This window comes from Lagopus muta, chromosome 4 (genome assembly GCF_023343835.1).
Source record: "Lagopus muta isolate bLagMut1 chromosome 4, bLagMut1 primary, whole genome shotgun sequence".
NCBI lineage: Eukaryota > Metazoa > Chordata > Aves > Galliformes > Phasianidae > Lagopus > Lagopus muta.
The window spans coordinates 22,889,667-22,961,755 of NC_064436.1; the positions used below are offsets into that span (position 1 = coordinate 22,889,667).

At 35.8% G+C, this 72,089-nt stretch overlaps 2 protein-coding genes across 3 annotated transcripts; one reads left to right on the forward strand and one right to left on the reverse strand.

Moving 5' to 3' along the window:
• Positions 1 to 14,076: 14,076 nt before the first annotated feature.
• Positions 14,077 to 24,406, forward strand: AGA (aspartylglucosaminidase). Its single transcript, XM_048942075.1, has 9 exons — positions 14,077 to 14,244; positions 15,944 to 16,097; positions 16,722 to 16,834; positions 18,463 to 18,575; positions 19,490 to 19,601; positions 20,306 to 20,381; positions 21,153 to 21,260; positions 23,238 to 23,371; positions 24,169 to 24,406. Exons 1-9 carry the CDS (start codon positions 14,121 to 14,123, stop codon positions 24,267 to 24,269), a joined length of 1,035 nt encoding a protein of 344 aa, XP_048798032.1. The 5' UTR covers positions 14,077 to 14,120; the 3' UTR covers positions 24,270 to 24,406.
• Positions 24,407 to 35,316: 10,910 nt separating this feature from the next.
• Positions 35,317 to 51,541, reverse strand: NEIL3 (nei like DNA glycosylase 3). Of its 2 annotated transcripts, none has more exons than XM_048942073.1 (10): positions 51,349 to 51,541; positions 50,168 to 50,283; positions 48,933 to 49,067; positions 47,614 to 47,827; positions 46,650 to 46,724; positions 44,272 to 44,438; positions 41,015 to 41,184; positions 39,679 to 40,084; positions 37,359 to 37,533; positions 35,317 to 36,506 (listed from the first exon to the last, which is right to left on the reverse strand). In XM_048942073.1, the coding sequence occupies exons 1-10, from the start codon at positions 51,463 to 51,465 to the stop codon at positions 36,330 to 36,332; spliced, it is 1,752 nt and encodes a 583-aa protein (XP_048798030.1). In that variant the 5' UTR covers positions 51,466 to 51,541; the 3' UTR covers positions 35,317 to 36,329. The 2 variants fall into 2 exon arrangements, with proteins under 2 accessions (XP_048798030.1, XP_048798031.1); XM_048942074.1 differs by lacking the exon at positions 51,349 to 51,541 and adding an exon at positions 50,366 to 50,460.
• Between the last annotated feature and the right edge of the window lie 20,548 nt (positions 51,542 to 72,089).

Consider the following 72,089-nt stretch of genomic DNA (forward strand, 5'->3'; position numbering starts at 1 on the left):
ATTGATCCTAGGGGCACAGAGCTGCAACTCTCTTGGGACGACAGATCCATCATGATGTATTTTTCTCTAACAGAACCAGGGAAGGTAAATTCAGAACTGTGTATTCTGTAATTTCCTTTTATCTTTGATATCTTAGATTCAACATCACCTTTTCTTCCCCATTTTTCAATAAATCATAATACTTAGGAAATGCATCAACAGCTCCACTCAGCTCAATAGATATGGATTCAAATATATAAAACAGAGAACAGTTATTGTTTGTTATTACCAGCTACATACTCCATCAGGAGTTTCTGTTATCAGTGCTCAAAAGCCCTGAGAATCCTGTAGCCTCTGCCCAGTTTCATTACCCAGTAAATATAATGTAAATACCATTGCTCTTATATGCCAGGAGCGCTAGTCTCTCTTAAGGGCAGGTGTTATATTCATACTTATTGTACAGGGTACTAATTCTACCATTATCAGAAAGCAGCTGTTTTCTTATCAGCTGCTTGGAAAGTCAGCTTCATTGAAATCAGCAAAGCACAGGATAATTGTGCCTGCTGGTATTTTTGAAAGTCTCACCTCCACTTAGAAGCTCTTCTTCTGTCTCCTGAATGTCCAGGATTCAGTAATCACCACCTTCCAAAAACATAAGATTTTCTTTAAATATCATAATCATTTGAAAATATTTTTTATTCTTTCATCTGTTGACTTTAAAAGCCTTTTAGTATATTCAAGTCGTATTTTCAAACGTCCTTCTGTTAATAGGAAGATAAAAGTGTAAATATTTTCTTAGCTGAAAGCTGAGATTCTTTCTTGAACACGTGATTCACAAAGAGAGTTTTAAGAGCAAGAACATCAGATTTTACAAGACTCACAATGAAGGATGGTGTCATGCTTTATATTCAGTAAGCATATACAGTTTTCTGTAGAACTAGGGCCACAGTCACTATAGCTGGGTGTCTCCACTTCAGCCATGTGTAGAAGAAAGCTAATAGCAGACAGTAACTTGATTATTTACACTCTCCCTTCTAATTCTACAAGAAAAAAAAATCTCTTATGTGAAATGGGCAGAAGATTTGAAAATTTTTGTTCTTCCTATTAAAAAAAAACAATAATTGTTCCTACTGTTAAAAATTTTTTTGCTTCTGCTCTGGTAAGTATGAAGATAATACAACAATACCTGCTCTCCAAACATCCTGTTGTAAATTCAATCTAGAGAAAACTAATCTACATACATATCTAAAAGCTGCAAGAAGTGCCTGGCTAGAAAAATAGACCTTGATAAAGCCAAGTAGGGAACGGCTTTCCTGTTTTTCAGTGCAAAAGACAGATATTTATATCCAACTGCTCAGTGATAAAAGGTTCCTGTGTAATTAAGTTACTTCTAATTACATATTTTGAAGTTAAAGTTCAACTCTTTGAAAGAGTAGATAACATCAGGACAAGGGGAAATGGTTTTAAATTGAGGGAGGGAAGACTTATGCTGGATGTCAGGGGGAAGTTCTTTACTACGAGAGTGGTGAGGTGCTGGAAGAGGCTGCCCAGAGAGGTTGTGAATGCCCTGTCCCTGGAGGTGTTCAAGGCTAGATTGGTTGGGGCCCTGGGCAGCCAGGTCTAGTATTAAATGGGGAGGTTAGTGGCCCTGCCTGTGGCAGGGGATTGGAGCTTGATGGTCCGTGAGGTCCCTTCCAACCCGGGCCATTCTTGATTCTGAGATTCTATGTAAAGTAGAAGTAAATTCAGAACAAAAACATTTGAATGATGCTGGTGGGAATCTCAAAAGAAAACTCCTAGCAGGCTTGTGTGTACCTGCATGTGTGTCTGCATTTACACACATATAAATCAAAGGAGACCCCACTCAGGGCTACTGGAAAGTCTCAGCAGTGCCCCAAAACTGTGCATTTACACTTATATGTACATCAGTATGGAAATCTATTACATACAAATCATTACGCATGAGGTATTATGCTGCTGATCTCAATACCTGCAGAACCTGCAGCAGCTCAAGCTGAAAATTGGAAGATTTCACAAAAAAAAAAAAAAAAAAAAAAAAAAAAAAAAAAAAAAAAGTTGTAATGGAATTGCAGAACTTTTGCAGGTATCTGTCCATTTTTGTGTTTGTAAATACTTAAAGAGTTGATATTCATGCTTTACTAGTTTTACCCCGATGATAAACAGCCTATACTGTTTTTAAAGCTCTGATGCCACTGCACATTCTTACTAAGACAAAATAATGAAGAAGTGTGGTAGCAGGGTTCATAAAGTTCTAGTGGGGGTAGATCCTAATCTCCCCAGGCTGAAAGTGCCCTCTGATTGCAGAAGACTTCTGAAGTTTGGGGGGATGGTCTGCTTTTAATATAGACTGTAAAAGGAAATATGAAATATAGTATGAGTCATGCTGAATTACAACATGTATTTTAACAATAGCCAACGGCCACTTCTTAGCTAATCCCCTAAGAAAACAAATCAAAAACAGCGGAAACTCAGAGATATATAGGAGGCCTAATCCAAAAATAATGAAGTGTCCCAAATTATTGTCCACTTGACAATTACAGCAGGGACACAGTCTATCAAAGTAATGCAGGGATAACTGTGACAATTTAACAGAAATTTCCCAGGCCAAAACAATGCTGGGTCAGGCAGAATAATCTGTGAGGGTAATAAAGCACCATGGAAGAAAATGCTCCTAAACATAAGCATTGTCTATTATCCTGGAGGGAAAAAAAAAAAAAAAAAAAAAAGGACTACTTAAAAGATAAAAAAATTAACCATTCAAGTCATGTAATGAAATTTAAGAAAACAAAAGGCTGCCTACAGAGACCTAAACAGGCATTTGGCTTTACGCAAGGCCATGCTTAAAACCAGCAAATCTCAAATTCATCTGACATAAGGTGTTTCATTAATTCACAGGGCAAATGAGAAAAAGAACATAGTGGGTCTATAAAAGATAATATCTGTATTTTAACGCTTCATATTTTATGTCCATAAAAATAAGATTGAATACTGAGATGATCAAATCCTGCAGGCAGCCTATCCATTGAATGCACAGTGAATCTTAAAAGCAGAATTGCAACTGGTCCCATTGGCTATCTCCACCACTGCAGTCCTTCTGGCTCTGCCAGACCTGGTTCTGCTGCAGGTTTCCAGGAGAGCTGCCAGCTCCCTCTAGCTGGTGACTCTACTGGCTCCTGCCCATCTCTCCAAGATTTCTCTGGGCTCCAACAGAATAAAAAAAAGGAATTCATAGATGATACTATCCATATTGTTCCGTTCATCCATGCTTATAACTCTAACACATTCAGAGTAGGTATGCTTCAGAAACTCCTTCCAATCAGCAAATATTGCTAATTCCTGACTGTAATCTGGTTTCTGCCATAGCCAGGAAATTAATTTTTCCCACTGAGTTGTCTTACCTGCATGTTCTCCCGTTGATCCTATACTCCATTTTAGGCAGTTCAGGCATGTGGTAAGGGAGGGTCTACTGGCCCTTTGGAACTACTTTAAGACAGCTCATGTAGCTCTTACAAAATTTGCAATCCACCCTGGTCTCATGTCTTTTCTACTGAAGGTTTTAACTCTTACCAGGAAAAAAAAAAAAAAAAAAAAAAAAAAGAAGACTGAGTTAACTAACATTTCTCAATTGCAATCCAGAGTGAAACAATTACCTGGTGCAATTATCTCAGATCAGAACAGTTCTGCTGCAAATTTGCTGCAAATTGCATACTACATTGCCACCTAGTGAATAAATGTGGAAATTCAACTAAAATAAAAAAGCATGCAGCTGTAAGTTTATGATATAGTATCCTGTAAATTCACAGATGTGTGGCTCCATCGTGATAACTATATGGTGTGAGCTGGCGTTTACTGGACATCGTATTTGTTGGGTCTGCATGCATGTGCATTTGTACATTGTCCTGCCTAATCACAATGTGCATATGCATAATTATGACTGCATTTGCAGACTGTCCATTTTAATGAATGTAAGTTTTACCTTAAAAATATGCATTTGATGCCATCGGTGCTAAGGAAAAACAGAAACCTTATGTAGTGCTGTCTTGCCATGCTTGCCATCACACCACCTATGCCTAGGTGACATTACATTGAATTTGTTCAGAGCACCAAGACAGCTCAAAATCTGCTTAGATAAAAATGTAACACCAATCAGACTATGCTAGTTTACTTGGACTCTGCTACCAACAAGCTGGTCTACCAGAAGATTTGACGTGGCTTCCAACAAAGACTGTATGGATAAAAGTTCTGTGGTGAAGTTCTTGACAAATTGCAAGTGATATCTTGACAACCTTCATATGAGCTTTTGTGTCATGCTCAAGGCAGTTTAGGGACTGACATGGGACATGGCAATGCCAGACAAGAGTAGACACAATGAAAATGTGCTGATCAGAGATTATGAAGGCACAAGGCTGTGCTGTACAGCAAAAACTTTTGAATGTACTCCTATCACTGTGATAGCCAAAGAGTTGTTTCAGATGACATCTTCTTCACTGCCACTCTGCCAAGAATTCAACGTCAAGATACAAAAAGTTTAAGGACCTGTTTATCATTACTCTTTCCTGGAGGAAACATCCAGTTCCTGAGGAAAAGATGACAAAATGAATTACATGACATGAATTGTCTGCTTGGCATATTCTAGATCAATGCATAGAAAGACTAATGTAATGCTCTCATTCTCTGTGTACTAGTGCATTCATATAGGAGGATGTAACCATGCAAAATCACAACTACTAACATGAAGAAATAATGTAAATTACTCACATAATTTATTTCAACCTGGATTTTTTTTTCTAGTATTGTCAAATTTTTAGTTTTGGTAATTAGGATTTTACAGTTCTGGATTAGTAGAAAGAGAAATATGCTGAACTATCATCTGGAAATGAAAGGCATTTCTTGCAAATGATGTCCTTAATTTTAACTGGATACATATGAACATCACAGTGACATTAAGTGATAACCTATAATTCTTAAGTTTTCATTTCAAAGTCTGTTTGTGTGCATATATACACAAACATTTATTAATCTTTACTGCTCTATAGGACAGTAGCGGTCTGTACGACCAGATGCAGATGATCTAGCTGTGTACATAATTACAATGTCATTTGTTAATCAAGAGTCACTCTCAGTGATATCCTTACTCTGTTGGGTTCATTTCCATTAGTTTAAAATCATTAGAATTCACTTAAATACATACAGCTCGTGGACTCTAATGCTGCTTCTGTTTCACAAGACAAACACTGAAAAATACTGATTGAAAGTCCATGCACATATCTGACTATGTCAAACGTGGGGGAAGTTCTATGTCCCATCTGGTTTTCAAGGGAATTTTATTACATCTCCTAGATGTATTTTTCAGCTTCTGAGTATTATGTTTATTACACAAATTGATTTTTAATCTGTTTTTCTCCTTGACTGAAACCTGTTTTCATGAGCGAGACACTGGAATGATATTCTCTTTCTTCTGCTACTTCTGATACGCTGTAGATAGAATCATAATTTCATACTTTCTGTAGACTAGCAGGAGTCTGTATTTGCTACTTCAAAGCCAGATATGTGCAAAGCTAATGAATGTAAGATCTTAAAAACAAGCAGAAGCTTTATTTATAACTAATGCTTCTATAGCTTTAGGAGTAAACACTATTCAAAGATGACGCTTTTGGTGGAATATCTTTCAAAGATCAAAAAATAAATTGCAGGAAAAGGACATGCTAAATTTTTAAAACTACAAATGTACTCCTTTCACATTATCTGATCTATTTAATACCTGATTAATATTCTAGCACGACAGATTTTATTTCAAAGGGCTAAACAGACTCAGTCTCATTTATTTTCACATACCCATGTAGCAACTGGAAGTGTCACAGACTATACGACAGTTTAGTAGTACACAAACTGCTATGGGGAAATCACAGAAAAACAAACCAACAACCAAACAAACAAATCAAAAAAAAAGAAAAAAACCATAAGGACAGAAAGGTTATTTAAATTTGAAAGCAAATGTTACAGGAAAGAAAATTGAAACTGCTGAGGTAATAAACATCACAAACCAAATTGACACAGACATTCACACAAAGAATGTGAATCATTTGCCAGAGAAAGCATGTTGAAAAGAATGTGCCATTGCTATCTTGCATTGATGAAGCTGTTTTTAACAAATCACTGGATACTATGACTTATTTCTGGTACTAGAAGGTAGCACAATCCCTGATTCTATATACTTTTTTTCTGTGTGTAAAATGGAAAAATTTGTATGCCTGATATGAATTACACACTAAAGTATATTACAATGCATGCTTGATTGGAGCAAACTCTCATAACAACTATAAATATAGCATAGAACACAACTTTAGCAATCACTTAGAGAAAAGTGATGGCACTTTTTCAGTCAAAGCTAAAAAGACAGCAACCACCTTTGTTCCAATAATGATTTTACTGATAGTAAAGTATCTCCCAGGAGGTACGTTATTTAGGCATGATCATACTTGCAATTCAAAGGTTACTGAAATTTAAAAACCGTTAGGAAAGATTTCTATACAAATAAAATGATGCATTTTCTAAGTCTGCAAGTAGTTTAATTTTAAACAGCGTTTACTGGGATAAGTCTTTTGGACAAAATTCCATTAAATACTGTGACATCTATGGATTAAGTCAATACTTCAGTATTTATGGGAATTTCTTACAACTCAAAAAAAAAAACCAACAACAACAGAATAAATGATATGGAAAAATCAGTGAAATTTTGTTTGAGTTGTTATGACATAAGGCAAGGACAATTTCTCACAATCACCTGCTTCCCTCCTTTGTTGACATAGTCCCAATAACTTGTTTGATGAAAGATCATTAAATTGGCATGTTTCCACAACCTTTTCTAGCTGCCAAGTAATGCATGCAATTCCTCAAAGGAGTACAATAAAGAGAGATGATGCACCTAATATAAAAGAAAAAAAAATAAGTGAAGTTCAATTAAGATGTTTCCTGTAGAGAAGAAAATATAGGGTGGGAGTATTTCCATCATCCACTTTGCTATTCTATATATGTCTGCCAATATCTCTGTCTCATTTAATGTGCTGCTCCTCTTCAGTCACTTACAAACCCACACTAAACCACAGGTCTTCACTCAGAGACTCTGTGCAGCTAGGCAGGCCCTGGTGGATGCCAGGAGAGTTCCCTGAAAATGCTTACATATTGATCTTACAGATGTGAAAGAAGCTGCAGGCTGTTTTGCACATCCCTGAACTAGAAGATGTAGAACTGGAGCCAGCATGCCCAGATGGCAGATTTAAGTCTAGGCTGAGCAGTTATTTGGGGGTTCACTGTTTTGAACTCAAATGCTTACCTTCCTTATCGCTCTCCATTTTTAGAAACCAGCTATCTGTCACATTTAAAGGAATTTGGATTCCTGTTTACTACTTTCACATAGTTGGGCGTTTAGAAACTAAGCGTGAGTCAATACCTTGCATAGTGTAGGATATGCACATTTTAAACCTGACTACTGCAAACTATAATTTCTTTGAAATGTCACACGGTTCTCTTTCTAAGGATAATCTTGTAAATATAAATGATGTGTTTTCTCATTATGTCTTGTTATTCTGACTACAAGGGAGCCAGATGTGATAAATTAGTCCCATTATGTGAAGTAACATATTTATGCAAATTCTGAGCACTTTCTGGAGAGTACTGATTTACCAGTACAAGGGTTAATCCAACCCACAATGCACCATCTATTATTCTTGAAATGGATTTCACTAAAACAAATTAATGGAGTAATGCCTGTAGAATAAAAGACACCCACGTATTTTTATTGCTTGTTATTATGAATTTCAATCTTAAAGTCACAGAGTTGCCTTTCATATATGAATACAAATAATACATGGTAGAATATATAATACAAGAAATGTGTTGCGATAAATGGGGGAAAACAGTTAAGGTCGCTCCTCTTGACAAGAAATGTTATACAGCAAATACATGTTTTAAGTGAAAATTCTGGCAGACTATTTTTACAAACAAACACAAAAAGTATTATTTCTATTTTGAAACTTGATCATTTTATTTTATTGAGTCGTAATAAGGCATTTTATACCATAGCAGCTCAAAATTAAGACCTGTTTGGATGGAGGTCTATACAGCAACTCCATAGTTTAAGTATGGCATTATTCTTTATATGACTTTATATTAAGTTTTAGGATATTCCAAATATGCTAAGTGAAAGAAAGTCCTAATAACTTTCTGCTTTTCTATAACTTAATCTGCCAATTTGAGCAGGTTATTTAAATATGTGTATGTACACTTATGTACAGGAAATTTCTGTGGGAAAAACAGCAGAAGGCCGTATTGTGTTCAGTGCTACCAGTGGTAAAATGTAACAAATGTATTGCATTTTCTATTCACTATTTTTATGAAGGTTTTGAAGCTTTTTAATCAAAATTCCAGAATTAATCCCCATTATTTCATTCAAAAAATATATTTAAGAAAGTCAGATAATATACATTCTAATTCAAGTATTTTATTATTCCAGTCTCTTATTATTATTATGCCTCTGTTTATCACTCAAATTAATGGTGCTTAAGTTGCGTAAGACTGGTTTAATAAAATAGAATAACTGGTGCATAAACTAAAAACTAAGCAGAAAGGAGGGTGCAACCACCATTTCTAAACGTATGAATAATAATCTAGGTAACAGACATGCATTAAAATGTATATCCTAGAAATAAAAAAGCAATGACAAGTGATCTGAAACAATATGGAAATATAAATCTACGAAATTCAGCTCTTTTAAGTAAAGCCTACATGATGAGGCTACCTTTCTGAATAGATCTACAGATGTTATTGTTATGGCGATTGGCAAGGTTGTAAAATTTCAAATTTTTGAGCTGAACTAGATTTGCTTCTAAATAAAGAAGAACTCAAAGGCTACTGGGAGAATGAACAGACAGTAAGGACACTAGACTTTTCCAACAGGAATTTTTAGCTTAGTGATGCTTTTGATTAACATTTTAGAAGATCATTTTTATCTGAAAAGGTACATATGAAAGGGTTCATGAAAGTCAAGACAATGAAAAGATAACTATAGACAATCCTAAGCTGATTTAGTAATAGCTACCCTGTATGCCATTACATGTATTGCTTCCAACTAATTGAGTCCCAGGTCAGAAGGAAAGATATGCGTCCCTTTTTTTTAAATGACCTTATACACCCTGCATGGCATAGAGCTCCAGGCAATAACCTATGTATCTCTTAGTTGAATTAATTCTGCTGATGACTACTGACTACTCTGAGAGAGTAGTCATTTACCGCATACTTTTCCAAAAAAGCCAGTGGGACCATCTACACCAGTGAAGGTCTGACAGTCAGTTCAACTATTATTTATTCAAAATCTGAATTCATATTTATAATACAAAAGCAATGTAGCCTAAACTTTCAGTGCATCTCTAAAATTTAAATCCAGAATGCAATATAAAACCACAACCCTGGAGAGAGGAAGAGACATAGTATATTGAGATTTATCTAGGCAATGTAGTGAATTTAACACATGAATTTATTCCAAAAGTGGATATCAAAGACAGCAAATGTAAGAAACAATTCCTTTTCCTGAAGAAAAAGCTTCTGAATTTGAGAAACAGTTACATTGGATGAAAACACACAAAATTAGAAGAAAAACTGCTGCTCTTGTTTCATTCTATGCAATCTCCTTTATATTCTTTGGTTCTGCAATGATGTGACGATGAAAGGTTGAGATTATTATACTCAAACAATCAGGTTAACTCTTCACAAAATAAGTAAACCCAAACTCATAGCTGCTGCTGTTGGCTTGCCCTGTTGTCTCCAGGCATCATATCCTATGATTTAATCAATATAAAGGTCAATTTCTGGCACAAAAGTGAACTCAAAACGTAGTGCTAGCTCATAACTTTGTATTTCTGTGCTTTGTATCTCAGTCAATTCATCTTAAAATATACTTGGTAAAATGCTATCTAGAGAGTTTTTGTCAGACATTCAAGCTTGTCTGTCTGAAGGCAAAATAAGATGCAATTTCCACTTAATAACCCCTGTCATTAGGATCTGAGTCCAGAGAAATTTCCAAAGGACAATAACTGAATGGATGGTATGAAATGGTTGAATGGCTGAAATAGTTTCTCAAAATGACTTTGACCTGATTTGTACACTTCTGCAGTAGCTTGGAATAGCTGCAGAGCTGAAGACAGATTTAATTCAGACATCACCAAGTAAAAACTAGCGCTTTACAACTACATATCCCCATTCTTAAAATGTCTTTAACATTTTTCAACCATGTTTACATGGAATATTGCATGGCTGTGACAACTCAGCAGCTGTATGCAGATGAACTTCAGTATGTGACACAGAAGCCAGAATAAAACAAGAGCAATACAGCAGTATACACAGACTAACAAGGGAATATATGGAAAGGTACAGAAGGTACTAGTGTGTCCTAAGCAACAGTTATTTACTGCAGAGAAAACACTTTGGACAGAGAACTCTGTAGACATCATACAGTTTTCTTTTTGAAATCAGGGTTCAAAAATTGTAAATTACCTACCAGAGAAATTACCTGTTACTTTATAGTGTTCTAACCCTGAAAACACCACAGTGTTTTACATATTGATATGCTCTCTAGTCTTAGACAATGGTAACTCAAAGGCAATCCTATTTAAAAGTCTTGGTAGACATAGTCAAATCACCTGAAATAGACATGGATGTTCTAAGCTGCTACATGTATTTATAATAGAAGCTTCTGGTTAACTTCCTCTTAACATTGAGAGCTTTAAACATGATCATTAACAAAGTTGAAACAACTTTCAGAGTTCAAGGAAGCAAACAGTAACTTGCTGTATTTGTCCAACAACTTTATTATTGCCATGGATCACATTTATGAAGACATCATAAAGTTACAAACAGTTGTAATAAAAAAGCAGTTTCAACAATGTAAAGAAGCCTATTACGTGTTCCATATGACAAATTTATTATTGCAGTGGACAAGTGCAAAAACTGTGGGAAATAAATATATTTCACCTAGCTTGTTTTGAGACGGAACACTGCAACAGGCCAAAACAATACTGTGTGAACATGATATTCTGTAATATATAATAATTATTTTGAGGTTAAAAAGTAAGAATGTAATCTATGGCAATTGAGCAACACGATTAAAAACATAGGCAACAAAAAACAGCTTTAGCAATGGATATACAAATATTAATTATTGTTTAGATACCATTAATAGTTGTGTGGTTATTTTAATCAGCATCTGTAGTTTTTCTTATTACATATATTAACGCGCATTGATGTATCATCAAGGAGTGCAAAACTAGGACACATCAGTGCTGCATGCTGTACAAACTTAAAATAAAATGGCAACATTTATCCAAAAGAGCTTACAGCTTAAAAGTGCAAGTAAAACACACATAACACAAGGAAAAAGAAGAAGATAAGAAAACACAAAGAAAGCACGGGAAGCAAAAGGTCTTGATAATCCTCTGACTTCAACATTGCACATTTTGACAGATCTCAAGCTGATGTTGAGTTTTAAGAATGATTCAGAGGAGGATAACTAAGTAGCTTTGAAAATATGTACAAAGGGCTCTTCTCACACTATTCCTAAGAGAGAGCATAAAAGTATTTCCTAGAAGATTTAATAGGCAGATGAAGGGGATATCCATGATAAATAAATCTCTCCAACTCTTCCAGTATCATTTGGTCAATGAGAGTAAATATGTAGCAAGAGACAAAGCCATGAAAGGCATCAGAGGGAAAAAGAAAAGATTTCAAAAACGGAGAGCACACATTTACCCAAAGCATAAAACTGCAGCTTAGGGTAATTCAAAAATGCATTTTAATTGCAAGCAAGACAGATTCAAAATTCTAAGCTTCATAGCAAATGTTTATCAAACAGTTAATAATTTTTATTACGAAAATTACTCTCAAGTTTGGTTTCTACAGGGTTGTATATGTTAATATTCAAATGTGTAAATAAAATCAAGATAAAACTGTAAACAAATAAAAAATATATTAAAATACTTAATTAGATTTCAAAGCACACGTAGGAAAAATTGAGACAGCAAAAAGGAGCTAGGCATGCACTTTTGAACAGGTGGTGCTAAACTAGGTCACACAGATGTAATTGAGGTCAGATTATGGTCACTGTAGGCATAGACACACTCCATGAAAGAGGTGAATTCCTTCTGGTATTTTTTCATTAATTACTCAGTGCCATTTGATCTCAGTGCTTTCTGTTGTAGATCCTCTCAGTAATCCCTTGTGCATAGAAGCCTTTCTCTAGAATATTATTTCAATATTACACATTTGAGGAAAGATTCTGATAAGTGAACCACTGATTTGCTTTCCAGCTGCAGAAACACTTAAAAGTCCCACCATTTATTTATTTACAGGCTGTCAGGTATTAGTATCAGGACACGAAGGACATTTTTACTTTTGGGTAGGAAGAACTGACTGGAAAGACCACCTAATTTTCATGACAATACAAACAAATTTTAAATTCAAAGACCATTTTTAAGTACTTTGTATCAGAGACAGAGGGTAAATCAAGCATCCAGGTAGATGTGGCAGAACTGACTCATGGAGTTTGACACATACTGGGAAAATCATTCTCACAATTTAGCATATAAAACCAGAATAATACTATCAACCCAGCTAATAATCAAGATGCCAGCCAGAAGGGATTATGGTCGGCCTAGTGGCAGAGTTTTATTAGTTCATAATGGTTAATTTTATCTGGTTAAAAGAAAACAATATTTGAAAAACATCATGAATGTATCAACTTTAAGAGCAAGTTTGATTATATTTTCCTCTTCACTTATTACTTGAATTACTTTGCCAAAAATCTTGTTCTCTGTTTTCCTTCAGCTCACATTAAATCAGATTTTTTATTTTGGCCCTTATTTCTTCCCTAAAAGCTTTATGGAGAAATACATGACAGAAATAGTAATATCAGAATAGTAATATCAGAAACAAATCAGCCAACAGTGCTTACTTGAGTAGAGTTTTCTCTGGGTTACCTGCAGTTTTACTGTAGGGAACTGGCAGAAACCAAGGTCATTATTACTAAACTCAGACTCAATAGTGTAACTATATTTTATTACTTTCTGACTTTTGTTGTAAAGGATAGTACATTTGTTTTGTGACCACCATTTAATTCCAAAGAGTGTGAATCATTTGGTGCAATAAAAATCATATTGCTTTAGGCTTACTCAGCCAGCTTGGGCACACTTACAATTTATGCATACCTACAATTTTTGATCTTGTCATGCACGTGAGATTTACAGTAAGGAGTAAATACAAGATCTGCTACAGTGATGGTAAAGTGTAACTGAGGTTGGCTCAGTGTCATAGAATCATCATAGAATGGCTTTGGGTGGGTGGTCCATAATGACCACCCAGTTCCACCTCCGACCATGGGCTGTGTGCTCCCACCAGCAGACTGCCCAAGGCACACCTGGCTTGGCCATGGGCATCTCCAAGAATGAGGCATCCACAACCTCTTTGGGCAGCCTATCCAGCACCTCACCACTCTCTGAGTAAAAAATGTCTTGCTAACATCTAATTAAAACCTCCTCCCTTTTAATTTAAAGCCCTTCCTCTTTGTCCCATCGCTTTCAGACCATGTAAAAAGTCAGTCCCCCTTCTGCCTGCAAGCTCCCTTCAGCACTGGAAAGCTGCAATGAGTTTTTGTTTTGTTTATCGCAAAGAACTGAGGACACTAAGCTGAATTTTTCTTTTTTTTTTTTTCCTATTTTTTCTTTTTTGTTTGTTTTGTTTGTTTCATCAAGTACCGTATTTTATCTCTACTCCCTCTGGTAGAAACAGAAGCCACGGTTTTCACCGCTGCTGCCGAGCAACTGCCTGAACACAGCCAGCCCTGAATGCACACGCAGTCAGCTAAAGTCCCTTAGTCCACGCACGTGCTTTATGGCTTTGCAATGCAAGGGGACATCTCGGCGACTGCCGCCCGCAGCAGTCCGCCCAACGCCCGGTCTGCCTGCAGCGACTGCCTGCAGCGACTGCCTGCTACCACGGCCGGGCCCCACGCATGCGCGGCTTCCCCCCCACCTCCCACGCCATGTCATGAAAGCGCCGCCGGGCGGAGCGCAGTGATGGCGACGGCGGTAGTATGCCTTGTACTGATTGCTCTGCAGCTGGTGGGCCCGTGTGGGGTGGCCGGCGCCGCTCTGCCCCTAGTCATCAACACTTGGGCGTTTAGGAAGGCCACAGAGACAGGTGTTCTGGCGGGGGAGGGGGGCTGGGGCAGTGCCGGCCGCTGGGTGCTCGTCTTGCGGAACGGCCACTGGCGTGTTTGGGGGATGCTCGGGGAGCTGGTGGGGGGGTGGGTCGGGTCGGGTCAGGTCGGCAGACGTCTCATTAAAGGGCTGCGGTGTGATACTGGGATCACTCCTGTTAATCACTACTAATAATGGTTTGCCTAGTGCAAGTCTGCCGGCATAAATGTGCATGGTGATTTAAAGGGGCTTATAGGTTGTTTTAGCATAGTTGGGTTGTAAGTAACTCTTTAGGGAAGTCGTGAAATGAGTTATCTATGAAGCTTTGTGTCAGTCACGAGTGAAATACTGACTGGAGAACTGCAAGGCCTTTGTTTTGCAGCTTTTAAAAACCTGTGAAGACTGCTCCCAGCAATGGATGGAGTAGGAATTGGAGCAGTACTCCCCACATTCACTAAAGACACTTATATGCAGAGCTGGGTGCTAGGCTTCGTTACTTTTTCCTTGCTGTTTGTTTGTTTGTTTTGCCCTTGGCCAGTTTTCATGCAATTGCATTCAGTATTGATGAAGGTAGGAAGTTCTGTGCAAATGGGCATAAGAACTTATGGTAAGCGTGACAGAGCACTGGAACAGGCCACCCAAAGGGGTTGCAGAGTCTCCTTCTCTGGCGATATTCAAGATCTGCCTGGATGTCTACCTGTGCAGCCTGGTCTAGGGAGCCTGCTTTGGCAGGGGGTTAGACTAATGATCTCTAGAGGTCCCTTCCAGCCCCTACAATTCTGTGAATGTGTGAGATGGAACATCTGGAGGTGGCTGTGACTGAGTAATGTGTTTCTTCTGCCTGTACTGTGTATGGCAGATGTGGAGCACCAGAGCCAGCAGCAGGAGGAGGAAATAAGATTGCAACCACCAGTAGCAGCAAGCTCAGGCATCCTGGAAATGTTGCCTGAGGTCCAACCTTGTGAAATGCTGCACGTGTACAGAGCCTACAGGCCCAGTTTATTGAAGTTGTGTACAGCTGGCACATCTGTGATGTCTTAAAAAACAGTGCAATCAGCTAGATGGTGAAGAATAGAAGACTGAGAGTTGAACAAGGGAAGGTGTAGACTGCTATTTGTTTGTTCTTACATGGTTACTGATGAGCTTTTAGATCGCTTTTAAATCTTCAGATTTCTATTCTGTAGTTTTGTTTTGGTGAAAGTTTTGCTTAGCCTGCTTCACCCTCCAACTCCCCATAAAAAAAACTTTAAAATAGACACCAGTACAGAGTTTGTTGGTTCTGAATAGAGGCTATTTAATATACAGGAGTTTTTATCATTATTAAATAATATATAAATAACACATAAATATAATTATTAAATAAAAGTAATAAACAATAAATAGTAATTAAACAATACATTAATAACAATACATTCTCAGTCAGGAAAAAAAAAAGCTTTGTTTCTCAGTCAGAAACGCTGATTAGATATTAAAAAACAAAAACAAAACAGTGTTTAGAAAATTAATAATTTATCCTGAATATGTGTTTATATTTTGCCTATATTTAATTTACAAGTAATAGTGATATGAGGTCATTTTTGTTTGTTTGTTTTAAATCCACATATATAGAGCATTTTCATAGTGTCCATCTAGAAAACAGTCTTAAAGCAGTACTGGAGACTATTTTCATTGGTGACCTTGAATTATTTTGTTGATTACAGCATGGAGAACATTACAGTTGGGTGGTTCAGAGCTGGACGCTGTTGAGAAAGGCTGTGGTCAGTGTGAGATTGACCAGTGCGACGGGAGTGTGGGATATGGAGGAAGCCCAGATGAAAGTGGGGAAACAACACTGGATGCAATGATTATGGATGGGTAAGATAGAAGGGGGAAAAAAAAATCTCTGTAATTTTTAACACATTTTAATGTGAAATTTGTCACAGTGGTCTTACTGGTTTAACTATGGGCAAGTTCTTCTTTCACTTAGTGGAAGAACATCCAAGTGTGTCTATTAGGGAATTTTTGCACTTCTGCAATCCAGCTCTTGATAAATAGTTGCGAAGGGAAGAGTTTGTAGCATACTAAGCTTTCCCTTTAGATTAATTCTGTAAGTGTTTCACTTCCATAACCATTGTCTTCTGTACTTTATTTACCGTTTTAGGCTGTCCTGCTTAGAAAGTAATTGCTGCTGTTTGGTTTGGCTATGAATTTGTGTAACAAAGTAGTTACCCTATCGAAAATATTATTCTAGATAAAATAACTGTTACCTGGGCAACATCCCCCAACCTATGCAAGGTTACAATGTATCAATGTACATGTGAATTTCTTCTCCCCTAATGTCATGCCCACCTATTCGTGGTGCAGGACAATTAAAGCAATACGTTAAAGTAACAGATTTTTCAGTTTACACAAAGAAAGATTTTGCCAAATACAAAATACAAATTATGCAACTATTTTTTTTTTTTTTTTTAATAAGTTCTAAATATGTCTTGCTTCCAGCAACACTATGGAAGTTGGGGCAGTTGCAGATCTCAAACATGTGAAAAATGCAATTGGTGTAGCACGAAAGGTCATTGAGCATACTAAGCATACATTATTAGTGGGAGAGTCAGGTAATTATTCCTTTTACTTTTTCTGAGTCTTAACCTCTTTATGTTGTAAAATTGTCATTTGTTAATCTTGAGTGGAGGTATTCTCTGACAAAGAAGTAAATCTTGTTAAATAGTGCTGAAATGTTTATCATTACATGTGTATGAAATAGATTTTAATCCATGATTTCCACATGAAAAGAAAAATATAGCTTTATGATATTTTACCAATTTAACTCCAATTATTAACTTGTAATCCCAAGGTTTAGCTAATAATACTGAGCAGATATAAAAATGATTTCATTCAACATACTGTAGAAACTGAAGCTGCTAGCTGCAAATATTTCATTTAAAATCAGAGAGTGACTGTCTAAAGAATGACAGAAATAAGATGCTACAGTGCCATATTACTATTTTAGTGTATATTGAGCACAAATATTATATTTTTATATATAGGTTTTTATAGTTTAAGAGCAGTTGTGAAGATCTGAATATAGAAAATCACTTTAGGAGGTGTGTTCTTGGGCATCGTAAAGGAGCAAAATTGCAAGCTTGAGGAATAGTTTAGGTTTTAAAGAACAAGCTGCTGCTTTTAGAATAACAATAGCTTCAGAAGAATATATGTTGCAGAAAAGTATTGAATAGTTAATGAAAGGTTACATAGCTCATCACTGAAGATTTTTAAAACATATGGGGCTGCTCCAAAAGAAATGTCTACGCAACTGTTGAAGTTGGGACTTAAAAAGAGATGTTTGAACTTTAAAAATTACTGCTTTGAAGCTGACAAAATACAAGATTCTTGAAGATTTTAATGTGTACAGAATGATAGAGAAATTAATGCAACCCAGCTTTTTCTATTACTCTGCAGAGGAGTAAAGTATGGCAATAGAGCAGGTGATGACTGTTTTGACAGAAGACATGAAAAAAGGGAGATGGATTTGCAGATGCTATTTAATTCAAGCACTTGGCCAGTTAGGTTGCAAGTGGCTTTGGCAAGAGATTTAATAGATAGTGCTGAGAAAAAAAATTAGGTGGTAAAGAGAAGGAATAAATGTTCAGAAAGTTCCATTGCCAATTGCAAGCAAATATCAGAGTACTTTAAAGAAACGGAAGAATTAAATACTGATTTAAATTATATTTTCCAGTTAAATATTTATTTAAATAATTATTTACATAATGAAGTCATGTGGACAAGGCTGTTATGTTCAGTTATACCAACACAGAACTGAGTCTGGTGAGGTAGATTCAGTGCAGAATAATTACAAGTGAGAAAAAAACATAATTTTGGTTATCGTCTGCTGGGAAATTTTCAGTTTTGTCTCAAATAGACTGGAGAGTTTCATAATCACTGTGAGGCTGACCTTTTCTTCTTTTGTTCTTGCAATACTTAGACCAATATCCGAGTGAGAAAGTTCAGACAAGAAAAAATAACAACTCTGCTTCTTGGAATAGAAACAGAGCTTCAGAAGTCATGAAAGGATGATGGACAAACATACATGTGCACGATTTTATTAAAAAAAGTTTTTTTTTTTTTTTAGAATTGTAAACATCAATGTGTTTCATAAGAAGATGCCATTTTTCCATTATTCTATGTGTAAAGAGGCTTTGATAGCATCTGTATTTAAGATTTTGTTTTGTTTTTGTTTTTAAAGCCTCCCTGTTTGCCGTACGCATGGGGTTTCCATATGAAGATCTAACTACCCAAAGATCTCTTTCATTGTATTCAAGGTGGCTTAATCAAAGCTGTCAGCCAAACTACTGGAAGGTACAATGCAGTCACGGTAAAGGGGTGGTATTTGGTAGCCACAGTAATATTACTGCAACATTACCTCTTCCTTTCAGCTTGATGTTGATGTTTTGCTTTTGCACATGTGGAAAATAACTGTTCCATGTAATACACAGAACAAACCTGGATTTATCAAATGCTTCGACTCAGGAGGAGTATATGTATAGATCCTACTTCTTAAATCTTGCAGTTTTGACCTTGCTTGCAAAGAGTTTATGTGTGTTTGTGTGTGTGTGTGTATATATATATATGTACATGTAATATATACACGTATATACGTATATATATATATATACGTATTTATTTAAATCTCTAAATTTGGGCAGAACTTTTTGTGCTAAACAAAGCAGTGAGAGTACTTTCTGATGCATGGATAAGTATCTGGAATGGAATCTTACAGTAGAAGTTAGCTGCCATAAATACAGTGGCTTTATGCAGAACTGTGTCAGATCAGTGCAGCTGTGTGTGTTAAACTTGCCTTTTGTGATGGGCTTACTTTATTTTGGTGTAGCTATTGCAGGTTTGTGTTTTGCATTGTAGTTTTTGTTTCTCGTACCTAAAATGCTGCATTGCTGAGCCATTTTAAACCAATACATATTCTCATTTTTAATTGTGAAAAAAAATCTTCATTTTGCTGAAGAATGAACTTTTTTGACCACTCTGTTAAGCAAAAGAGAATATCTAGTTTCATTAACAGTTTACTTGAAAAACCTTTTCACCTGATAATACGAGAAGTCAGTCTTCATTCTTTAAGCAAACCAAGTGTAGAGCATCAGTACAGCTGCAGAACTGTGTACTAGTTTATATACTAGTTTACTAGTAGATATTGAGTGCAACATTTTCACATTAATCTGTTATAAAGTAAAATTTATTATTCGTGCATATAATTACAGAATGTGGTACCAGATTCTTCAAAATCCTGTGGACCATATAAGCGGCTTGAAAAAGTTTCATTTGAAGAAGAGACCATTTCACAAAGAAACATTCATAATCACGATACTATTGGTAACAGCTTTTTGGTAACTCTGATCCTATTTTTTTCCTCATTCCTCTGTTGATCAACTCATGCTGAGTTTAAAGCAAAGTGTTTGATATAAAAACTGAATTCATAATCTGTCATTCCTGTTTATAGTGATTTCAAGACTGCGTTATTTATTTGTTAGGATCAAGTTCCTAAACATAAGATATATTTTTCCAGTGCACTGGCTGCACAGCCACTTCCTTCCTCTTTTGTTCTCTCTTACTTGTTATTATCTTATGCTTCTCCCTCAGACACTTTAGCACACCAGGCTGGACAAGTATATATGCTTAGAAAACTGATCAAGGCTAATAATAGTTATTTTTATCTTGACTGTAGTTAACTTAGGTCATGTGTCCCATGTAGCTGTCAGACTAACTTAAAAGGCTTTGCAGAAGTGAGAGAAATGAGTAAAAACTTAGACTTGTTGCCAAAGGCAGTTTTTCAAATTGTTCTTAAACGTATAAAATAAAGCATACTTACATTTTTCTTCTATTCTGTTTACAGAATAGGAAAAGTTTACAAATAACTTCAAGAATACAATTTTTCTGTAGTTCAGTACTTCAGCATATTGATAACTTTTAAAAGTCTGTATATTGTGTTTCTATTTGATGGTAAGACATAAAGTGACGATTTAACAAATTGCTCTGCGGTGTGTCTGAGTATGTTTCATACATGTTGAAAATTTTAGGTATGGTTGTGATTGGTAAGAGTGGAACCGTTGTTTCTGGGACATCTACTAATGGCGGCGTCCACAAAATTCCAGGGTTAGTATCTCTAATTTTGCTAAGAAAGCTTGTTTTTCATTTCATTTCCTGTGTTAAGCTTATGTTAAGGTGAAACAGCATGTATTTTAGAGAGTGACATTCATGAAATCATCTTAGTTATTGCAAGGCACTACCATAAATCCAAATGCTCAGAAACAGATACAACATGTGTGAAGAACTATTTGTTTTTCTGGTTGTTTTAATTGCCCATGCAGGCATACAAAAAACTGACGTATTTGTGAAATAAATTTAAGCCAAGTTACTAGAAATGAGTGAGCCTTTTTGAAAGGTGCACATTCTCTAAGTAAATGTGTATAGAATCAGAGCCTCAGGCCTGTATTTTGTCTTTGAGATTTTTTGCCCCAATTAGGAATTGTGTTTTTCTACCAATTCAAACAACTTCTGGATATAGCAAGAGTTACTGAACATAGTAGTTGCCCTAGCTGCTCATTGTTGCACACTGGCTAAACCTTACCACCCCAACTATATTCAGGATGACAACAAAGAGGCATACACTGAAGGTGGACTAAGCCTCAGATTAGTGAAGTTATCACGGGTCTCAGTGGTTTTTATGACAAGACTATTCTGTTCTCCTGTTCTGTTTAATGCTAACCCAGCTGGAGGTGATTAAGTTGACCAAATTAAAGGTGTACTCAAGCCATAACAACTTTCTGATATCAGATCAAGAGCTATTGCATTAGTATAATCTCACTGGTATTAGTAAATTTCAGTTCTCTTTAGTAAAATACTTTTCTTCATTGTTCACTGCAGTCGTGTTGGAGATTCTCCAATAGCTGGAGCAGGATCCTATGCTGATAGCACAGCTGGAGGAGCTGCAGCCACTGGAGATGGTGACACCATGATGCGTTTCTTACCCAGGTTTGTCCTTAGGGCAGACTTCGCTAGCTTTCAGAAGCAAAATGGAAGCTCAGCTAATTGTGTAGTTGACTGAAAGATTGTTTGACTTATTGGTTCTTGAAGTGGGAGAGAAAGGAATGTAAGGGGGAAGAATAGTAGCAAGATCAAGTCATCCTTACAACTTAACACTGAAATTCTGCCTAGCTGAGAGCAGACAGGCAGAGTAATGTGTGTATTACCAACCTGCATGTTCTTTAACAGAACAGATGAGCTTTTTCTCCGAAGTGTTTTGCTATGGGAGAAATAAGTCTTATAAACTGTAGAAAATATGATGATTGACTCTTGGATTGCCAAGGAATGTAGGGAAGTGTCACTGTAAAAAGACTATGTAATATCTAATTTGAAACTGGAAGAGATGGCTTAGTGCTGTCATTGTGGCTGCATAAACTGTAAAATATGTCTGTTTACATCACTAAGTGTTGACAGTCATTCTAGTGGGCCAGTCTCAAAAGGAAAGCTTTATAGTAGCCTAAGCTGAACATAATGAGCACTGATGCTTTATGGAATCTAAAGCAGTGGCCTTCACAGTACTCAAGTACTCCTTCTGAAACTGGCAGTTATGGATGCCTTCTGACAGATGTATATTTTTAAAAGTTGCAGTCCTGAATGAGTGTGAAACTGTTCCAAGTCAGTCTTGAAATAAAAGGCAAAATAATTAACGGAGTTTGTTTTTATTTATTTATATTATTTTAAGGAATCAGGTACTCATAATAAAAATGAAGACACATTCTCACAAGAATAGAATTGATCTATCAGAAAACGAGGAGGTGTCAAATCAAGGGCAAAATTTCTAATAGTTTCTGACTGCTTTTTTTTTTTTTTTTTTTTTTTTTTGAGAAAGTGACATCTTACTTTGTTTTGATTGTTGAGGATACCTCTGTGAAATCTAGCTATATGTTTAGATAGTTACAGTTCAATAACTTGAACAATTCCAATTATTATTAAAAAACAAAGCTAATAGGGAGTCAGAGAATGCAAGGAAAGGTCTCTTCTGAGGCACTTTGATGGCATCTATAGTTAATGCTATCTGTGGATGAGTGTTTGTTAGTGTAACAAGTTGAGGTATTTATTTATGTATCTTCCATCAAGACAAAATTTAGTGCTGTTTGCTTTTGAGTAAATTATGCATTGTCATTTAATCTTCTGCTTCTGAAAGTAAACAGCAATAAAAGGTTGGATTGTCGGTAGGTTTTACCACTGATGACATCTTGGAAATGCAAGTGATCTATCTCAAAGATCTTTGCCTCTGTTGTCATTTGTAGACTGATGCAAAGGAAATTCATCTTGATTATTTTGCATTTAGAATAAGATTTATTATTATTTTTAAAATATTTTCTTACAAAAATTTTGAAGGTAGCTCGGAGTCTTTATCTGAAGATGATACCTTCATATTTATAAAAGTTTTTTTTTCAATTCTGAGTTTTTTCTGAAACTTGCGTCTCCTGGAAAATATTTTTAATGTTTTCTGGAATAAATAAATAGGGGTGAGTTGTGTGTAATTTCATAGGTTGTTTTGGTGGTGTTGTTATTTATTTATTTATTTTTTAACAAATGAGATTGCCTACAGATAGGTCATTTTGAAAACTAGTAATAATTCCTCATGTGAAACTTAGTTATACATTAAAAAATAAAAGCCAGAAACTCTTCAGCTACTTTTTCACAGTTATTAAACTGATCTGTGGCTTAGCCTCTTCTGCTGCAAATGATTAGGTTACCACAGGTTTGGTCTTGCCTTAGAATAGCGGATGGTATAAATGACATCTTAAAATCCCTTTTAGTACTGTTTTTAATAACGCTTTATTGAATAATAATTGCTGATTTGTAGTTTGTTTCCGTAACTCAAAGCACTGTAAATCTCTCAAGGTGATATCTAACCTGAGTTTGGTTAATTGTCTGGATGGGAGGTGTTTTCATTTTATTTTATTTTAATTGCTTCAGCTATCAAGCAGTGGAATATATGAGGATGGGAACAGACCCGACAGTAGCCTGTCAGAAGGTTATTTCCAGGATTCAGAAGCATGTTCCAAAGTTCTTTGGTGCTGTTATATGTGCCAATACAACTGGAAGTTATGGTATGTATCTTGCTCAACAGGCAAATACTGTTGACACTGAATAAGTTACAGATAAGCAAACTTTATGGTAGACTTTAAAACAGAAGTCACTTATTGCTCTTTAAATACTGCAGTGATGTGGCCATTCATAATATCAAAGACTGGTCATCAGGACAACTGTCCTCATGTGAAATTGAGATATTTTAATTTCTCCTCTGCATTTTTATATTTTAGATGTTTACAATATTTATGTGAGACTTCATAAAAATCAATAATATTTACAACCTTTATGTGTTCTCCTAGATTGTGTAAGATTAATTTAAAGGTTTTCTTTTTTTTTTTTTTTTTATAAATATGGCATAAGGCAGGGAGATTGTGTTTCTTAAGCATAGCTTCAAAGCAATCCAAGATCAGTCATTGTGCCAGGCATCTCATTAGCAAACTCTCAGATCAGTAGCAAATATAATTTGCTAATCAACACAGCTTATTTAGTTGGTCTGCTTATTGCCATTCTTTGATCTTTTATTTCGCATAGTTCTGTGTTTAAGAGATTAGAGTTGGAGGAACTCGTTAAATTAATCGGGATTGAAAGAGATATATTTTTTTCCTAACTTATGGTACAGTTTTGAGTTGTATTATACAGTAGCACAGTATTTTTACTTTAAATACTTTCAAGATATCTTGGTTTAAACAGATTCTAAAAAAATAATTATACCATTGTAAAAGAATTAGAAATTGCGTGTTTTTTTGCTAGTGTATTTAGATTACAAAGTACTCTAATCCTAAATTTATCAAGTTATGTATTTTTTCTTCCCTAGGTGCTGCATGTAATAAAATTCCAGGATTCACTCAGTTTCACTTCATGGTTTTTAGCCCTTTGCAAAGTCAGCCTGCTGAACAAGTAGTAGATTGCATTTAATTTCTTTTACTCTTTCGTCTAAACTTAGAGGGGGAAAGTGCTAAGATTCCCAAGTTATCACTTTTTAAAATATTTATTTGATTTTGTTGTTTTGAAATCATATGAACAAGTATAAATATATGTTGATGTGGATGCTTCGCAGTTCTTAATATGTTCTGTTTTCACATTGTGTAGTGTTGTTAAACTTAAGCTGTAGTTTTTTCATCTCCTTTATTTGCCAAATTATTTCTAAATGATTTCAGGGAGGTATTTTAGAGCAAGATTTAAAAAAAATAGATTCAGTGCACTTTCAGGAAAGTGGATAAAACTGCAGAATTATAGTTAGTGCTGGCATATTCACAGTTAGCACGGAAGGATTCTGCTTTATTTAAAAATCAACATTTAAGTGAAATGGCTGAAATTAATGTGTCTCACTACTGAAGTCAGTTAAGTCGGGAATTTAATAGATGTTACCTTACGTCTCAACTACTTTTTGCAAATCTAACAGTCAAACTGTGGTTCTCAATACTGCATGAAGTTATCTATTGTATATTCACTTCCAAGTAATGCCATGTTTCATCCATTTTTTGGGAAGTAGAGATTTGGTCATTGGAAAAAAGACTTTCAAAAAAGGCTCATGAAGTAGACAGGTAATCATACGGCATGTACAGAGATGAAGTTTCTAACAGCTCTTCTGTGTCTGCTTTCTTAACAACTAAATAAACAAAAGTAGTGTATAATAACCACTGTCTAGACATTCACTTTTCCATTTAAAAACAAGTATTTGGCAGAAATATGGAATAAAGGGCAGGAAGGAGAAAGGACTCTGTATCTACACAGGAGATTTATTTTAAGAATGTATAGTTGTTATTCTGAGATTTAGTCCTGGTTTTCCTTTCCCTTGAAAAGAAAATTACATGCAAATGTTAGCAAGCAAGGAAAGAGAATTGAAGAGTAGTGAAGATTTTGAAGTCTCAATTAAAAGATTGAGAAATGACTGAACTTTTTTTGAAAATAGCTGAAAATATCTTTGTATGGAGAGGAAATCCTGTTAGTACACGTTTTCAAGGAATGTTGAAATATTTTAATAGTAAATGGGATGTGAGACTGATTTTTCCACATTGTAAATTAAATTATGAATCTTAATCACAGTGATTTGTCACAAGTGTGCTGTGTGCTTACATTTTCCTATAGCATCTTACCACTGCAAACATGGAGTTACTTACCTAAAGCATGGTAGTTAAAGAAGAAGAAGAAGAAGGAAAAAAACAAAACAAAACAACAAAAAAAAACTGGTTTAATCACTTTCTTTAGCATCTTGGGGATTGTTTTAGGGGTACATGTGATCTGTGTGCAACCATGAGTTTAATAGGAAAAAATTAAAAAAGAAAAAAAAAAGAAAAAAAAAGAAAGGGGGGTGGAAGTCAAGCAAGCAAAATGAGTACACCTTTTCAAAAACACTTGAATTCTTCTTTGTCTTTAATAAAATACTTTAATACAATGTTTTGGTAATAAAAGCACACTTCAATGTATCTTTTTTTAAGTCAGGTTATTTGGTGCTTATGTACTGTGCCTTAGAATGATTCTTACCTTATGTTCCAAGATGTATGTTAAGAGGCTGTAGAAAACATTTAAACTACAGTAGTCATCTTTAATGGTCTGCTGTTGAATTAGGTCAGAAAACTTATTTATTTGGAAGATTCACTTCTGTCACTGCAACTTTAAAGCACCTAATAATACAGAATTCATAATAGGCCACATCAAGCTTTTGTCAAAAGAGCTCTTGTTGTACGTATCTGCAGCTGCATGTGGTGTTTTCTATCTCTCCTACCTACAGCCATTCTGCCATAGCTGCTGTATTTTAAGATGTAGTGAATGAAACAGTATCTGTACCTGTAACTTCAGGCAGTCAAGTACAAATAGATAAGTAAAATCCCAATGATTATTTCTTCAAAGATAATGTTGCAAATGGTGAACATAGCAGTTCAGTTCTGCAGTGAGTGAATCCAGGATTCATTTTTCTGAGAGCTTGAGAACATTGGTGACATGCTTTCTAGTGTGTTTATGTCACTGTGTTAGCTAGCATAAACAGAAGTTATGACTACATGCTGAAAGTGCTCTGTAGAAGTATATTTAAAGTCACTGAGTTAGAGTCCTAACTTTCTGCATAGTCTGCTCATCCACACCTCAGAAAAAAATTACTCATCTCCGTGGGAGATACATATTTAATACATGCAGTTTAATGATGTAAATTGCTTTGTCATGCTGATTTAGTTATAAATGACTGGATTGGCACTTGCAAGTTAGTGACAGGGTTGAATGCCTCATGTCTGTGTTTTTCTTTTTTTTTTTTTTTTTTGTTTTAAGTCTTTGTTTAAAGTTCATTAGCTTCAAGCTAACCTGCTTCTTTCTAATGCTTCCTACCAAATTATCATTTCATTTCTGATGTAATGGGGGAAGGAAACACCTCGGTGATACCGTTACATTTACTCTAGCTCTGATATGGAAGTGATATATGTTAAGCATTGAACTACAAATGTTCTTGCTAGGGGGTCTATTCATTCTTGTACATAAGTTCCATTAAGTTTACAGCAAAACAGCATTGCTAAATAACTACAGAGCAGATGTGACAGAATCTCAGGATTTTATGACCAGTTTCATTGATAGTGTTTGAGCTGCTGAGTCAAGTGGCAAACACTTTTAGATGTTTGTGTATTTAGCAATATTTGCTGTGTTCTTTTCTTTTTTTTTCTTTCTTTTTTTTTTTTTTTTTTTTTTTTTTTTTTCTTCCCAGCCAGCTGGAAGCAATGTAGGTGAATTCACCTGCTGGTACAATACTCTTGATGTGATTAGTTGGTATTTACAGTGACAGGTGCTGATATGTGAAATAAAAGCAATTAGCAGCTTCAGAGTGTGCCAATTGCTGTGAGATTTCCTCTTACTGGTGGTTTTATTCTTTTTTTTTTTTTTTCTTTTCTTTTCTTAGTAGGACAGGGGAATAAGCATTTGAAAGATGTTCATTTTGTTTTTAATTATTCTTTTTCTCAGGTAGAGTTTTACAAAAACAAATGCATTGTAAATATGAAGGCTTTTTACTGTTTAGAAATGATGAGCTCTTGTAACACTGCTGCATATTTTCCAGGCAGAATCCAAATTATGTTTCAGCTGGAATCTCATTTGCTTCCAGATCTTACTTGCTTTGATTTCTTCTATTGTTTAAAACATAAAAAACTGTGAGTTCTGGCACTTGAACATAGTTGCAAAGTTGTGTTGTGTTTTAAATTTATACATTCTTAGCATTTGTCATTTGAAGATCTTAAGGAAGAAGAACTCTATTTTAGCAATACTAATGGTAAAGTTGGTGTATTTGAATATTCTTAGGTACAGATAGAAAGAACCTTCACTTGCCTACTTTTAGAAGATTTAGGCAGACAGAGATTGTTATAAAATCTAACTCTCCAAATGGGAGGAAGGCTTTTGTGAAAGTGACAGCCTAAGTGAGACTTCATGATTATATTTGCAAACTGTATTAACCTTTATAGTATGTGGGGGGTAACCGATCATGGAAAGTCATGCTGTCATGGTGCTCTGACTTTGGCTCTTCTTGTTGTTATGAGATTAAATGTTTAAAATACTTCTTTATTGGGAAGTATTTAAAAGAAATGAAATTATATGTTTACATATACACATTTACAGGTTAAAGTAATATTTCATAGTGTTAAATAACCATAATATTAAATCAGCTTGTAATTGGAAAACAGAAATGGGAAATATAGCTAAGTAGTTTCTCTCATGTAGAGTTTTATAATCTGGATGTTTTATTATTTGGAAGTGTCGGGTATGTTTGCCTTCCTGTTAATTTCCACAGGCTATGTTACTGCATTTGTTTTATTCATAACCTTCACTTAAATTGTTTAATAGGTTCTCTGCTATTGCACAGGACCTTAGTAAAATAGATTCTGCTCAGCTGTGTGCAGTAAATTAGGTTTTTAGTTAAGTTGTTTTCTTTTGTCACCAAAACTGTCCTGTGTGCTTTCCTGCCCAGTGAAAAGACTTTTTGTTTGTAAGTAGAAAACATATTTAGGGTTACCTATTGAACTAATTAGTGACTTAGTGATTTAAATGATGACTATATAAGCTGCGTTTTTGAGCAAATTGAGAGACAGTATCACGTTAGATTGCATGATGGCACTTAGGATTATTCTAAGCTAGGTCGTAAATGCTTGTTCATGAATAGTCAATTTATGGTATATATTATTTACAGAGTACCATGTGACAGGCTATTTGACAATAAAAATGTGTTCTTGTGATTCTTGCTTAACACTGCTCCTGGATATTCACTGTTATGAGAAAAATTCCATGGCAAATTATAATTATCTCTGAGAATGAAGTTTTGATTGGCAAGGTGATGCATAGGAAAGTACAAAGAAACTAAAACTTTCCATAAATTAATATTTGTATCAGCGATGCTCTTTCTGAGAATTAAGAAGTGACATGGAATTTGCCTGTTTTTGTTGCCTAATCAATTCTTAAGTTACGATTTTTTCTTAAGGATTTACAGTAATAGATGAAATACAGCACTGTAGATTAAAAGGGTGAATGTAAAATTTATTGTAAACGTGTTTAATTCATGTACAGTAATTTTTTGTTGTTGTTGTTGTTGTTGTTAATTTGGTTGTTACTGAAGACTAATTTCCATGTTGTGGAGTAGAAAAGGAATTATATTAGAGTAGCTGCAATGCCAACAAACAGTAGATGTTGAAATCCAATTTCTTACTATTCTCATGAACCTGTCAATGTGAAATGACACACAATCTTGCTGCTTGGCCATAATTTTAACAATTTCAGTTACTGCTTAGTCGAAGTGGTAGCTTCATGAAATGAGACTTTGGACAGGTGACATCACTATTGCACAGGCTTAAGGATGCTAACAGCTTTATGTGATGTTTTTTTCCTTCTTGTCTGCTCTCTTTTCTGGTTGTTAGTTTTCTGCCAGTCCTGATTCAGGAGGTGCAGAATGATTCAGGATGTGCACCTGAGCATCCTCATGCCAGATCCAGCAGTCTTAACTTCTCTGGCCTCCATCTGCAGTTTGCACAAAATAGCAGATGCCTGCATCCCTGTCCAATGGTTCTGCTGTGGGGTTCATAATTGCTGACCAAAGAGCAGTAACAAATAACTCTGCAGCAGTTCGGTTACATCTTTTTGGAGGAGTATCTGTCACATCCCCTCAGGTATGTGTAGAATATCATCTTATGCTTCTACGTGCATAGCTACAGTGGTGGTAATGAAATCCAACAAAAGCCATTATACTGCACAGAGTGATCAGCTGGTAAGGTGCTGAAGATAAGGCTAAGTTTTGAGCTTTGTCCAACTTTGATGCTTGATTTCAGTTAGGTCAAGGTTTTGGTGCCTGTGAAGGAGTGATGATACTTCCACCCTCCCAGTATGCATTTATGTAATTGGTTCTGGTTATTTTGCAGTCCAAAAAAATAAGCATCAGCTTGCTTGTCTGCCAGAAAACCTTTTTTTTTAAAAAAAAAAAAAAAAAAAAAAATTTTTTTTAGCCCTTTCTTGGAGTGGGGGTAAACAGGCTGTTTTGTTCATTTGTCACGCAGCTGCTAATACCTACACAAAGCATAATGCAGGAAGAGAAAAAGCATATGCAGTAGGAAACTGAGGAATGCAGTAAGTTTTTCAGCTGGTGACAGTACATTTTCAGATTGGCGAAAGTAACTTCTTCACAGCTTTTCTGCACACTGAATTAAGGTGCCTGTCTTTCAACAGGCTTCGTGATTCAGCCCTCAATCCCACCCTAGCTATTTCTCCCCAGTAAAATTCAGAGAAGTGAGAAATAAGGGTTTCTATCAAGAATTCCCACTTCAGGTAGAGTTCTCATCAACAAGCTGTTGTCATGTTTCTCTTCTGTCTTGTCATATCTTCCTCTTCAGTCTTTTTAAGTTGTTAATTCTTTAATATACATTTTCCACCTTCAAAATGGGTAAGTGCAGAACCTCCGTGCAACAGATTTTTTTAATGCCTTTCTCTTGATTAAAATATGAATTTGATTTCCCCATAAGGTGGTTGTATGACTCAAAATGTGATATTTCAAAGCAACTGAGGTTTCACAATGCTCTTGTGAAAATGTGACCACTGTGAATTCTTGACTATGTAATTGAAAATCACTGTGCTTTATACTCTGTGTAAATACTACCTTGTTTTTGGCTGACTGCTGTATTTGAACTCTTTGGGGGTGGGAGTGGGGGGAGGGTGGGAGCAAGGGGTTTATCACAGGGTTGTTTGGTTAATGAATCATGAAGACGTTTAGACCTGAGATAAGTGCCTGTTTGCTCAGTTGAGCTAGGTCCAATTGCATTCAAAAATAGATCTACAACTCTAATTTGAAAAATCAAGTATCTTTCAGAGTTGAGAATAGAAATTCACCTTGCATAAAGTTTTATAACAGTGATGTAATGTGTCAGTGTGATAATGTAAGTGCTAATGCCAGATAACTATTCCATCATTTGAAATTGCTATTGACTAGCCATGTGGGTGGAACCTTTCCCTTAGTACAATCACAAATTGGATGGAGAATGTATAGGAATCTCAGAGATGGTTCCCAACGTGCTCTTTTGTAAACTAGAGCTGTTATGAGCTCTGTACGTCACTCTCTAGCAATGAGTGGACTTGAGTTCTACTGTGGGTTGGTGGCTCAGCCTGTAGAGCTGCCACAGAAGTGGAAGCTTGAAAGCAGCGTACTGAGGTATGGAGTTTATTTGCTGCCCAGTATCATTCCTGTTCCCAGGAAACAATGCCAACCTCAGTGACAAATTTTTCATCAGTAATTTTGATCAAGAAGCCTAAGTGATCTTTAAATAGAAATTGAAGGTAATCACCTAAGCTATCATTAAAAGGTTCATCTCAATCAGCAGAGCCTGCTAGCTGATTGTCACTTGAAGCCTCGCAATTAACAAAATGACTGGTGTTTTTGACCAAATAGCTGAATGTGGCTTGATTAATAGTGCTGTCTCGAGAATGGCCTTTTTCAGTATTTATTACCATCAGAACTGTCAATCCTGCATACTGTGTTATGTTGAAGAGACTTTGTGATAGATATAGGTGAGTGGTTGTATGTAAAATAGGCTTTAGCTGGCCCTTGGAGATTTAAGTAACAAAGTTCAAGTGCTTGAATTTCTTCATGTGCTTCATTTATTGATATAGTATTAAATCAAAAATAAAGTTAATTCATCTGTGGATTCAAGAGACTTTGAATTTGAAATTAATGGGCACTAGCTAAAGCTGGAGCAGTGAGTAAAGAAAAACTATTATTTGTTTTGATTTGCAGCAGTACCTAATTTATTACATGTGAACGAGCATCACACTTGCTGTGAGCTGGGACTTTCTAAATAATGTTTTGAGTGTACAATTAGTGATCTAACTGCTCTGTTGGTTTCTTTTTTTTTTTTTTTTTTTTTTTTTGCCTCCTTTTGTGTAAGCACATTACAATTTCAGGGTTTTGTGTTTGTTTGTTTGTTTGTTTGTTTTTTAAACCTGCCTGAATTCCACCTTGTCTATTTTACCCCATAAGTGCTTAAAGTTCTGTAGATACTGGCTGCTCGCATAGAATTCCAATTCTGTGTTTCAATATTATAATAATTCCTGTCCTACCATACTATACTACATATGAAACAAGTAATAATTTACAAAAGCTTCAACTATTTATATTCTGTTGTTGCTGTAGTAGCTGCATACCTGAATAGTTTAGGAGCATAGAATTTTTTATCCTTTTTGCACTGCTGTGTAGGAGCAAACAAGGTGTGAAGCTCTGTAGCCTGACTGCAGTGGGATCAGCTCCTACTTGAGTTGCGTAGTATGTATATGCAATTTTCTTTGAAAATCTTTATTTGCTGTGCATAAACTACAAACTAATGGAGTACAAATGAGTTTGTACGTGAAGATGTGATGTTCAAGCTGCTATGCTAAGGCCCACTTTGAGTATTTTTGCAGATAGCCGGAATCAGCCTCGAGTACAGATCTGTCAGCAAAATGTATGCATAGGCCAGTTTTTAATTCAGTTTAGTGTGCGGTTATATTCACTCATAAACTGAGGCTGAACACTATTCAGTCTGAGCTCAGTACAAACTAGAGAGTATTTCCAGCCTTTTCTAAATGGATCTTGAACATATGTTCTGAATATTTAAGTGAAAATTGGACATAGTAAACAACCTTTCAAATATTGAAGGAATAAAAATAAATACTTGCAGGATATTAATATGCTAGATGTTTAACTTGAGCTTTCATCACCAAATGTCAGTACAAGTGTAGCTGACAACAAGTGAAATTGCATAGTGCAGGACACAGGGATGAGTTGAATAGAGTCTTAAATCTTCCAGCAAAGAGATTTTGTTTAGAGAAAAAGAAGGCCTGCAGTTGCTATGAAGTCTGTGAAAGACTTTGCAATGCCTTTTGATTTCATGTGAAAGTAATGAACATTTCATGCACACATTTAGCAGATGAAAGGATGGCATCGTCCACTTCTTTGAACATCCCGTTCTCCCATCAAACTAAAACACTTTTCGTTGTTTTCCATTTCAGAAAAATAAGTGAGAACCAGGGCTACATTTTACACAGATGGGTGGATGCAGATATAAAGTTGTATATAATAGAAAAGGTCTGTATTTGCAGCTGTGACATAGTCATGACTCAAAACTTGAGTACGTATTTTAGGTGCAACTTTATTATTCAGTGAATTAGTAATGTAAGACCATTACTCCAGGTCTCAGTCTATTTGCTGGATTCATTTTGCCATCAAATGGTAGTTGTGCATATATAGGTTAAGAAAAACATATGCCTTTAACAAATAGCTGATAATAAAAGTAGTTTAAATAAGGACACAAAGGGCTGAAGGTAGGAAAAGTGTGTGATTCTAACCTATGTCAACTGGAAAATAAATATTACTTTGAAAGTGAAAGATGTATTCTGCTTAAATTTAAACTGTGATAGTAACTAAATTGCCTGCTGTAAAGCAAAAAATAGGTATGGCATTAGGGTTTTCTAGGTTTAGTCTTCACATCTTGTGATCTCAGTTTGATGCTCTATGAGGATTGCTTTGTCACAGAGCTAGAAAATTGTTCAATACAAACTTCCATTGTGAGTCATGCTGTCACATGTTATAATGCTGATGTGTAAAAAAACTCCAAAAATTGTATTTATGAACAAAATCTTCCAGTAAAGTTAGCTATAGAGTTGCAATTATCTTCTTGTTTGAAATGTATCAAGCCAAAGAAGCTTATGTGAGCCTGTCAGTTTTGACAGCTTCCTGGAGAAACTTGTAACACAGCTTGTTTCTTTGCTATGTACAGATGCAGGAAGTTAAAGTAACAACTCTATGTCAGAATCCCAAAGCCTTTGAAAATGACTACATTTTTAGACCCCTTACAATAGATTTCATGAAGAACAGAAATCAGGAAACTTTTGGGATAGACAGTTCCTTCTTTTGACTATCACTTTATCGCTCTTTTTATCTCCCACAGCTGTTCATATACAACACAACATCCAAAAAGGTAAGCAATATAAGAATCTGAAGTATGTGTATTTATTTCATCATTTGCACTGTAATAGATAAATTGATGTGAAAACAAAACCACAACAGCCTCATTTGTAAAATACTAGGACAAAAGGCAAAATCAGGACTTCTGAACAAACAAGAGATCGTTTCAAGAACCACCTACTGCTTTGAACCCTTGGTTGCTTTTCTTTTGAGGAGGATGTATTTTAAGTTTTATTGCAACTTTATTTATTAAAACCTTTTTTTAATATCAAATATGAGCCACAGCTTGTTAAACAAGCAATGTAATGCTCTCCTTCCCTAAGGAGGAGGAAAAATAGCAGGCTGAGGGGAAAAAATGCATTGGCAGAAGCAGTAAGTTATGCAGAGACAGGTAGTGATCTAGAATTAACTGTCTTTTATTTAGTCTCTTGCTTCACTGGAGTACAAACATCTTAGATTCCTCTATGTGCTGGTTTGATTAGCTTTAGCTGTCCTTGCTGTTTGCCATTTACATTTTCACTGACATGTTGTGACATATAGTTGTTAAAACTTCATATATGCAACCAGCTCTGATTACTCCAACTGGATAGCCTGTGCTAGCCTATTATGTTATATTTGAGATAATAAACATAAGTTAGCACATGTTAACAGTTGTAGTTTAGGCAAACAGAAAACAGCAGCAATTAGATGTTTCGGAAGTTTTTTTTTTATAAACAATTTTTATTCAAAGATAAAACATTGTTTTAATAATAACATCTAGAAGATTTCTCATGCATTTGAAGTATTCAGACTTCAGGAGAAATTACTTTTTAAATGGATGAACCACTGATCGGAACAAAATATTACATTTCCTTAGTTTAAGCTGGACAGAATACACATTTCATTGAAGAATGGTAAATGCACTTTATATATTACTGCTGTGTTGTCCAGGTTAATTTTCCATATTGCTTATGCATTTACTTATTTTTACACACAGCATGTTCTGGAAATAAGGAAATAAAGAAAGTAACTGCAGTAGTTAATAAAAGCAGTTAATCCTTTAAAGCTAGTATGTGTTATATGTAAACAAATATTCATTTACTTCTTGTCTCACGGGTAAGATTTAAGAAGAGACAGCCTGTTGTCTTTGAAGTATCAAAGTCTGAAAAAGTCATTCAAGTTCTAGCTTTGCATTTGTTAAAGGCAAATGATCAAAAGTAGTTGTATTTTTCATGTTTAGCTGAACCATTGAAGATTTATCCCTGTGCAAGAAACCCAACCACATGTAAAAATAATCACCTTCTCATAATAACGAATTGTAAAAATAAGACAGTTCTAAAGATTTAGATATATAACCCAAATTAGCTTAGAACAGTGATGTACCATCATAGCAATAAGTATCATTGGTGTCTTTTATATAAAAAGTCTTCACCATGTGAAGTAGCTTGTTTTGTTCTCAGATAGGGTTCAGTACCCCACTTTAAACAGGCTTCATGAAAGATATATACGAGTTGGAAAGAATCCACCAAGCAACATAAAATTATACTTTCTACAGGCTGATTTTTTTTTTTTTTTTTTAAAGGAAGATTACCATCACGTAAGGAAACATTTAAAGGTCTTGAAAGATGGCATAGGCTACTGAAAAGAGAAAGAAGAAAGTCTCCTCTGAAGTTGATGGCAAGGACAAAAATTAATTGGTTTCACTCACAGCGTGGCATTGAGGCTTTAAACTGGACTCTAGTTCCACAGATTTCTCAGGAAAATTAAGTTTTCTTTAATTCCAAGTACCATCTTCCCTGCAAGTCCTTCCAACCAAAAAAACTTAGAAAAGCAATATTGAGCAATTGTAAACCATTTACAAGTTTTCAGTTGTGTTTTAACCACCCAAGTGGAACGGTCTGGAATGGTTTTATTACACATTTAACACAGATTAGGGAAGAAGATTGAATAGCAACCAGAATCAAATGTTAAGATCCAGATTTAAAACATATAATTAAGAAAAACGCAGAGTCATGTTATTAACTGTGGGGCAGTGTGTGTCTGTTTTCCAAATCTAGGAAGGTCAAACATCCAGCTACAGTAAAATTTAAAATGTACAGTCTGTTGTTTCTTTTCAAGCTCTGAAGAAATAAAGCGTGAAGCTATATTGAAGAGGGCAGTAAATTTTATTCATTAAATACCTGTTTATAAGACTACCAATTTGAAGTACAAATTCAGATTAAGATCCATTCCATAATGCATATCAGCTTGAAAATGTGCAGTGCTGACAGTGCAGTGACATTTACATGAAAAATAGAAAGCGGTTCAATTATTTGACTGGAAATATAACTGTGTGTCACAATATATTGCAAGTTAGTATGCAGTATACAAGCAGTGTTTAATGTTATAGGACTTCTTAAAATTGGGATAGAGTAATCTGTAGTTTTTACTTAGTTATGGGAGCAATTTGACTAATCAATCAGTGAACAGGAAAAACAGGTGACAACAAAACAGAAATGACCAATGAGAGTTGTACTTATCTATTTCTTAGGATGTCTTAGATAACGATATCATCAAGGAGTAGACTGTGTAATTGGCTTATTTTCTGCCCACTGAAAAAAGCCACACTGTTTTTCCTTTCCTAATGGGCACACAAAGAAATTCCTTCCATTATTGGGACCAAGCTTCAGCACCATCCTCATAACGCATCGCTTGCCATGGTGACAAAATGGAAAATTCAAGTCAGCCCACTGTCAAAAGAAACAATTTTTAGATATGGTTTTATCATATATGTTGGCTCTGAGCTCATTATTTTAAAATTAAAAATGGAGATGGATCTACAAGAGAGGCCTTAACAGAAATTCTTGCTACTAAGTGTAGTCTGATCTCTCCAGTGATCAGTGCACTGTATACATTTTAATTGGTGTTAAATATTATAACTAGACTTTGTAAGTTTAATTGATGTTAATGCACAGTTTTCTACAAATTAAGGCATCATAGTCATTATTGACTTAAATTCATATATTCTTTCTGTTGGTAGGTGACCTAAGCTCTTCCCTTTCACATACATTCACGCAGCGAGACGCTGAGACCACAGGTTGCAGCCATGAAGGCTGGGTTGCACAGCAGTGCAGCTGTGAAAGCAACAGTCCAGACAGACTACAGTGTGTGTAGTCTGTCTAATGTGTGCCCTCAGAGGTTTTCAAGACTTTGTCTTGACAGAGACATAGCTGATGTCCAGATCTAAGGTTTGCAGCACTCCTTCAACCCAGAGGCTGAAGATAACTGAGCTGTACAAGTCTCTCCAAATCGATAATTCTATTATGCATCTGCCTTACATTATGCTGAAGTAGATCAAGAGCATTTGCACAATAGGTATGTTCTCAGATGTAAGAGAAGTAACTGAAACAATAAGCTTACAGTCATGATTATGCATGATTAGTTTCAATTCAGTGTGAACAGATATGATTCATTAAAAGCAAGAGATAATTTTAAACACTTGTGCACAGTTATAGATGGTTGGGGTGAGGTGGCTGCATGAAAAAGTGATTGAATTAAGGAAAAAATGGGAAACATTACAGGCTGTGAAGTCGTATACTTACTTGAAAATAGTTGCACCGAGTTTCTGTGGGTAGAGGACAGCTATAAAACATCCTGCCCTTGTTTTCCCCATCCTTCCTCACAATTCTGAGTTTGCAGAGGTGACCGTGTTTACTGCAATGAGGAGGGCCTGTGTGCAGTGTATGAATATCATCTGTTGAATTAACTTGAGGTTTGCTGTAATGACAGGTAACAAAATGACTTGTGCATATTGTTAAAGGGATTACCAACACCACAGCCAAGGAACTCTCTCCTATTGTTGTTATAATATGCTCAGTGCATATTTGCATGTAATGACAAAGAACTTGATTCTCTAATACAGCTTATTGCTCCTTTAAAGCTGAATGATAATGGGGAGTGAATAAACTAATCTAGAAGGCATCATATCAGCTTTGCCCAGCATTGGTTTTAAGCTATTTCAATGTATTCCTAACTTCAGCTACAACACAAAAATCATACTATCTATGTTATACTGCCCCCCCCTAAATCCCACCCAATATTAAAAGAATATTCTGCTTTTGGTAGGAGAAAGATCAATACTAAGTAATTAGTCAAAGTTAAAGGTAGTTGTATGCATCCCAGAATTCTCCTATTCTCTTTACTAAAAAAATTACTGTAATGCTTGTATTCTGACAAGTAATCTGGCTAAGGGAAGGGAACAGTGCTGTCTGGTTTCTCTCTCTTGATTGAGGTATGGATTATGTGAATGCAGTATGAGGTTTTATTTAGAAATGGTAACACGAAGAAGAATACTTATGCTCTTTGAAATATTTCTAATATATTTATAAATCCAATTTACAGAGCAGAATAGCAGTGATGAAGCCACAGGGAAAGCTGAAAAGATCAATTAGCTATTTACTTTCTTCTGAAGTTTTCAGCTTAGGAAATTTGTCTGGAAGATTATAGTCTTGTAGGTAAAGTTTTATTCCAATACCTCATTAAAACATTCTCCCTATGCCTCATCAGGAAAAAACAAAAACAAAATCCCACGAAACTCCCACACTTCATGTACTTTGTGGTTCAAAGTTTGTTTTCTGTAATATCTAAGTTGGTGGCCTTAGATAACTACCTGATATTGTTATTGATATCCAATTTATTCTTTGTGTTCTCTTATTCTCATCCCATCTACATCTTTCCTCTGTAGTCTTCTACTGAGAAAGCAAGTAGAATGCTTTTTCTCAGAGCACCAACTTGCTAGTAAGGGCCAGTTTCAAAATTGATGCTTCAACAGTGCATTAAATAACTTCTGTATTTCAGAACAGACATAGGACCAAGAATTCTGCAGTGTATCACAAACATCTTTCACATTCCCCCTGCGTAATTTACCACCATCAGTGAAATCTACTGTGCACTCCCATTACTGCTGTATATGTCTGCCCAAGGTTTCCTTAACAATCCTATCATGTTCTCACATTTCACTGGGAGTGGGTATGTCTGTAGAGGCTGCGTAACTTAAAATTCAGGATGGGTGGAGCATTGGAGCATTGAAGTAATTGCATATAGGATAGGGAGAGAAGTTAATGAACCTACTGTCACTATTTTCTCTTAAGTTAACTTGAACAGAAGTTTGTATCATGGAGAGAAGTTGGAAATTGCTAGCTGACAAATACTTTCAACTAAAATACACAAGCAATTCAGTTACTTTCCTTATGGTATGAGAATTCACACATTAAGTGAAATAGTAAATCCATCTCTAGCACCTCTAACTTATTTTTAGATAGCTAGCACATTTTAAGAGTATTCCATTATCTACCTGTTTCTCTTTAGGTTATAATTAAGAAACATGTTGAGAATACATTCTTTTGCAAATAATGAAAGAAAGCAAAAGACTAAAGATCCTGTGTTTACACAAGGAAAACAAGTTAATAATCAAGACAGTAGAGAAAAAAAAAAAAAAACACCTGCCTAATAAGCGCTTCAGTTTATATGCTTGTTATCTTCCACGATGATTTCAAGGTTTCTCCAAACAAACAGTGAAGGCAAGCAGCAATCAGACAACTCCTTTGGTAGAACTGTGCTAGATTACCTATTTGGGCAAATCTTTCCTATTCAAGGGAATACCTGCACTATGAACAGCTGTTCAATTAACAGCAGTACTGGCCAGATGCCAAACCCAGGACTTTTCCAGCAATAGCCTAGATACTTCAGTGCTTATGAGGTCTCAGTGTAGTTTTAGTTACTCAAGAGGAAATTACCTTCAGCAGAAATGCAAAGACAACACTGTGTGAACTCTACAACACAATATTCCATTAATCTTGAAGGATAAAGATGGTTTATGTAATTACAAAATAACAAAACTTGTTTGTATTTTAGAATACATACCTAATTGTTACATTATATTGGTGAACAGAAGATACGTGATGAGTTTTCTGCTTCTTCTTTGCGGGCTTGAAAGAGGGAGGCTCCTGACCAGAAGATGAAGCCAGAGAAGTTACATTTGTTGAGCAATACTTGTCTATGCTTATTCCTGAGTGGTAGACATTATTTTGATTCTGGCTGAGATTGCCTTTTGGAGCAATCTCAGAGCATCCATCAGGTAATTGGATATCACCTTTCAATTCTGCTTTATCACCAAGATCTGTTAAGACAAGAGTGGTAGTTCCAAATGCAGCCTTCCTGTTGATCTTTATTTCTCTGCTTGGTTTTCTGAAGTCATTACAAGGGTATTTAATGAGATTTATGTTAAAGTCTGTGGAATCTTCATTCTCTGTCTTCAATGAAGAACTCACTATACAAAATGTGAAATAAGTACAGCATTAGTTCTTGAGGTAGAAAAGTTTAAGTATGGAATGATTATAGGATTAGCTTTACCCCTAACACCACACATGCATAACTCTAAACTTTGTTCCTTTTTTGTTCCTACAAGACTCTTGACTCAAATAACTTGCTGTAAATCCCTTCACTGAATTTTTTAATCACTTTTCTATAAAAGGTGAAGGAGAATACAAAGTTACTCTTCAGAGAGAAAACAGGTCTCAGTGGGGTCTGTCCACTACCTCTTTTATCTCTTCTTAATATCTAAATACAGGAATCTGCACAGAAGGTAGCAATCTTTGTGTCCCTTTATAGGTCTCATTCACATCTGCTTTCTGCCTGCAGAGGTCTAGATAGGAGCATTAAAACTCCAGTAGGAGATATCAACAAATTTAGTCCAAAATCCTCCTTAATCTGAACTCAGAGGAAAACAAAACAAAACGCTAGCTCCTGAGAAATCCAGCAGTGCTATGGAAAGGGTACCAAAATATCTACTCCCCTTCTGGTTTTGTTCATGTGAAGGAATGCGAGTTATTTCTCTGCACCACTGATGATTTCTCTTCCAGGCTTTTGCTGCAAACGTCTAACAATTTTAATCAGAGTTTGAAGTATGGTATTTTGTTTCACTCCTTGCTCCAGCAAAAATAAACGATCACCACAGAGACTTGTCTATAGAATCCCCATCTGCAAATAAAGCTGGAAGGCAAGACACATCTAGGGTTTAAGACGAGACAGTTTCTATGATCATCTGTGTAAGATTTCCTCCAAATCTGACTTTAAGTCTGCTAAAGTTACATAAATACAATTCATAGTAAGTCATTTCTACAGTTCTATAGTTCTAAAAACTGCACCAAACCCACAACCCTCCTTTCCCCAGTATGGGCTCTAGGCAACCTTTCAATACCTTCAGGCCTTGAAGTCAAACAGGCATCACAAGCTTCAGCAGAAGGCTTGTTTATTAGGGTACAGCGCATACACGTCCACTCTTCTTCACATTTCTGAGCTATGTGTTCATTAGAACATGACCCCCTGCCACATGCCCAGCCAATTAGGCTATTTCTAGTTGGCAGTTTGCTGTGAAACAGAAGAATGATGTTAGTCTTTTGTGACGTTTCCTCCACAAATTACCTTACATTGCTATGTTCAGGAAGGCAAGAACCTAGAGAAAAAGCAGAACAGCATGCTATACCTGCCTAACAACATGTCACTATAAGAGTTTGATTTTCTTCTTTACCTAAAGGGCAAATCTTTCCCAAGAAATACAAATTTTCAAACTAACACTGACAAAAAGTTAACAATCAACAGAGACACTCTGCAACACAGTGCTCCAGCATCTCTCACTTTCCCTACTGTTCTTGAATAGAGTAGCAAGAAATTTGGCAAGAAAGGACAACCACTTCTGTACATTTCCCCCCATCCATTGTGCAGAATATTTGAATATTTACAAACAGATGATTACTGAATGAAGAACTAATTGGAAGTTGCTACAGTCACACAATCTAACAAATTTCAACAATTTTTGTTCTCTCTTGTAAATGGCATCCATTAGACCACTTTGTTGTCATGAAAGCCAACAGAATTGAAAATGTTAAAGTTATAAAATCTTTCTTTTGTCTCTCCATTTCCTAATTTTTTTTATTTTTAAACATTTAGGTGCTTGTTCAGTTATAACTGGTAAGACAAAGCTGTACTGCAAATGCTTCTATAGAGTTTTTCTGTAGTTATTTTTCCTTTAAATTACTGTATTCATATGTTGGTACATTTATGTAGAACCATAGTTACTGTTCTAGTCACTGCATGCTATGAAGGACTAGTTTTGTCGTACTATTCAAAAATTGTTTGCATGCAAAATGAAACTATCAGTTCAGTGACATGCAAAGTTTTAGGTACTGCATTTGCTAAGTCATCAAACATTTGTCTCTGTAGTTGGTGAACTGTTGTGACACTCTTTAGACTTATACTTACTCTATAATTATCATTCTCCTTAACAGACTAGGTATCTAAAAATGCTTTCTTATTTCCCCCCACCAATAGTTGAGAAATCTACCACAGCTCTTTCACAAAATGATAAAGAGGAGTTATAGTAGATATTACAGTATCATTCCCAATATATTGGGGTAGATAACAAAACAGCCTAACTAGTAATTTAAAAATACCCATTTTTAATACTGTCTAATAATTTCTACTACTCAGCTGTCAAATGAGCATTATCAGACTGAAATTATTCAGCTGTCTTCTTTACAAGTGTAATACTCCTCCCCATTAACATTTTTCCCATATTTCACTATCTAAAAATGTATTTTAAAGATTCAAGGTACTCTTGAATTTGATGAAGTTGCTTATAATGGGTCCTGTCTTTATTTTGTCATTTGAGCAAAAACATAAGCTACTGGACTTAACCCAGGAATCACTGAGTTAAATTCTACAGTTCATGAGCTATAGCATGTCAGTTTGATTATATAGGCTCCTGTTCACCTTCAAACATGAGAAGGTTAGACTTGCAGAAAAGCCACCTGAGAGACAGGGACACTTTAAAGTGGTAAAAGTTACTGTGTAGCAGAAAGAGCAGTATAATGAAGCAGTCTGACCATGAAGATGAAGACAATACTGGAAACAGCCTTGCAGGGAGGTCACTCTGAAAGCATGCCTCCTATTTATTTCTGAGGAACTTCCACAGATTCGAAGAACACAGTAGCACTACCCGATAGAGCAGATTTTCAGCTACAAAACACTATTTTTCAAAGTCACTACCAGTAGCTACCTGTTTTCATCACTGATGAATGGGAGCCCGCATACCACTCATGCAAAAAACTGCATGGCTGTCAGAACATGGCTTGTCTTTCACTTCACTGTTGCCAGTGCTGAAAATAAGAGAAAATACTTCCAGAGCGGCCTTCATGTTTCTATCGCTACAATTACCACAACTTTAACTAAAATATACCACTGCTTAATTGTTTGTTTTCAGAAAGACAGTGATTTTTCTAGAATGGAGAGAAAGTTATTTCTTCCCCTTGCATAATTTTGTGGTTGCGTGACTCAGTGGAACATTTCCACCTCCCTACTGTTTTTCAAAGTACTTCTCATAACTTTCAGAGAAAAAAAAAAAACAACACAGGAGATTGGTTTTATCAGCATGTGAAATATTTATCTTCTATGCTGGAATTTTCTATGTTGATCTGCACTGAGAAGTGATTTTTAAGCTTTAAGCAAAATCCCTTTTGCCATCTGATTCCTGAAAGAAAGTTGGAAGTGAGGGTGGCAGAGTAAAATAATTTGGTGTAAAACTTCTATATTTTTCTGTAAATCTTATTAAAAAAAACCTCTCTATGTACATTTATATCCATGCACACACACAAACACACACTAAGGAAAACAAAGTTTTTTAAATGGAAATTGTGTCTTTCATCAGACTGACAGAGCTCAATACAAAAAAAAGCAAGATTGAGGCCTCAGATGAAAATTTTTCTAGAATAACTTAGGTGTGGAAGAACCCTGAGTAAGGTGCTTTTGAAACTTTTACCTTTTGTGATATCAAACTCTTTTGTGATATCAAACGCATTTTGTGCTTTTTCTGAAATAAAAGGAAGGCTGCTGCTAGCATAAATTATATGGAACTGAAAGTCTCTGTGGCATACTTATAGTAAAAGCTTTCCAGAACTGTTAAGGAGGAAAAAAAAGTCTGAAGTTCTACAGTACTTTCTGCATTCTGAATTTACTTTCCTTAGTTTTCCTCAGTATCTCTCTACATCTAGAACAAAATTATGTGAATGTAGTTGCTTAGATATTCCTGAGGGCCTTCCTACAAGAAAGAGACACAGATTCTTACCTTCCTCATGCCATTCAATTCACTGACATGTAAGCATCCAAGCCTATTATGTTTCTAACTGAGAAGAGAGAACAACTTTTCTAATAGCAGTGAATAATTCTGAGTACTTTCTGTTGTTTTTATGATTTTCACATTTGATTAGCTAGTTTACAACAGAAGGGATCTTTAAGACAAGTATTCTAATCAAAGCTTTTAACCATTTTTAATAAGTACAACTGAGCTTAGATACAAAACACATACTGGTTTGCATGCAGCCATTCTATTTGCTTTATATTGTTAACATAACAGCACTTTCAGGACACCAGTACTTCAGTGTTATAAAGATATCATCATACCTAACATTGACAAGCTGGGGATCAGCCTTTTGACATCGAGAGCAGAAGTAAGTCATCCTGTTATTTTCTCCTAAACGACACACAGTGATTTTCTCATTGCACTGACTGCAAGTTTGGCGCCTGTATACTTTGTAGTGTTTGTAGAGTGGAGACCCAGTTTTGCGGCACTAAAATAGAGCATATTTAAAACCCAAGTTACAGATACTATATAAATTATGGTAGGTTTTCCACAGCTCATCTGAAACTAAAGATGAAACTAAACTAAAAAAAAAAAAAAAATAGCTGTGCAGACTAAAGCTTAATGACTAAACAAAGAAATTAGAGGCATGTCCATGAGGGCTACATCCTGTATTTCATCTTCTTTTATTTCAAAAATTGACATTAAATCTGGTATATCATTGTATATCAATATTATATCAAAATTTTCTGAATATTGGAACAAAGAAAGAAAGACACAAAAAGACATACTAGCATGGCATCAGCAGACATATGCTAGGGATCCCTTGCGTTTAGATGGACAATCTAGCTTTGATTTAACACCAGTCTTCTTTGACCTGTCAGCTGCAAAAATAAACTGGGAGAGCTCATGAGCTCCAATCTACACAGCAGAGAAAATGAGTAGGAGTCAGCTTGAGCTCAGTAAAGTTCAACAACAGAATCACAGAATCGCAAGGTTGGAAATGACCCGTAAGATCATCAGTTTCATCTTAGTGCTCATCACACCGGACAGGCTGGCTTGTGAAATGCTAGTTGGCACAATGGCAAGATCCCCAACCCCAAGAGCTGGCAGAAAGTCACGTTGAAGTAAGAACAGAACAAACTCAAAGGGCACAATGACCTAATGAGACCCCAAAGAGCTGAAAAGCAGGAATATTTCATGAGACAGTTCATGCGAAGTCAACACAGGCATACCCCAGCTAAAACTGATAGAAGGAAAAGAAGTAAAATCAGAAAGAGCCCAGTAGAGATACAGCCAGTAATTCAGTCAGAAGGACTTACTGATAAAGTGTTTGTATGAATATTCACAAGCAATTTTTTTTTTTTTTTTTGTAAGTTTCTCCATTAGAAATCCATTTTTTATTATTTTTTATTGGTTATTAAAACCAGAAAAAACAACAGCTTACTACATGAACTAGGTCCCACATATTTGTATCTGTAAGATATTAAACTACAAATGAAAGTGTAGAATGATTACTACAAGAATTACAGTATATACTAACATTCTATAAACAGTGATCATCACTACCACATATTATTCTGTTCTTGTTATGTTTTTATCTTCAAGAGGCTTCAGGGGCAAGTTCATCCTTAAAACGTACTTAGCTGATGAATACTTGGTAGGTTTAGTTATAAAAATTTAAGATAAGTAAACTGAGCTACAGAAAATGTAAATTGTTTATTGTTGGTCTAAATGCTTGTGACAATGCCTACCTTTAATATTATACGCTGATGCAGAACCACTTGCTCTCTATTACTAGGCTTCCCTATGAAGTTTGGATGATGAAAAGATTCTAAATCTAGCTAGATTAAATCACTACTCTTTGACAGGTTAACAGAAAGCAGAGATTTAAATAGACTAAAATGAATTACATTTATAACCACTACCATTCTAAGAATGGTAAGAAATGTTAAATCTTTTTCTCCTATCTTACAAAAAAGAACTTCTAGCAACATTAGCTCCTTGTCTTTGAAGAACTTTGAGAAACAGACAAGCATTTCATTCCTCCACATGCAGCTTAAAGAAAAACATACAAACAAAAAAGCAGCAACAAGAATTAGGCCCAGTTCTTTCATTCTGTTTTGCAAAGAGGAAGAACCACCAGGAATTACAGGGTTGACAAGAGAAGAAATAAAATCCTATTGAATGGCAGTAAGGAACAGCTTGAGTTTATTTTGCTTTATCAACCAAGGAAATTGTCACAGTTAGGAAGAAATTGTTGTTAGGATTTACAATGTATTCACTCATATAAATGTACTTATTTCAAGTTTCATAAAGCTGCATTAATTGAATTCCTATAAAAATTCCCAGGGGCAACCTCTAGCTCCTAGTTTGAAGAGTTGTCACCTTACATGCACGTGCCTAACCTATATTAATTCTGACACATTCAGAGTGACTTTATATGTACAGCAAAACTGTACTGAATTGGCCCACATGTCACTCTTCCTGCTGCAACTGGGCCAAAGTTCTGCACATTCTTACAGTCTGTATTTCCCCACTCTTCCATCACTTGACAGTTCGCAATAAAATGCAAAGCAAGACTCCTATTCACTGAAACACTTCTTTTGTTTCACTTCTTTTCCTCTTTCCCCTGGCTGATCAAATACAGCTGTGATGCTGTAAATCAAGTTTTGGAGGTTTCTTAGAAATCTGTCCATACCTTATAAAAAAGCAGGGTAAAGTCACGTGTCATTTTCACCAAGTGACGTATATGCTCATCTGTCAATTGGCAAACCTGCAAATGAAACAAGTATGATTTTTACAATATTGCTATATTAATTGACATCAGTAAAGAGATCTGTATAGACACAGGCACTCCAAACACCTTCCAATGAGTTCTCCTAACAAGGGAAAAATAGTACACTTTCATATCATACACCACACAAACTCATTATGTGAGTAACAAATAATGTACTTTGCTTCAGTCATGCACAATATTAGCTAAAAACTTCAGTGGTCTACCTCTTTATTGACCTAAGAGTTCCTGATCATAGAAATCATATGAGCCAGCAACTCTGAATTCACTCTGCTGGGAATATAGAGAGGACTCCTCTTGAACCTAGAACTCACTTCAAATGGACAGTCATTATATCCATGAATGTAATCATACAGCTCTAATTAGGGTTAAAATTCAGACTGATACTATGAAGAACTTCCAGAAATATTATGTTTAACAATGACTCCTACTATTTTCACCTGCTTTCCTCTGCATTTTATGTAATCTCAGTTTCCTTTGCTAATTCTACAGAATTAGGTACAGAAAAACACAAGAGCAAAGAAATCCCAGGCATTCTTAATTTTATTTATAGGCTGACAATTTAAAGGCAGCACACATGATGCTGGACAAAGTCAGGACTTTAAATTAATTCCCTAGAAAAGAAGTTCCAAGCTGGAAGACAGGCTTGGTGCAATAAGTGTCTAACCTGGGAGACAGGAACAACAGTAACAGGTTTCAAGGAAAGCTATATCAAGTTCTTCTAATCAGAATGATGGAACTACAATTTAGGTAATGATAGATGAGAAAACAAAGGAAGATTAGAAGATAACAAAATTTTATATAAATATATATTTATTCTCCTAATACTTTGGGATAATTGAAAACAATCTTGATGCAATCCACCTACTTTAGCAGCTGGATGGAGACCGCTGTCAAATAGTGCTTCGTTTTTTATGATATTTCCAACTCCAGGTAATACTGTTTGATCCAGTAACACATCACATAACATCTGGGTTTTCTGCTGCTTTACTTCACTTTCTGCTCTTAAGAAGCTAAACTTTGGAGAGCAGACATCCAAGCTTTCCATCATTCTTACTTTCTGCTCACACTCTGCTACATTTCTGGAAGAGAAAAACCAACAAAAATGTATATGTTTTTAATCTTACTTGCAATTTAGCAACTTTAAAAAAAAAAAAAAAACAGTACATGAAAGTGTAAAGGTTATTATTTGCAGATAACACAAAACATGAAAATACCACTCATGGGAAGAGGCACAGAAATTATATACCCCATCCCGCACAAGACAGTTCAATGATACATACGTAGAAAATACAAGTATCTGTCCAACATACAAGTAATCATCCTAATTTGGCTCAAATTAGCTTGAAAACTAGTTAAATCTATTTGCAATATAAGAATCATGTGTTTGGATCATCAACCATAAGATATACGGGTACATGGCTTCAGCAGGTTTTCAACATGACAAGAAAATATATTGTCTTAATTCTTGATTTTTTAGGCTAACTACAATCAAACTGAAGAATGTATAGTTGCAAGAAAATACAGTAGAAGCTATCTCAGTCTTGCAGAAGCGTATCTGTTCCATAATATTAAACTTACATATGGTATAGATATATTACTTGATTTTACATGTTCCTTTTCACCCAACAATTTAAAATGCTTTAAAATTAAGCTTGCTACATTAGTTTTATTACCAGCAGGAAGTACAGTGCTAAAGGACAAATATAGCTGCATAACATTAATTAGTAAAACCATACCAAATTGCTGTCACAAAAACCCAACAAACATAACCTTGGGGCCACAAAAGTTTGAAAACAGTAATTGCTACAGATACTTATTCTTGCTAAGAAAGTTACATTTAAAATTAAAGAAGTAATGGGTTTTAGCTTTCAGATCGAAGGACTGAATTAAATCCAAGTTTCATTCCCAGACTCGACAATATCTAATGAGACTATGGTATAGAACTGCTTTAGCTCCTTGCAAACTGCGATACAAAAGTGACAAAATTAATTTCCATATCAATAAACATTATAGTAAGTTTTTATTTATTTATTTTATCTATGATGGCTTTCAGCCAAACAATTAACACTGTCTGATTTTTATTTTTTACTTCATTCTTAGAAGAATGTTATAAACCAAGCTGTGTTTTTTTTCCTCTTTTGTTGTTTTCTGTTGTCATTTAAAGTTGGTTAGTTTCTGCCTTACCTATACTCTACTGTCACTTCAAAGAAACAAATAGTATCTTCTATAAGTTGTATCTCCAAAACTGGTAATGCTCCATTTCTGTCTTTACTTCCATCAGGATTAATGCGCATAGAACCGTTCATACCAAAGTGAATCCTTGGAAAGAAAGAAAATTCTTACGGGTATTTAATCTTAACAATGTTTTCAAGCATTTGCTAGTCTAGTTTTTATAGTTAGGAGCTGTTCTCACCTAACCAAGACAGTATGCACGTACATAAATTCTAGTCATTAAGAGAAACATTACTCATTAGTTTTCAAAGGCCCACGACCAAGGCTTTCTTCTTACAAATCAGTTCAGTTAGTTTAGTTATTCCAGCTGCATCTGCTTCTGTTACCTATTTACAGTTCTGAAGTGCCATTAACCAGTCAAGAAAAGTATAAACCAAAATATTGCACTAAAACTTCCAGAAAGTTCCTTTTTTAAAAGACTACATTCACTGTAATAGCTGATCATTTCATTAGCCAAGCTTCACTACACTGTTTAGAAGAAATGTTAAAGTCACAGTCAGCCATGATGAGAAAAATAATTCATGATCATTGCTATGTTTATGTTAGAAGGCCTTAAGAAAGTTATAAGATTTCACTCCATTGTGTTTCATTACCTTTGATGTGCTGAAATCAAGTAAAACAGAATTCTTTTTTTAATTACAAATAGAAAAAAAAAAACACTAATTAAACTTAGGATCTATTATTCAATTATAGCTAGTAGTAAGATGGTGATTTTTTTGTTGTTTTAAAGTAAAAAGATAAGTTTTTGGAATTAGTGCCATACAGCATTGGAAGACTGCTTTAATTCGATCTACTTTTTGCCTAAGGGTTCACTAGCAATGCATTCCCCCTCAAAAACATCATCTTATGAAAGCCTGGAGAATATGACCATCTTAAAGCTGCAGTTAGTTAAATATTCTACACAACATGAATGGGTTCTTAAACCATCAGGACCTTCTTAAATCATCAATAATACTCTAGAATGAACTTTGAGTGATGAGCCTTTTGATATACTGTGTTAACTACTGTACTGAAAGTAGCATTATAGATTAATGACTCCACTACAAATTGCTACGGAGAGTTACAGAGAGTTTCAAGCATTTAAAGTGAGGCTGTACAGAAGTTTCTCCATAACACTAACTTTCCAAATCTCTGGACAAGAACAAAAAGATCCCCTGAAAACGCATAGTAATTTTTTCATCTCTTACCTCAAAGCTTTTTGATCAAAATACATAAAAAATTCCTTTCCCAGTGTTTCCACACCCTTGAAAACTTGTCCAGTAAGGAAATCATAACTAGAGGTTCTCTCCTCACTTGCAGCAGTCTGAAAATGAGCACACAAAAAGATTAAAACAGAGTGAACAAAGACTGAACTTCACAAATTTCTGACAGTTTATTTTCCTCACCTGTCAAGGTCCCTCTTTGTGGGGACTCAAGGACTCTGGAGGTCCCTTTCTGCAGTTATTAATTTAGTAGAAAAACAATTATTATTATTTTTTTTTTTTTGCATGACATGAACACCATTTACTTCACCTGTTACAGAAATAAGAAAGCACTCTCATTTCACCCTTACATCAACTGTTAATCCCTTCTAATAAAGGTATTTGAGTAAAATACTATGCAGCAAGATTTCTTTTTACTTTATTCCATTCAGGTTTGTTTAAAACAAACCAGAGTAAGAAGTGACAGGCATGAAAAATGAACTTGACATTCAAAATATTCCAAGTTAAACCCTTGCAACTTCAGCACTAATAGCACAGCATGGGTCCCCTTAGTACTCTTTCAGCAGTGACCAAAGCCTCAGCTATGGTTTACAGACTACGATGGCCATTTCCTGATGAATAAAGGCAACCCGAGGTGACCTCTGCTGCAGTACATGAGCACAGAATGGAATTAAGTTTCTCTATGAAATTAGAACAGTAACTCCTTACTTTTAAACAGCTTAGTCCTAAGGGACACAAAACTACAGTCTAATCTGTTGATGGCATAACTTAAACAGATTTATCTAGAACTGCACTCTTTCTTAAGTCTGTTTAGGCATTACCTTTCTGAACCTTAATCACAAGTTCTGGTACCCTGCCTTATCTACACCAAAAGAGATGTATACATGCCGGGGGGCTCCCCAGCCGTCTATTCGGGGATACCACTTACGATGAAAGTACACACAGCCCCTCGCAGCAAAGCGCAAACAGGTGTTGCAAACAACCCCAACCACACCCCTAATGAGAGCCAGACTATATCCCAACCCGTTTCCCCACCGCAAGGGTTCACAAGCCCCAGCAAGGTCTGAACCGAAGCAAATGAGAGCGTCTCTGAAAGCTCTCCCCCATCTTGGCGGGACCCAGCACCACGCACACCCAAGAATTCGAGCTGACGCCCGGTTCCTCACCGCAGCGCGAGCCCCAGCCTGCAGAGCACTGCCCCGCGCGCTGCGCACCGCCTGACCCCGGCGCACTCGCGCCCGCAGCCGCTCCGCAAACAGCGCGCAGCATGGGCCCTCCACCATGTCGCCGCCTCTTCCCTTCAAATCTCCCGCCCGCTGTGGGGTGGAGCTACCGAGGGAGGATACGACTGCGTTAGCTATGAATATCCCAGCGTATCCCTAAAGGGCTCCGACGGGGGGGCCGGGCACGTCACCGCTTTGTTTGCACTCGTGGTTTGCACTCGTTGTTTGCATGTCACGCGTTGCTTGCAGCCCCGCTCCGCTCGGCACGCGGTGTGGTTTGAATCTGGAACCGTTGTAACGGCTGGGAACAAAAGCCGTATGAAAGTTAAGCTTTGTTCTGCGAGTTCCTTCGGAGAAAACATGGTATATCTTATTTATTTTTGTTCTTCGGAATGCAGTTCTAATGCCTTCTTGTCGTAGAATGGTTTGGGCTGGAAGGGACCCTTAAGATCATGTCGTTCCAACCCCCTTCTGTAGGCAGAGACACCTCCCATAGAACAGGTTGCTCACAGCCCCATGCAGCCTGGCCTTGAACGCTTCCAAGGAGGAGGTATCCACAGCCTCACTGGGCAACCTGTTCTGGTGTCTCACCATCGTCACAGTAAAGAATTTATTTCTAATATCCAGTATAAATCTACCCTCTTCCAGTTTCAAGCCATTTCCCCTCATCCTGGAGCTGCATGCACTTATAAAATGCCTGATTAGTGATTGCAGTCTTCCTTTTGTTCCCCAAAACAATCTTGCAAGTGCATCTTTTTGTAGGACTAACTTAATGCACAACTGGAAACTAATTTCAGCCCTTAAAGGAATCAATATTTAACAGGCTTTTGCAGCCAGTTCAAGTCTGTGTACACATGGAAGATGTTCTTTTTCCTGCTGCTGTTTAGGTAAAAATGGATACAATGAACTCCACAAGATTAACAAAGTACTGAAGGATCTTAGGATCAAAGATAGAGGATTGGATGCTATTTCCTAACATGCACCTCATGGGGTGTACTCAAGCATCTCTGTAATGATTATTTCTTGCATAAACATTTTGTACCCAGTCTTCTATCAAGGCTCAGGCCTTGATTACAATGTGTGCTATTCCTGAAAGGATGACTGCTATTTCCCTTAGGGGGTATAACTAAATGAAGTTTACCAAAATAAAAATATGAATTCAGATATGATACTGAATGAATTTAGTATACACTACTATAAAATTAGGATATACTAATAAATGTAATCCCTTTCCACTTCTTTTTTATTTTCTTTTCTAGTTATCATTATAATTTTAAACAATAACTATGAGCGAATCAAACTCACTAGTCAGAGAGCAAACATCCAAGATGTGGAGAAACTTAAACTGATTCTTCTGTTGTTCCCACGCTCTTCCTACCTTACTGTTTTTCCTGGGCAGTTAGAAATCGGTGGTTAACATAATTTTCTATATTCACATGTAAACACCTTAAAAATATACCAACAACTCCTATTATTTTGTTATTAAATGTATTGTATTTTGTGATCTGGGAGTTCATAACAGGATATTTTTCTGTGAATGTCTTCTGCAATGTATTGCTGCAGGTTGGGCTTTAAATTTCACATCTAATTTCCAATTAGACATTCCAATGCTAACAATTTAATGAGGTTCTACCCCCTTTCCTGCTCATGTATACAAATGAATTTTAGAGAATCTGCAATAACTCAAATATTGCATGCACTAGAAGTTGAGCTCAAGCTTCGTACAAAATGTATTAAAGTGTCCAGTGGTGGTTGATAAAGATTTGGGACTTTCTTTACTTTAAGAAAAGAATTTAGGAATGCATTTGAAACAGAAGGAGGCAGCACAGTAACGGATACCAGTCTGACTGTTTTATGGTTTCAAACAATCAACAGTGAGCAACAATCAATGCTTTTGTCCCAGTGTGAAGGACCTCCAGAATAGCAGCTGAATGAGCAACAGTATTTGAGCAAAATTACTGCTAATAAAGATTTTAAATAAAGTAGTAGTGCAGTCAAGATAGAAATACATAACAACTTATGTTTTACAGAGTTCTAACTACAGTAATTTTAGCTGCATTGCAGCAGTAGTTTCTCAAGTCAGGAAGTATCAATTGCTGCCATTCAGTTTCGGTACTTTAGTTCCAAGTTACTTAGACCAAGGGGAAGGTGTTTTGTAAGAGGCAAGTTTTAAAAGGTGGCTGAAGGACTGTATACAATATAAAAGTTTTTTGTTTAATTTATGTCAGAGTTCTTTGCTAGAATATAACATTTTGTGGCAGGTAATTTCATCAGCAGTTGTTTACACATTATTTTGACTTTGAAAAATCCAATGGCCACAAGAAATAATCTCTCCCACAGGTAATTAAATGTGCAGATTTCAAGAACAAACTAGCAAATAAATTCCACTAGAGTATAAGTTTAATATTTGGCTATTTTTTACTTCCCGTCTTCTGTTCCGACAATGAAATCCCATCATTCTACTGTACTGTGATGATGGATATGGCAAATAATGTCAAATCACCTGCAGTGAAAGGTAAAACTTTCTTTTGAAGCAGAAAATGAGTGTATCTACATGTGCTCATAAATTTGTCCCAGTATTATAGTTGTTTGCACAGCTGCCCATGTTGCATTTCCCAATGGCATTCTCAGGCACCATTTCTTGATTTATTTATGTGTTTGCAATATTTACATTCATACATTAGCATACTGTAGAACAATGTGCTCAGAACTGGACACTCTTATTGTTACTGCCATAGTTGAGACATTATTGCGGTTATGATCCGATTAGAGAATAAAAAGGTACATTTGTTTTAAAAATTTCAGGTTTCCTAGAATTATGAAAAGAGCATATATCCTTTCATTTGTTTGTTTCCATTTTCCAGAACTTGCATGCAAGTGCTGATTCACTGCCTTGCTGTACTAATTTGTGTTGCAGGACATTTGATATAAAATTGATGTGATCAGTTTGCAAGAGTAGAGCTCCAAACATCCAAATGCTCCAACTTTGTGTTTTATGTGCATTTGCTCCCTAGGATTAATGTATTCTCTCTAGAGCACTGGTACACAGTTTAAATACATATGGGAGGAAAAAAAAAAAAAAAAAAAAAGATGGTGGCAAGGAATATTATTGTATGGCAAAATAATTTAATTCAAACGGAATGTAATTTTAAGCCATACTAAAATTCAATTTCTCTGAATGAAACACAAGAGAACAGAAATATGCAGAAGAGAAACAGTCTCTTCTCTAAGCAGAAGGACAGGGTTTGTTTGTTTGTTTTTGTTTCTTTCCTGGCTAGTTAAATTGTACAGTGAACTGCAAAGACATTCCATTTATGATAGCAAAATTTTGTATGAGAACTAGTAAGCAGTGAATAGTGGATAGTTTACCTGTTTCATGCCTAGAGAGTTAATGTGAACGGTTAAACACACTTAAAGTTACTCATCATGTAATCCTAGTGAAATCCTTCCTAAACCCTGTAAAAACATTCCCAAATCCTTCTAAATTAAGTTTGTTAATACAATTAATCCGAATTGGTGTGTTGTGCAGGGAGTGTTATGGTTTCCTGGTCTGCCAGGATATTCTGAAGGTCATGCAGTTTTGATATGGAGACATGGTTAATTTGATTTTTGGTAGTTACCTAAAAATAAATTATGTCTTGACTGGTGAGGTCCTTTTGTAAGATAGGATTTTGTACATCCATTAGAGAAAACATATTACAGTAACTTTTAACAGCTCCATGTATAGTAAACTAAAGATATATACTAGGAGGAGCTTTCAAAACTGTATTAAAATATAAAAATAAGATTATTAAGCTGTCAATGACAGTTTCAGTCTGGGAATTTCCTGCATTTATGCTGTTACATATTATTTATCTGCAGTCACAGGAAAATGCTAGAGCTTGTGTACTGTTCTCCCTAAACAAGGACTGTGGGCTGAGAATGTTCTTGTTTAATGGATTACAAGTAAGAGGGACAGCTGAGTCTTTGTGGTAACATTCCAGTTTATTCCAGCTGAAAATTGGACACACAGAAATGTATTCTTAAAATTCCAATGCATATGCTACACAAGAAAGTCATTTTTTAATTTATACATTTAACATATTGTAATTTAAGTGGCCAAAACAGAACATGAGATGGACAGAGAATGCAAATCATACGTAGACTTGTTCACAAAAATATTGTTCACAACAGTGCAAGGACTTCCTTGACTAATATTTAGCAGAGTCATCTGTAAATGAGTGACTGTAAGGAAGTCACTTGGCAAAAATATCTTATCTCCACATCAGTTCTTGATTTCCCTACAGATGATCAAATATTAATAATCTTTGAAAGCATTGACTAGTTTTATATACTAGTTTTCAGCAGAGTAATTTTGCCTTTTTTCAAGAATAGAAAATTAGGTGTGGATTGATTTTTAAATACCAAAATTGGTAAGTATTTCTTGCAAGTACTGCATTTCAGCTTTCATTTGAAAAAAAAAAAAAAATAATTGAGTAAATCAAAGAGTTACATCCACAAGTAGACATGGGCTTAAAGAGAGAGAAGCAAGCTATTCACTTTGCTGAAAGTTCAGTAATCAGTTCATTGCCTGTTATATTTGTAAAGTAATGCAAACCCTGAACTCCCTGTGTAATCAATGGCCAAAGGTGGGCACCTCACCAGGCAATGATTTAGGGCAGAGGCCTCATTGGGTCTTAGCTATGCAGGAAGTAGTGCTTGTTCCTGCTGCTGTATACCCTGCTGCATTACATCAAGCAGTTGGATATTTCCTTCTAAGGAAGTCTAAGGAGACAGCTGTGCCTACAAGCACGATTCACACGTTTACTGAGCAGAACAACTGAACACACCAGAGAATTGCATGGTTCTCCTCAGCACTCTGCATTCATAGCAGTAAAGCATTTCTTTGTTTAGATACTCAAACAAACAAAATTACCACAAAAGAGAATATGTCAGCTTCTCTCTTTATTCAAGCTATTAAAGCAATCTCTTGATACCTGGGTAAACTAGTGGAGCATCCTTTCCTGGGAACTTGGGAGAAGTTGATTCTAGAGTTTCAAACTTCTGAGGAAACATACAGGAAACAGAATGTATAGTGTCCTAAACTGAGGCTAATGTAGTCTCCCTTATCAAAGTGCTTTTGTTTTGCATAGCACACTTAATTTTTAACTAGAGAAATGATAGGAATCAAGGCCATTTAGATTATTATCTAAATTATCAAATCTATTTTTTGGCATCAGATTGCTATATATAACCACCTCCAACTTTATCTTTCACAATATAACTAACTCTGGAAGGATATTCTTGTTTTACTCTGTAATCTTGCTGTTAACTGTAATACGAGCTTTTGAGTCCGAATTTAATTCTGGCACATAGGGAGTAAATCTAAGTTCTAATGATGTAGTTATTAAGTTATGTTATTAAACATACAGTATCTGTCTATATCCATATATATATATGTATGGGAACAGGTGAGTCACAGCCTGAACCTCTGATTGATCACCTGAGGTGAGCAATGAGTGAGCCAGAGGAGCACAGGTGAAGGCAATTCACCTGTGCTGCTGGAAGTCTGGCTCCATCCCTCCTAGACCTATTTAAGAGCTGGCTACCAGTGGGGAAGGGTTTTTTTCTGGAGATTGCCTCTGCTGGCGTTTTGTGGGTGAGCCTAGGATAGGAGTAAGCCTTCTATTTGTTCTCTTTTGTTATCGTAGTCTACTTTGCCTAACTCTTGTTTATTTTGTGATTATAATATCCTAATGTTCTTTGATTATACAGTGTCTTTTTGTATTGAAGGAAAATGTTGTACTGCTAGAGAGATCCTATTTTCTCTGTCCACCAAAAAATTTAATAACCCAGTGATAATGGCAGTTAAATTGATGGCAGGAGACCAACTATCCATAGGCTGTTCCAAAAAAGATTGAGTGCTTTGAATTTGCATATGTTGTTTCTTATGCTAGTTTTTAAGCCAAAAAGAGTTGCAGAGTTTGCTGTAATACTCTTTTCACTATATTTCTGTTGGTGAGTTTACCTGGTAAATGGTGTAATAAACTTAATTTTGGAGCAACTCCACAAGCAAGGCATGTAGAAATGAATTGGCAAATTCCATCTACACAGGAGGTAAAAAGAAACTTTTGTTCTCAAGTCTTGATGCTTGTGTAAGACCTAAAGGAAAAAATCTGGCCACAGCAGAAATTTAGCTTCCTGGGAACATAGGTTATCTTTATGCTTAGGTTCCGTCACAGTTGAGTGTGGGAAGTCCTGTTTCTGGACCAGTTATGCCTAGGTATCAGACAGCAGACTATCTATTGTCTTTCTGTGGTGTGAGAAACTAGATCTCAAGAAAAAGATTGATCTGAAAATATATGTATTCCTTCAAAAATGTTTGGTGTTGCGTATGAACTCTAGCATTTCAGAGCTCTGTAACCATACAAAACAGTATCCAGTCTCTTTCCTGAATATTTCTTTCCAAAATATTTTGCCCAACAGGACAAAACATATTTTGTAGTTCATGAAAAGAGAAATATTGGAGAAGAAGGGACCCTACCTAAATTCAGAAATAAAATGCTGAGAAATTTCATTTAAAAAAGCAGAAAGTTTTCTAAGTTTGTTTTGAAAACTATAAATTCCTCCGAGGCTATCGTTCATCCCAATTAAATCCTCTGGTTTCTTTCAGGTAGTCAGGTCTATCAGCATAGGTACCTCTGCCCGTTCAGAATAGCATAATCTGATTTATTGTCATAGTTTAACTTCATTTGGAGAAACGTTTGGAGAAGTTTGACAGCAGTGTGGAATTGCCTTAGGATATGAACAGTAGATCTCATTGAAGCTGGATATTCTTGGAATACATACAGACAACTTACCCAGCAGCTTAAGAACAGCACTCGTAACTACTGCATCTCAAGACACTGTTTGGTGCCAGCAGGACTTTCGTTGCTGTTGACAAATACTGGCTCCTGCCAAATAAAGTGAAAGTTACTGTATTTATCTGGAGGAGAAAAGACAATATTTAAGACTTGCAGTAGTTTATTCAAAGAGTAAATCCTTGAAGATATTTAAGGAAAAGCCCAGCAGTGCCTGTAGGCTATCTACATACTAAAACAGACAGTAGGAAAAAGAGAAAATTGGTGCTCGGAGAGAGACAGAAACATTCTTTATAGCTTTCTTGCACTGCATTTATACACACAGTGCTCTGAGGTGTATTCTCGCACAGGGGATGTTTACTTTTAAAAGTAACACCACAAGGAAAGGTGAGATATGAGAAAACGATCATGGGATGAAGAGCTTGCCATCTTTACTTCAGGTTTAGAGGTTGAACTTTAATACTATCTTTAAAACATTGGGAGAATATTTGTTTAAAAACTTAGACAGTATTACAAGGTCCCTTAAGCTCTAAAAACAGAACTAAGCAAGAGAGATTTGTAGTGAAATATGTAGTGAGGTGTTAACAGAAACTGTCCAAAAGGCATGCACTTTTTCTTTTGCTTCTGTTTTTTTCTTCTTTTCTTCTTCTTTTCTTACAGAAAGAACAATTTTTCTGTACTGCAATTCTTTTACCTTGATGCAAGCCTTTATCTGCTGCCTGTGTACATGCAATGCTCTATTTTAATTAGTCTCAAGATTTGAGACTTAGAAGGAATAGCAGAGGTCTCTCATTATCTTCACAAACTAGTCATCTGCTGAGAAAATGGGAAATAAGTAGGCATTAAGTAGTCAGAAGCCAGTGTTCAAATCCAGAGAGAAGAAGGAAGAGCAGAAGGTGAAGAAGTGCAATTTTCACTGACTTTCCTGGGTCTTCAAAATTACTAAAGCAATCCTTCTTTAGTAAAAGACATGAATTTTAGATATTGGGGGTTTATCAGTAATATCAGACTAGATATTTTACGATTTTTTTTCTCCCTCATGCCTGTGCAGTATTTTGAATATTTTTATTATAAATATATTTTTTTGAAGCATTGGTAGCATTTCTTGAAGGACTCTTGGGATAAATAATGCTTGGTAAACATTTTTTTCTGTTCCAATTTAAGGGAAAAACAAATAGAAGCAGTGATTTAAAACATGGCCATTCACAAACTGGCCTTGACTGAGGAAAAAAAAACAACCAGGGGATTATCTCTTTAGCAACCTTTGAATCACAGCTGCATTATTGATATGAAGCTAAAAAGGCTTTGCAGATCTTTATATAATTAAACGCAACTGTTATTATGGAAATTTTTCATAACAGCTTTTGCACTGGAAGAAAGGTTACCTCTTCTGTATCAGTAATCCCTTTAAATCTCTGACATGATTCATAGATTCTCAAACAATGCCTATAAATTAAACAAACTAGATGCCTTCCATACCTGCATTTACTTATCATCTTTCACCCCATCAGCAAGCTAGGTAAGAACAGAATAACAGAACTCAAGTTAGCTCATGAAAGTGACGTGGATGTTCCTTCTTGTGAACTGCATTTCTATTTCTGTTTATTGAAATACTTTTTGTTTCATTGTGCTCAGAAGTGGTGTAAGATTCCTCGATGAAGCTGTACAAGTCCTTGTTCAAAAACCTTATGCTTGCTACTTAAATCTTGAACCATCAGTCAAGGGTAGCAGAGAAGAATGAGTTTGATAAAGGCTAGAGACAGATTTGAAATGTGACAAAAAGCTTTAGCTCTAAATTAATTTCTTCTTTTCTTTGTGGAGAGAAAAACAGGCTTCTCCTTCTGGCCTGAAAGAAGCAGTGTATCAGAGCTACAGCTGAGGTTCTCATTTTATTCCTGGTTTGGAAAGAGGAAAAGGATCAGCCAGGAGTTACTTTCTTTTTCCTTTAGGGCTAAGAAGTAGTAGGAAGCAGAAAGAAAGAAAACAAATGTCACTGTTAAAAGAGTAGATGGCTTGCTGGGTTTCAAGAGCAAAAGGTTGTGGAGTATTTTTATAATGTATTTTGTAGCATTGAGAAAACTCAGAAACAGGAAACTCTGGGCTTGTAAAGAAGCACTTTTTTTTTTTTCTTTTCAAAGCAAGCCCAGTACCTGAATTTTTGGTCATTTTGGACCACAGCTCTGCAGGACAGAATCCAGAGGAGTGTGGTTGATCGCAGAAAGTGAGCCAGCTTCACGCCCTTGTGGCAAAGGCTGCCAACTGCATTTGGTGCTGCATTAGAGAGAAGATAGCCATTATCAAGGCAAATAATTACTCCTCTTGCATTGGTAGATGTGAAACTGTATCTATTTAGTTTCAAATTCTGTAGTGGAAGCTGAGGTGCGCTGAAGCTCATTTTATTTTAAGAAGTGCTGGCAGGTAACTATCAACATAAGGTTGCTGATTCAAATGCTGTGGCAGTAAAAGGTGGGCTTCTGTGTACTAGAAATTTCTCACAATTTGTGAAGTGGAGAGAGTGTTGCTTTGGCAGCCTCTGTTTAGAGATACCTCATGTTGACTTCATAAATGGTTAGAATTTTGTATTAATAAATACAAATTTAATGAGCATGGCCCATTTCAGGTTTAGGAGGAGTTACATCTAAGGAAAAAATAAGCCACGTAAGAGAGTGAATAAAAGGATAAGCATTATAAAAGGCTTTGGAGAATAGCGTATTAGGAAAATATTAATATTTGCTATTATTAAATAGAATCCAGTAAGAAAAAGAGAACTTGCAATGCTATGGAAAAAGTATAGCAATAACAGCAGAGCAGCAAGGTCCTAGAACACAGCAAATGAAGACTTGCTCAAATGCAGCAGCCATAGGTGCAGAAACAAAAGAAGCTACTTCCCTTCAGAAGGCCTCAAGGGAAAGATCTCCAGAAAGACACCTTTGCCCTCCACTGCCAGCCCTTCATTGAGGGCAGGGGTGGATTCTGGGTCCACACCTCCCAATCACTCAGGTACATTGCATGTACCTGAGCTCTGCTGGCTTGGCTCTGCCTTCTTACCAGGTGGTCAATCACTGGTTCAAGCTGTGACTTAGCATTTCTGCTACAGAACTCTGAAAAATAAACCTAAGAAGTCTTATTTTATAGCTTTTTTTTTTTCTCCCCAAAGTGTGAAAGATCTTGCTTTTACCATCTGGAGGTTAATTTACCATAGAGGAAACCTATATCATCAAATGATAACTGGGGATTATATGAAGAGTGGCAAACAACCCGTGGAAGAAAAAAAGAATCAAATACACCATATAGGTAAGAACATTACCTGTGTCTTTATTTGGGGAAAAAATTATCTTGAGAATCCTCCATCTGTAGAAGACTGTACAGAGTAGTTAAGCTACTGCTGATTTTTGCCCTTAGAAATGCAGAGAAAGCTGACCTCTCATAAGTCACTTCCAGTCTAATGTGTAGTTGTTTGGGAGCACTTAAAGAAACATAGCTTACTTTCCTCTGGTAGTTGATGTTTTTTTAAGTCTTTTTTTACTTAGAGTTTGTATCTCAGGTAACTCAGCACTGCTTCTTTTCAGTAGGTGGGGATCTGGTTCTGTGAATTATAATCCAAAGCATTTAACAAAGTCTGATTGCTGAACTATCTCTTAAGTGCTGAGAACTAAAAGATTTAGAGCCTTTCTTTAAAACCTTATAAATATATTCTGTTTTCTGACTTGGGGTGAATAGCAAATAAAGTCAGTGAAGTTTTCTTATAATTGATGCAATGTGCTCCCTGTGGTTAACACAGCTAAGCAGGTGGGCAGCGTCCTTTTGTGTCAGCTGTAACTTCCAAACAATTTCCAAACAAAATATATGATGAATTATGTTGTGAGGAGATGTGTCTGCCAAGGCACCATGGGATTACTGTTTGAGCTGGTCTTAGTTAACATCTTCACTAATGATCTGGAAGAGGGACTAAGCAGACCATTAATTAAACTGTCAGAAATTATGCAGAAATAGTTTTAAGATCCTAGTTGGACTAGAAGATATGCAGACTAAAAGTAAAGGCTGCTAATAAGAAAATAAGAATAATTTGGGGAAATACCAGTTTCTTTTTGCTTGGAGTGGCATCTGAATCGTGAGCTTTTTATCACCTGCATGTTCAAGCTGTTTGATTTTCAGTAAAGATCATTTTGAGAGAAGAAACAGTTTCACAAGATAAGGTTTCCTTGCCTTTAGCTGCATGTTTTGGTTTCTTACCTGATCATCAAACTTGCTTAGCTATAAGATTTGCTGGAAATTGTTTTTTTTTCTTGTTCTCATTAATTATACTTTAATTCCTTTCTGATCTAATGTTGTATTACCGGTTTCATGATTTTGATTAAGTTTCGTATGAGTCCATCCAATCACCAATATAGTCTAATTTCCCTTTTACATTTATTTTGAAAAGTAAAATGAAACCTGTTATTTGTTATGTGCCAGTTTTTATGTAAAACCATTTAAGGTACACAGAAGTATAGCTCTCAGCAGCAATCTATGCATTTAAAATCAAACAACATAGAATACAAATCTGCTTGGTTTTTAAGAATTTGTGAATGTACTTCTTGTATAATATTCTGTATGGACTGTGTATGCGTAGAGTGTATTCCCTGCCTGTGTCAGAGAGACAGAACTGCCCAGGCCACAGTGATCTGGGCTGTATGCTTTTTGTTTGGAAAAGTCAGTTGATTTTGTGAATTGGGAATAAACCCACACAGCGTAAGTTATGGTGGAAATAAGTTGAGTATCTGTAGGACACAGTATTACAGCTCTTGTGGTGCTTGAAAGTGTTCTGTAGTTCTATTTATAAGCAGAGAAAGCAGCTTATGATACAGCAGCGCTCTCAGGAGGAAGCTGGCAACATAGCAGAATCTGAATAAGGCAAGAAATAGAGAAGCATTCCTACAAGTGCATCTGTCAAACCATAGGATGCAGGAGAAAATGAGGAGGTGACAGGTTGGACAGAAAGAGAAATAGCATAATATGAAGTGAGTTAATGATGCCAGCAATTTTTAGCAGTTGAGAAGGTAAGGGTTGCAAAGGCAAGGTGGCACTTCATGATTTATGTGCAAGAGGCAGGCAAGGTGATATTTTTTTTTAAAATGTATGTATTAAGCTGCTAAGCTGAGTTCATATATGCAATTTCACTGCTGTCCAGGATAAACACTGTAATTAAAAAAAAAAAAAAGAAAGAAATCTGCATTGCTGGACTTACCCAGTTTTTCAGTGATTTGCTGTCAGTGGTGATCCAGACTAAATGGGATGATTTGCTGTTTAGAAGTATTTATTGTGATTCAAAGGTTTTTTCTTATGCCACTTATATGCCAAAAAGGTCCATTAATTTCAATTACAATTACTCCTGATTTATCTTAATAAATGTAAAAAAGTTTAATTTGATTAAAAATACTTACTATAAAGATACATATATTTTAGGAGAAGACATTTGTCCTGACCCAAGATGCCTGTTTGCAGCCTAGTCTTAAGATACTGTGCTAGGTAGCGAGAATAAATCATGCCATGCAAGGTACCTGAATTATTCATAACCAAATTGAGCAGTGGTATTTTCTTTATGAAAATCAGTGGAAATGGAAGGAGTAAACAGTTTAAAACAAACAAAAAAAACCCTGCTATGTAACTAAAAATATTTCAATAATCTGAATTCATATTTCCTTGGCGAGAGGTTTTCTAGTGTTTTCTATTGTTTCAAAGTATTTTTGTAAGAATTCATGTACTTCAATACAGTCACATGTGCTGGGTGTATTTTGTATTTTTCCAACTATTGTTGAGATGAAATATATGTTACATACACAAACTATTATTAGCACTGTCATAGATTTAGAGACCCCTAAAAATATATTTGAAAAAAAAAAAAAAACCAACAAATATGAGACAAGTAGATAGTGGATATTGTGTTTCCAAGCTTATTATTTCCAGCTACTGTATTTTTGCTCTGATGGGGCTAATTGCAGTCCTAGCTGCTAAAGCTCTCACCTCTGGTGCTGAATTCTTATTCTGGTGCTCAGTTTTGAATGGATTTTGGAAACGTGCCTCAATAACACTTAAGGATGGAATTTGAAGAATAGAAGTTATCTAGAAGGAATAGTGAATAGTGCATTGCAGATTAGAGGTCATCTAAAAACAATGAATAACAGCTGTCAAAGGAAGCGTGTTGAAGTATGTTTGCAGTAAATACTAATAAATCATCTTGAAGCACAGCAGTAGAAATTTTCAGTATGTTGGTCAGGTCAACTTATGTTACACTGGTCACCGCTTGCTGCAAAGATAGTGGCTTATAAAAAGACAAAGATAATAAGATTTGCATTTGTCAGAATATGACTGATGTGCTGATGCAACACTAATTATGTCATGAATACAAAAATGCTGTCATACAACTTTGTCATAAAGGACTCAGGGCTATAAATGTATTTACCAGCTGCTGTGTGGAAGGAAGATCTATTGCAAGAATTTGTTTTTTATAGGGCTACTGAAGAGGTGTTGATCATTGAATCAAATAATGAATTCTCATGATTGTTGCAATCTGGGCAAGCAAAGTATCATTTTGATGTAGGAAGCATCTGTTAAAGAATTTCTCTTGAGTCTCATCAGTGGTTGGCAAATTTCATTGCTTTAGTAATGTTTTCATTATTGCTGTGTCTAAAAAATGCCGTGCCACTTTTTTAGAGCATTTTTATCTATTCTCAGTGCAAACTAAGAACAAGAATTTTAATTGCAACTTCTTGTTAGAAATAGAAACAACATGTAAGAAAAATCTTAGTGCTTTTATGTAGTATATCATATACAGGAAATTTTGGTTTCTGTGCTAATATAAATCACTGAGCATGAAAACAATATATACATAATCTGTGGGCTGCACATGTACCTATGATTTAAGTTTAAGACTTAGTTATTCTGTGTATGCAGAAGCAGCCAAGTCCTTTACTGTGTTTTTCTAGAAAAACACATATAAGGATGCTGTCTGCTGCTAATACATTTATTACTTATGGTAGAGAGTTCAATGTATTAAGTGCTGCAGAATTCTGTCTTTTAACTTCATGCACGTTGTATAGCCTTTCTGTAGAATCAGATCAAATGACTTTTGATTCTCTTGAACATAATCTCATACTGAGCATACCCAGCATCTTAAGACAAAGTTTGTTACAGCTACATAGAACTTGCCCTTACTAATATGCCAATAGCTGTACTAAAATTATTACAAATAATTATTCCTAAATTACTGAATAGTATATTTGTATCTATCGTGCATGCTTTTGCTGTTGCTGTTCCTTCTAATAGCTTGCAACTGTAAGGTCACCAGTGTGTATAGCTGACATTGCAAATGCAAGCAGCTGTCCACGTATAGTAGTGCATGAATTCTATAGGCAGGAAAAATCACTCTGCTAAGAGCTTAACTTTTTTTTGTAGGGAAGTGGAAAAGCATTATTGTTTACATGGGAACCTTAACTGTACCATAAAAGACATATAAGTCCTGTGAAGTATCTGAAAAATTTGTTCTAAATCTGAATTAAAATAACTGTGTTAGAGGAAAGTAATGATTGGGCTGTAGAAATTATCAATATCATAAAAAAAAAAAAAGACAAACCTAAATTAAAAAAACAGGTTTTGAAAGATGTCATCTTTGGAGTTGGAGTACTTTCGTATGACTTGAGAATTTTTCCCATTTATTGCTATCTAAGAGTAGGTGAAACAGCTTAGCTTCTGGACAATACGCAAGTCCTTTTCATCTAGCTCCATGCACCTGTCTCTCTTCAGAAATAAAAACTATTCATCTGTCAATCTGCAGCTTGAAACTGGCTATTCCCAGGCACTGTTTGCCAGGTATGATTATATCAGTTGACGGAAAACATTATGTTCACTGTTAAATTATCACAGACTTCTAGGAAATAACAAGGATTGCTAATTTTAAGTTAGTACTATGGATTTCTTTAAAGGTTGAGGTTTGTGTAACATATGCTGTCAAAAGATTGATGGCAAAGGTGATAATGAGGCAGTTGTCATGATTACAATCCTTAAGTCATAGAATTTTTTTCTTCAGACAACTATGATTTGACCTGAATTCAAATGATGCCTTGAGTTCATCAGTTGATTTCAGGTTAAGTGGAGATGCCTTGAGGCAGACAATCCATAAGCCAGAAAAGCGAGTGAGAGTTTTACTGTATGCTATTTTACAAGGTATAAGAGCAGAAATACGTATGTGAGCAGCTACCACGTATCTTAGCTGTTAATTACTACCCCCACTTGAGATGCAGTTATCTCCATTTGAATCCCAACAGAATACTCATAGATGATTAGTTTTTTTCTGAAAATACTCTGAGAAATCACACTTGTTTATAGTGCCTAGGACCTAATCTTTTTTTTTTTTTTTTTTTTTTTTAAAAAAAAGCTTCAATTTGTTTTCTACAGAGTACTTAATGCGGTATGGCTAGACTCATAAAATTAGTTCGGAGCAGGAAAAATGGAGGTCAAATATATTGTTTGCAATAAATAGAATTCTAGATTACCTCCTTTGACTTCATTAGGTTTACAGTAGGGATGAACTTGGCTCACTTTCTTTAGTTGATTCTAACCTTCAGTTGTTGATGCCATTATTAAGTTAATTGTTTGGAACATCAATCTATGTCAACAAAGCTTTCAAAGTGCTTGATGAGATTTCAAGCATCAAGCTGTGAGGCATTAAAAAATGATGAATTTACATCCAGGTAAAACGATGCCCTTCAGCTATAATAATGAATCACTACTTTGTTTACAAATGGGTATTCATCATGAGACATGGCATGCATAGACATTTTTGAAGGGGAAAGGCATTAACGCAGTAAATGGTCTTTGCAACTAAAGCTGAATACATGGCAAAGTGAAAAAGGAGAGCATGTCAAATTATCTTTTCAGAAAGGAATTATGAATGCAAACTCACACTGGTGTTGTCTGATCCATATTTAAATAAGAACAAAAGATATAGTTCAGTATTAAGATGTCCTTCTTCAGTAAAGACAAATCAGAACAATGCGTTTCTTCTAAAAGTTTCATTATCTAATTGAATTTCTTGGTATACAGTTTTAGACCGTGAAGAAAATACTTCATTTTATAATGAAAGGCTATGTTCTCTAATATGCAGCAGATGCCAGTGGTCTACATCTGACTGTTCCAGCAACCAAGGAATATTCAGCGATGTTGTCTGTCCCTTCCCATGCTTCTTCTATAATTGGTTAGGAAGATTAATATCATTTTATTAGGCTTGTCTGCCCAAATAACTGCATGATCACACTACAATACATATTTAGTGAAATTAATTAGTCTCACAAAGGCTGTAACAATACTACTGCACAGGCTTAAGCAACCCAAAAATGTGCACAGAATTACCAGAAGTCTTATATTGTGGCCAGCAAGTTTCAAATACTAACTATATTATACTTACTAGGTATGTTTACCTTTCTTGCATTCATATCTGTCTCATGCCTTACTACTCTATATTTGAAATCTGATTTCTTAGTTGTTATGTCTCTAGAGACATAAACTTGAATGTAATCCTGCAACAGCTACAAAGCCTGTTACTTCAAATATTAGCCGTGGAACCTTATATCTGTTCAGTGTGCTTGCTGTGTTTCAAATTGCCTTTTCCTGGAGTTTTTTGCTTTTCCAAGAACGTTTGAACTCTAACTGCTAAACGAGCACTGGAAAGAATAAGGTTTCCTTCTTTGTTACTTATATGGAAACTGGAAAATTTGTTTTTATAACAAAGAAAAATATTATCATTTTATCTGTAGGAATAGGGAAGACATTCTTCATGATTCGGCATGTTTTGGCTTTGTGTTTGGTAAGATAAAATAGTTAAATGAACTCTCTGACTCCCTATCCCAAAAGGGACAAATAAGCTGGCTGCTCAGGTGGGATGCTGTGTAAGTCCTAGTACGTGTGTTGTAAGGTGCAGGTGCATAGCATTGCCTTGTGTCACCATTTTCCCCCTTATTCCAATACAAAGTACGAAGGATTTCATGGGTATCTAGAATAAATTAGTACAATTTCAGGTAGGTGAATGAAACTTGCATAGTACATGAAGATGGAAATGTATTGTGATGAAATGTTTCAGAGAACAGAATTTCAGTGGTATTGAGTGTTTGAAAAACCCCTAGAATGTAGAGTCACGATTTTCTGTTTACGTAAGTTTACAGTAAACATGCTTACAATTAGATTTTTACTGTAATAGGAGCAATCTGGAGCTTTAACCAATCCTGCAGCAGTGTTAAGAATCAGTGTTCCTGAAGGTCAGATGCTGTTCACTGATGGCCATAGCTGCAGAGGCTTCTTCTCATGTTGCTTGTATTAGAGTGTCTTTATCTTTTGGGAACGAAAGCTCAAGACTTTTACATGGGTAGGGCCTCTTCTGTGATGAGCTAAGAGCAGGAAGGGACTTCTTGTTTTTTATTATTACGTTAGCACAATAGAACTGCATTCACTGATAATGGCAAATCGTAAGAATTTGCATTAGCAGAACACAATACCTCATATTTTTTCCTATTTTTAGTTAATCATTAATTAACTTAGTATGTGACCCCAGGAGCATTCCTTCCTATCTTTGTGCGTACATCTTATTGAGAGAGTCTAACAGAATTAGGCACAAAGGTTTCTTAGTGGGGTATGTAATAGCTGATGGCATGCATTGGCTTAAATAGGGGGAGCTAATTCAAGAGGAAGAGAGTGCAGCAGGTGGTGATTATGAAGCGAGGATGATGACAATTTTACACCATGCTGTTTCTCTTGTACTAAATAATTTTTGTGCAGATTTGCTCAATCTCAGTTGATCTTGTTTCTGATGGGGTTAGCAATGACTGGAGTATGATAAATAGGTGCAAATGTTGCGTTCTGGTTACTAATGTTACTGGATAATTTTTCCTGAATGTTTAAATATTGATTACTTTGCATACTGTTTTCCTTAAAGATAACTAAAGTTTTGAAAATGAGATGAGTAACAAGGAGGGGAGCAATGGTGATTCTCTTGCCAGTGTTAGTTTCTTTCCAAGAGAATCTTCTATAGAAAGTATTTGATGGCAATTGGGCTGAACCTTCTAGCTGAGCTTCCTCTGAAAGAAATGAAAACTGTGACCTGGTGCATAGCACAGTTAGTGGGAATGGGGAGATATTCACACAAACAGTGTAATGCAGGTCTAAAATAAAACCTTAACGCAGATCTCTGCGTGGAATATCTTGGTGGTGCAGGGGTAAGTGGAAATCCAGAGGGGGATTAGAGATCAGGTAGACATCTCAGAGGATCATGAACTGGGTAACTAAGGTTGCAGGCCCTGACTTCCTCATTCCCATATAGGAAGACTATGGCTGCATTCCTACTGTTTCTTTCCACAGACATGGTCATATCAGTCACAGGTGTTGGGGTGTGCTTGGCGTGACCTGAAAATGCTTGCTAGCCCTGGACTCAGCTTTTGCATTATGTTGTTTTTTGAGTAATACAATTTATTACATCAATTACATGCAAATTAGGTACTGATTTAACAAGCTAAGCAGAGTGATACTCAGTGAGTCAAGCTCTTTCCAGTATCAGTAACAAGAGATTCTTAATTGATTTTTATTTTGGACATCCCAGTTATTTCTATGTGGCTGGTGTTTTTGTATGAGAATCATTCCTGATGATTATAATCATGATCAAGGAACTGTTCTGCTAAGTACTGTACAAAAACACTGAGAAATACTGCTCTGGAGAATATAATACCAGAATAACAGAGAAGAGAGGAGAAATACTTTATCTTATTTCAGAGGAAACAAGGTGGAACAGCATATGAGCCTTTGTCTCAGTAGTATAGTGGCAGTTCAGTTCATGTTGGTATTCTTCCCAGTAGAATTATTTACACCCTTCTCTGCTGCTATGTGATGGTGGTGATATCATAGTGCATTGTTTAGCTGTATAACTTTCATGTGTATGTTTTCTACTTTATTTATTTATTTATTTATTTTTGCAAAATAGCTTGGTTGTTTTTAAGAATACTCCATTATTCTAACAACTTTCTGTCCCTTCTTGTGCTTTAGGAGCTACAAGGTTTGCTGTCTCTGGCCCAGTTCTGTAAAATACTGAGTTTTGTTACCTCTACTAACTCAAACCTTAGCTCGCTATGGGATCAAAGGTAGTCTAACTGCAGTGTAAATGAGCTAAAGACTGCAATACATCAGTTGAATTATGTGTCATTGAGTCAATGGAGCTGCAATTTTAGAAGTATTCATCAGACTAGATTTTTTTAAATCCTTCTTTACAGATAATTACAAATTTTGATGTCCGCTTGGCAGTATTATAAATTCACAGTCTGCTTTCTGAGGTCACTTTTTCACTATTATTTTTTACTGTTTATTTGTAAAGAAGTTGCATCTTAAATATATTTACCTTGAAAATTGATAAATATGGACTGAATATATTTGTAGGAACTGCCAAGCCATTATGATTAGAAGAGTAGAGAATTGTCAAGAGAAGATGTTTACACAAATACCCCTAAGAAACATTTGGACACATAGCTTTATTAGCAGAGTTAATTGTTGAGCGTGACCCAACATCCCTTCAGTCTAATTACACCAATTCCTGAATGCCTTGAAAAACCATCAGCTGAGCAATACACAGCTGGAGGAGGGGTTTCAAATGCAGATGTCTTTCTAACAGTGATTTAGAAAGTTTTTATGCATGAGATCACTATGGTAAACAGAAATCTTTTCCTCATGTAAACTGTGGGGACAGTCTGCCTGTACTCTGCTTTCACGTGAGAGTTCAGTGATAATAAGAACATGCAAATCTTTTCTCAAAAAAAGTATGTAAGGCAAAAACTGGCCTGTTTCTGAGCTTAAAAACCTTGTGTCTGAGTGTTGACAGCGGAGTGAATTCAGTATTGTACCGGTGACTCTAACTGAAAGGCAAATCCATTCTTTTTGTCATGTCAGATTATCTTTTTCTCCAAACTTAAGTTGTTCTGTTCTCTTATTTTTTTTTTTATTTTTTTTTTACAAATTATTTCTGCAAACTTTGTAATTCTCCTTTAAATAAAAAATATTTTTAATTAAATTCTTATTTCAAGAATACACTTGACTAACTTGGTATATAAAGTTTAGGAGTAATAACTTTGGAAACACTTCTTATGGACTGATCTGACTCACTTGCAAACATAGCAGATTGATGTGAGTTGATACTGGAAAAAAAAAATAGCACCACTGGGCCCCAGCTCAGTGTCTGTCTTTTCTGTGATATTCATCCAATATAAGTGATTCTAGCTCATTGGAATTTGTTTTCTCTATGGAAAACTATATGAATATGATGAAAAAATAAGGATTTTTGTGCGGAGTGTTAGAAAGGAACAACTTGTATGACTTTGAATCGAAACTAGAGACTTCTCTAAAAGCATAGTTCTGTCTGAAGGTTGTTGAGTGGTTCTACTATGTGTGTTTAATTTGTAGACTTAGAAAAGATTAAAGCAAATGTTTGGTTTTTTAGGACTATCAAGTTCAAAGAGTTGATGTTGTACATGTATGCAGACAGCTGCATTTGTTAGCAGTTACAGCTGAGTTGCTGTACTTCCTTGATTACATTTTAAGGTCTAATATTTGTTATTTAAATATTACTCTGGTCCACCCTATGCAGTGGGGATAGTGAGAAATGTTCAATGGGAAAGTACACTTTCAGTCAGGAAAAGAATTATGATGCAATCACAATTTTCCTGTGCTTTTCCCTTGCTGTGATGTGGGATGGTTTCAAGGAACAGTTTACTTACTGTTGCTTAGTTATTTGGCTAGCAAATGTCAAATCCTCACCCTTCCATACATGTACGTGGAAAG

Bases quoted from the DNA above. Each gene is read 5' to 3' on its own strand.
- NEIL3 (XM_048942073.1), bottom strand. From the start codon at position 51,465: ATGGTGGAGGGCCCATGCTGCGCGCTGTTTGCGGAGCGGCTGCGGGCG. The intron at 50,284-51,348 runs GTGAGGAACCGG...GCTCATTTTCAG, and splicing joins AGGCTGGGGCTCGCGCTGCG to ACTGCTGCAAGTGAGGAGAG. The intron at 47,828-48,932 runs GTAAGGCAGAAA...TTTCTCTTCCAG, and splicing joins GAAGTGACAGTAGAGTATAG to AAATGTAGCAGAGTGTGAGC.
- AGA (XM_048942075.1), top strand. From the start codon at position 14,121: ATGGCGACGGCGGTAGTATGCCTTGTACTGATTGCTCTGCAGCTGGTG. The intron at 21,261-23,237 runs GTTTGTCCTTAG...TAATTGCTTCAG, and splicing joins ATGATGCGTTTCTTACCCAG to CTATCAAGCAGTGGAATATA. The intron at 23,372-24,168 runs GTATGTATCTTG...TTTCTTCCCTAG, and splicing joins CAATACAACTGGAAGTTATG to GTGCTGCATGTAATAAAATT.